Source organism: Vigna radiata, chromosome 6 (assembly GCF_000741045.1).
Source record: "Vigna radiata var. radiata cultivar VC1973A chromosome 6, Vradiata_ver6, whole genome shotgun sequence".
Classification (NCBI taxonomy): domain Eukaryota; kingdom Viridiplantae; phylum Streptophyta; class Magnoliopsida; order Fabales; family Fabaceae; genus Vigna; species Vigna radiata.
This window is the reverse complement of record NC_028356.1, coordinates 10024926-10097014: the sequence shown is the minus strand read 5'-3', so window position 1 is coordinate 10097014 and position 72089 is coordinate 10024926. Positions and strand designations below refer to the sequence as shown.

The window sequence follows — 72089 nt, the reverse complement described above, 5'->3', positions numbered from 1 at the left end:
AGAGCCAATATGAACAAGATGTGTGATATAGTGAAATCTCTAATCTTATTAATCAGGATACCACTTTTACATAAGGTTCAACAAAAATAAAATTTTAAGTGGGATGCATTCTAGGTATTTGGAATCACTTTCCCGCTCAAATGCTCAAGTCTGCAAGCTTCATTCTTTAGATCTTCAATGATGCGGAAGAGTCCCTCCTAGTTTGCTGCCAACTTTTCGTGCTCCCAATTCTTCTAGCCTCGCCTATTTTCCTCCACATCAGATCACTCTCAAGGAAGTTTTGTGGCTTAACATTGGTGTTATATCTTCGAGCGACCAGTCTTTTATGGGCCTCAACTCATACAATTGTTGTTTCTCTTCCTCTTATAGGGTGTTTAGCTGGGCTCGGAGCTTCTCATCGTTGAGGCTTAAGTCCTCTATGTTTCTTCTAAGAGAAGGTTCACCAACCTCCACTGGAAACAAGGAGTCCGTGTCATAACTAAAGTTAAAGGGAGTTTCTCCTATGGTTCCATTCGGGGAACAACGATATCCCTAAAGTACCTCGGGGACCTCATTTACCCAGACACCCTTTGCATCACTCATTCGACGTTTCAACTCGGTAACAATCGCTTTGTTTGCGGCCTTTATATGTCCATCCGTTTGTTGGTGCCCAACGGAGCTAGTGATGTGCTTTATGTCCAAATTCTTGTAGAATTTTTCCAACTTCTTATCAATAAATTACGTCTGTTATCTGTTATTGTTGTGCGCGACAAGCCGAAAGGGCTTATGTTGTTCCACATGAACTTTTTCACTTGTTAAGCGATTATGGTGGCTAATGGCTTTGTCTCTATCCATTTGGTGAAGTAATCAATGGCTACAAGAAGAAATTTCTTTTGATCCCGACCCACCAGAAAAGGTCCGACAATGTCCATTCCCCACTAGGCGAACAACCATGGGGAGACTATGTGGAGCAACTCCACGGGCAACATGTGAGCATTGTTACTATGTTCCTGACAAGCTTGACACCTCTTCATGAACGAACCACAATCTTTCTCTCTAGTGTTGACCATAAATATCTTGCACTTAGCGCTCAAACCTTAAGGGTTCGTTTTCCAGAATGTAGACTGCATATTCCATTGTGCAACTCCTCCAAGATGTACTTCACCTCACTCCCCAAGAGGCATTTTAATAGAGGGGTGGAGAAGCCACGCCTGTAAAGATCTTTTTCGATGAGTATGTACCAAGCAATCTTCTTGGAGTCCGTAGTGGTTATCTTCTCCTCCTCCTCCTGCTTCTTCATGAGGGTATGTATCTCGACCCTTCAGTCCTCCTCTTCTAGTGCGGCTTTTATTGAGAGGACCTCTATTGTTGGCCTTTCCAACACTTGTTTGATCACCGAGGAGAGTTGGTCATGTTCTTTTTTTTCGCTAGTTTGGAAAGGGCATCTACCTGTGTGTTTTCCTCCTTAGGAATGTGCTTGACACTATTAGTTTGAAAGCTCTTCAACAACTCGGTGGCTTTTGGAAATATTGTAGCAGGTGGTTGTCTTTGATTTGAATGTCCTCGTTTATCTACTCGACAACCACTTGGGAATCCGTTCGACATTCTAGATTTATGGCTCCTAAATCCTTAGCTAAAGTAAGCCCGACGATCAACACCTTGTACTCAACCTGGTTGTTGCTGACTCTGAATCTGAATATCACGGACTGAACCACGACAAGACCGTGCGATCCTTCAAGGACGAACCCTACTCCACCACATGTTTTATTCGACGAGCCCTCGATATATAACTTCTAGGATCGTGACGGGGTTTCTTTTATTGATGGCACCTCGACTGTAAAATCTATAAAGTGTTGGCTGCGCACGAAGTCACGCGGCTCGAAACGTAAAATGAACTCTGACAGCTCTACAGACCAAGCCACCATCCTCCCAACTAGATCGAGCTTCCTAAGAAATTTGGCCACGGGGTGATCGATCCGGACGACCACCTAATGATTTTGAAAGTATGGTCGCAGACAACATGCAGTTGTGAGCAACGCTAAAGCTACCTTCTCAATCTAAGTGTATCGTTTTTCTGGTATGTGAAGGACTCGACTTATAAAATAAATTAACTTGAACTCTGAATATTCTTGAACGAGGGAAGCACTGATTATAGCGTCTAACATGGCTATGAAAAGCTAAAATCATGCCCTTAGACCATAAGCCAACGTCTTTAAACAATGTTAGAACAAACACAACAATATCTTGAAAAGGATAGATTAAACACATTTACTATAGTGAATTTTAAAATCAAATTATATGTAATTCATCCAATATTATAACTTATCAAATTTAAACTTTGTTTCACTCCAACATAAAGGACATTTATTTCATATTAAAAAAAAAAAACTCAATTGAAATGAATAAAAATATAAAATATCTAATTAAAATTTTCGAACAAAAACAAAGGTTTAAATCATAATATATATATATATATATATATATATATATATATATATATATATATATATATATAATATGTTTCGACTAAAGATAAATATAGAAAACATAATATGTCCATAATAATAAAATAAATATTTAATTGTATGTTAGATGATGTAAAACTATCATGTAAGAGCAAAATAAGTAAAGAAAACATGTTATGTATATCAGGAATAGATTTAAAACACAATAAACTGCAAAGTCCATTTGAAGGAACAAGCGTGGTGCCATGTAATAAAGTCAAAATTAACATTGAGATCCAATTTGATAAATTCTTAATGTCTAATAACAGAAAATGAGTAAATGACAGAACATCTTCTTAATAGTCTTTAACCTTAACTTGTGTCACTTTAACCTGGTTGCGACTTAAGAACCAGATTTTTAGCAAGTCCATTTTAATAATAGACAGCTTAGAAAAGCCATTTGATTTTTATTTTTTAGTTTTAATTTGAACTAAGGGGTTAAAAGTGTTATAAACCTAAAAGTTAAATTACAAAAGCTTGTCAAAAAATATTGTGAAAATGTTTTGGACGTGGTCAAAACCGTTGCGTCAGTAGCGTTGTCATTCAAACGGTTTCTTCCGCAAACCAAGGCTTTTTCTTTCAACGTTTTCTTTATTTCTTAAATATGTTTTGATCACTTTCTATACATAGGATTGTTATTCAAGTTTTGGCCTAACTTCACTCACTCCAATATATATCATCAAAAATTATTCTTTTTTTCATTTTTTTCTATTAATTTCATTCTTTCTTCTTTTTTTTCTCTAAAAATAATCTGAATTTATATTATATTTTTTATAAATTTCCTTATTATTTCTGAGATCCTAAAAAATTTTGAGAAGTTCTTGTTGTATCGTGAAAGTTTGCGTAATACACCAAAGATAAGTCCTTAAGGACAATAATCTACACACCTTGGAAAATCCTTTACTCGTGATCTTTATTCTTTTATTGTCAGCTTCTACAACAGTTTTAAGGACTTATGCCTGACAACAAAAATTCAATCCCGGATAATCAAAATATTATTTTCAGAACTCAGACGGTCTTCGTGAAACCTTTCCCCGATAGATCAAAAATTGAAGTCTTGTCTGGTCAGAATTTTCGGCTCAGGCAAGAACGTGTGTCAACCCTCTTAGACATGTACGAAGTCGTCTTTGCTCTTTCATCTTCAAAACCTGACTCCAGTCTCCTTCCAAGTTCGAAACAAGTTAAAGATTGGGTTCATGCAAACAAGATATGTCGTCATACTTTACTTAGTGCACTCTCTAACCATTTGTTCGATGTGTATTGTTCCTATAACGAAGAAAAAGACATTTGGGATTAGTTAATTCTCAAATACAATGTTGAAGATATCGTCAAACAAACGCTCATTATTGGGAATTACTATCGTTGGGAAATGGTTGAAGACAAGGACATAAAATTGCAAACCAATGAATACCACAAGTTGTTCGAAGATATCAAAGTGGAGAACGTTCTTTTACCAGATGAATTTGTTTTAGAGCTTTTGATCGAGAAATTTTTGCCTTCTTGGACTGATTACAAGCAACAACTGAAACAAAAACACAAGCAAATGTCACTTTCAGAGCTGATCACTCACATAATTATTGAAGATACCAACAGGAAAGAGTGTGATGTTGTGAGGGCCAAAAGTTTTGTCTGCAAAATCAAACATGGTAGAAGACAGACCTGCTCTGAAAAGGTACGAACACGAACATGATCATAATAGGAAAAATAATTTTTGAAAATATTGCCCCAGCGCATCTAACCCCACCTTTAAGAAGAAAGGAAATTGTTTTGTATATGGGAAATCAGGCCATCATGCACCACAGTACAGGCGCGGAAGAAGAAACAACAATCCTCCTAGGGCCAATATAGCCTTGCGGTCGTTTCTCAAGTAAATATGATGACCAATGTGAGCAAGTGGGTGGTAGACTCTGGTGCTACTAGACATATATGTGCAAACAGACATGCCTTTACCTCTTACACTAGTGTAGGGGATAGAGAAGAACACGTCTACCTTGGCGATTCCAGGACCACTCTTGTTCTGGAAAAAGGGAAAGTTCTTCTCAAACTCACATCTAGAAAGACTCTGGCCATGAGTGATGTGCTACATATGCCATCAATCAGAGTTAATTTAATCTCTGTAGCACTACTGAGAAAAATGAGGGTTAAAGTGTCATTCGAGTCTGACAAAATTGTATTGACAAAAAATAATGTTTTGTGGGAAAGGGATATTGTGATCAAGGTCTTTTGTACTTAACATTTCTCAGATTATTAATGAATCATCTTATTCTACTTGTATTGTTGAGTCATATGATATATGGCATGCTAGATTAGGACATCTGAATTCTTCCTATGTCATGAAATTACAGTGACTGGGATTAATTAATATGCATGATAAACAGAGTAGTAAATGTGATATATCTGTAGAATTTAAGATAACCAAGAAAACATGTTATCTTATATATCATCAAACTGAATTGTTAGCGCTAATTCATATTGATCTAGCTTCTTTAAAACAAACCATGTCTAGAGGAGGTAAAAATTGTTTTGTAACTTTTATAGATGATTATTTTAGATACAATAAAGTGTATTTAATCAAACATAAAGATGAAGCATTTGATGTGTTTCTAACCTATAAAACAGATGTAGAAAATCAATTGAATCAGAAAATTAAGAGGATTATATCAGATAAAGGCGGTGATTATGTGTTATTTAATGATTTTTGTGTTAAAGTAGGTATCATCCATGAAGTAACCCCATCATATTCGTCTGAGTCTAATAGAGTGATAATAGTAATTCTTACCATTATCGACGGTGCAATTTTCTTACCAAATCAACTCTCTTGAAGTTTGAAACATGTTTAATCCTCTCTTTAATCTAACTTTGTGAATAACTTCAGCTTAGGTTACACACACCAGTTTTCATCACTAATTCCTCAAATTTTGTAGGAACTTTGTGTGCTTTGAAAGGACATCCAAACTATCAAGAGTTGGGAGCCAAGGAAGAGCTAAAAAAGGAAGTTTTGAAGAAGTTTCTCTACAAACATGGCGCCTGGGCGCCCCAAAAGGGGGCTGGGCGCCCTTCAACTCGTTGTTCCAACCAAAATGTGGCGCCTGGGCACCTCAAAAGGGGGTTGGGCGCCCTTTGATTTGTTGTTTGTGCTTAATCTTGGTGCCTGGGCGCCCCAGGAAAGGGGGCTGGGCGCGACTTTTTGTTGACTTGGCACCCTAGACCTATAAAAGGCTCACATGTAATGAGATTGCGATCTTCTTGGCGGCTGAAGCTCGAAAACACCATTTTGGACCTGTAGGAGCTAGTTTTGAGTTGTGGGAACTTTCATTTCTTCCTCCTTGGGTCTCCTTCTCTTCCATTTTCTTCCATTGTAAGCTCAAGCTCTCCATGACTATGGAGAGCTAAGTTCTTTTTGTTGGGGAATGATGTAAACTATGAAACTCACTTGTAAATGCACTTGTTTAGAATGAATATATGCTTCTTTCATTACTTGCTAGTGTTTATGTTCTTTGCTTAAAGCTTGTTGTGACTTGATTAACCATAGCATGATTCTAGGGTTTGCTTAATGTTGGGAAATGTTGGGTGAACCTTGAACTGGACTAAGCACCTAAGGGAAATTGTGTCTAGGGATAGAGCTTGGACCCTTAGTTGTCTTAAACTTCTTTTCTTAATGTAGATGAACTTGTTAGGTTGTCAAGGCATTGGGATTTAATAAGTGAATCTAGGCTTTCTCACCAAGGGATTGGGTTTAAGTAACTTAGTAAGTTGACAAGAGCAATTAAATGAAGAAGAAGTAGTTATGTGCATTTGCATAGGAGTGTAATAGTTGAAATCATTCTCCAACATCTTCATTTCATACCATTTCTAATCATTCCATCTCTTAGAGTTTTGACCACAAGAAGTTCAATCTTTTACTTATGCATTATGTTTATTTTCATTGCACAAATTCATATTAAAGGGAACCATTGTTTAGCCTAAGTTAGTTAGATAATTGCACGATAGTGAAGTGTTAACTGAGTCTCTTGGGATATGATATTCGGTCTTACCAGTTATCACTTAGAATGATTTGATACGCTTGCCAAAGAGTTAACAGAGAGTAGCTAAGAGAAAGAATAGAACTATTAAGGAGATGATGAATGTGATGTTTATTAGTTCTAGTGCACCTGATAACCTTTGGGAAGAAGTCTTGCTTACTGCGTGTTTTTTTAAAAAATAGAATACCTCATAAGACAACTGGTAAAACTCCCTATGAGCCATGGAGAGGTTATCAACCTAACCTTAAAAATCCAAGAGTATGAAGGTGCCTAGCTAAGGTGAAGTTACCTGATCCAAAGAAAAGGAAAATAGGCTATAAAACCTCTGATTGCATGTTCTTAGGCTATGTTGAACATAATGATGCCTATAGATTTTTAGTTCTTAAAAGTGATATATTTGAAAGTAATTCTATAATGGAGACGAAAAATGTTGAGTTTTTGGAACATGTTTTTCCTTTAAAGGTTAGTGAGACGTCTCAACCTATAGATAATAATAGTAGGGAAGGCTTGTGTGAGGAATTAAGTAAAAGTAAAAGACAGAGGAAGGAAACTTCATTTGGTAATGATTTCTATACCTATTTAGTTGATAATGGTCCAAGTAGCTTTATAGAAACCATTAGTGCTCCTAATGCAAAACAGTGGGATAAAGCCATTAAGACTGAAATTGAATCAATTTAGAAAAATAATACTTGGACCTTAGTATATTTGCTTAAAGGAGCAAAACACATTGGTTGTTAGTGGATCTTTAAGAAAAATTATCATCTTGATGGATCTATAAAGAAGTATAAGGCAAGATTAGTAGCAAAAGATTTTACTCAAAAACCCAACATAGATTACTTTGACACTTTTGCCCCTGTGACTAGAATTTTCTCTATTCGAGTTTTGTTAGCGTTAGCAGCCATCCATAAGCTAGTTGTAGCATCCCATAATTTCATATTAATTTTTTTATTTATATAATTAATATAAGAACTGTAACATTTATACAATCTTCCATAAGAAAGTATAAAAAATTTCACGCTAATTACACCTTTTAAACTCAGATTTCAACTTCTCATCCATAAAGATAACTTGAACTTTTCTCTACTATTTTTCTGCCTCTATCTTCACTTGAACTGGATTAGACGACATTCCCTCATCTGTTTCTATATAACATATATGTTATACGATCATCGAAAAAATATAATTTTTCTAGCACAAACACAAAAAGTAAGGGTGAGCTGCCATGAAAGAGAATAAAATATAACATTTTTATTACACATACTTCATTTGCAATAAAAATTCATATCAGACACCAATGTTTATACTAGACTCTATTATCCGGATATAACATTGATGGAAGTCTCAGGTGGTCGTGCACTTGCGGTGACCTCCTCACCCCATACAACAAAAATCATGGCCAAATACAATCCAACCTGTCACCACAAGGTTAGCCCATTAACACCTATGTCCAAAACTGGCACATAGACTAGGACCTACTGTCCCTCTCACCACATAACTCATCCTTCTCAACTTGAGACTGGAGAGTTATTAGAATATCAGGATGACCTTCCCATTAGGACCGTCAACATCAATGTGTACACTAATACCATGTCACTATAGAATCTCTCCACGAGACTCACATCATATTCATATTCATCAACTTATACCATGTCACTACAAAATCTCTTCACCAAACTCTTACTATGTTCAATATACATAATTTCACATCCAACATAATATAATACATTCAACACAGATTTCATATCTATTGAGTATTTTACAAAATAAAATTAATTAGCATAATATATTCTGTTTAATAAGAATTTAGTTAAAAACACATCGAGTAGACTTCTAGGAAAGAAAGGCGTGTCACAATGAACAACTTAAGTACCAGGTCTTTCCTAACCAAAGTGTTCCTCAACTTGTTATTAATAAATTTCTTATTCAAATATTCATAACAACAACATATAATATTAACGCAGAAATTCAAATAGTTATACAACAAGCACATAGGTTTTTCATTAACAGTAATTGCATAGAATTTCAAGACATGAATATTTATAAAAAGATATTTTATCATAATATAAAAGCTTAGAAAGGTTAGTTCCCCTTACCTCTTTTCTAGACTTAGTTTCCTACTCAGAAGTTATTTCCCCGAAAATCCTCTAGAATCTCTACTCTCTTTGCAACCAAAATTTCTTCCTAATTCTTTCCTTCTCTCTCTTTCTCTCTTTCTCTCTTATTTTCTCTCCTTTTTTCTGCAGAATCCTTCCCCCTTTGGCTATTTATAGCCAAAAAATTTTACTATTCAAATTTTTTTTAATATTATTTTACTAAAAAATAATATTTTAATCATCCACCAACAAATATTTTTATCTGCTTCTTCGATGCCTCGTAGGATGTCTTATCCATTGGGTACTATTCACATTTTTTTTACTATTCATTTTTATTTTATTTTATTTTTTATTTTTTTATTTTATTTATTTATTTATTTATTTATTTTTACAAAATCTTCTAAAATAGGTTCTCAAAATTTTGAAACCCTCCTTTTGAATTTATTATAATTCTCTATCATAAATTTTAATTTTTCTAACCATATTTTTTTAATTAATTATATTTTCTATCCATTAAAATTATTATTACTAATAATAGTGCTAAAAATTACTACTATTTATTAAAATAAATATTTTTCATGGGTCTTACACTAGTGATACACCAAATGGATTTAAAACTGCCTTTTTAAATGGTAATTTGGAGGAAGAAATTTATATGACTCAACTTGAAGGGTGTGTTATACTTGGTCAAGAGAATAAAATATGTAAACTTTTAAAATCTTTGTATGGATTGAAACAAGCACCAAAACAATGGCATGAAAAATTGATAATGTATTGTTATGTGATGGTTTTTCACCTAATGATGTATGTACTCTAAATTTAAAAATGGTGATTGTGTCATTATATGTTTGTATGTGGATGACATGTTAATTTTTGGTACATATAATGAGATTGTCGCTAGAACTAAATTGTTTCTAGGATCGAACTTTAAAAAGAAAGACATGGGTGAAACCAATGTAATTTTAGGTGTTAGAATCATAAGGAAGGGAGATAATATATTATTATCCCAAGAACAATACATTGAGAAACTTTTTAAGAAGTTTGGATATTATGATTTCAAACCCGTGAGTACCCCCTATGATGCTAACTCTAAATTAATGAAAAATAGAGGAGAATCTATATCTCAACATTAGTATGCCTAGATAATTGGGAGCTTACTGCACTTGATGAGCTTTTCTAGACCTAATATTGCTTATGCAGTAGGTAGACTGAGTAGGTACACTCGACGTCCAAATCAAGAACATTGGGATGCATTTTCCGACTTATGAGATACTTAAGAGGTTCAATGGATTACGCCATTGAATATAATAGATTTCCCACTGTACTAGAAGAGTACAGTGATGCTAACTAGATCTCTGATTCATATGAGACAAAATCCACTAGTGGTTATGTATTCACACACTTAGGGGTGGTGCGATTACATGGAGATCAGCCAGACAAACAATTATTACAAGATCAACAATGAAATCTAAGTTTTTCGCTCTTGAGATGGTTGGTAATAAGTCTGAGTGGTTGAAAAACTTCTTAACGAACATTCCATTAAGAATGAAACCAACCTCATCGGTGTCAACACACTATGATTGCCAATCGGCAATAGCTATAGCTAAAAACAAGAATTACAATGGAAAAAATACATATCCAATTGAGACACAATTTGGTGAAGCAGTTGCTAAAGAGTAAAACTATTTTCATTGACTATGGGAAGTCAGAATGGAATCTAGCAGATTCTTTGGCAAAACCCTTGGGAAGAAATATGACCTTAGAAACATCGAGGGAATGAGACTTAAGCCACTGGCAAACAAACAAGTGATGATAACCCAATCTTTGTGATTGGAGATCCCATGAATAAGGTTCATATAGGTAAAAACAAGTCACTTGTTAGTTCTGATAGCACCAATTTGATTTTAAATCAAATATGTCCATTCCTATGATGTGTGAAAATGCTAGAGATTGCATTATTGAGAGGTTAAACTTTATAATTAAACAAAGTTTTAATGATCTTCATATCCCTTACGGGTGGTGTATGATTTGCTACATACACTTGATGAAATCACCTATATGAGTGTCAAGAGGGGCTGCTTGCATGAGATTTTGGCATAATCTCTTGAGCACTCATGAATACCTGACACATGCATCGCCTAGTAAGCGCATCACACCGATAACAGTAGGGATTATGGGGTGTATTGTGATTAATAAACCTCTAACACACTCAAGTGTCTTTGGTTTATATAACTTGCTATACCAACTACATTGTGCATTAAGTTTATTGATCTATGACTGATTCATATATTTTGCTATACTAGTACTGATGCATTACATCTTATGAAACTCAATATAATTTTCTTTCTTTTCTTTTCGACTTTTGTAATTTGTGGGAAATTGTATTGTTGTAAACCTAAAAGTTAAATTACAAAAGCTTGTCAGAGAGTGAAATTGTTTTGCACGTGGTCAAAACTGTTAGGTCAGTAGCATTATCATTCAAACTGCTTCTTCCGCAAGCCAAGGCTTTTTTGCTCCAATGTTCTCTTTATTTGTTAAGTCTGTTTTGATCACTTTCTATACAGGATTCTTCTGCAAGTTTTGGTCATAAGGAGTTGGTTTCATGCTCTATAAATAGAGCACCTCAGTCACTCTAAAATATATCATCAAAAACTCTTCTCTCATTCTCTCTTTTGTTAATTTCATTCTTTTTTTTTCTTTTTCTAAATATATTTTGAATTTATTTTATACTCTTTGTTATGCTCTCAAGTTTTCAAACTCACACAGATGATATTTTATGCTAAAGAGAAGAACATTTTGATGTTGATAATAAGTTCAACCGATAAATAAATGGACCATTGGAATAGAGTCCCCATAAAATAGGAAACATTTTAAACTTAAAATATACCCTTAAGAAAAACAGAGGACAATAGCTCTTAAAATTTGAAATGCATACCTGCACAACATTCTTCTCATAAAAATGGAGAATGATGAACAACCTTTTCAAATGCAACCAATTAACCACCAAATCACTTCTATTAAAGATGATCTAGTGGTGAAACAATCATACTAGATAAAAACATAATGTTCATCATCAATGATAAAAATTAAATATGAACCTAAGTATGTTATTCCAACTTAACATATAGAAGGGAAAGAAAAAAAAAAGTAGCCTAAGCATGAATTTGTTTTACAAAATTTTACAACTTTTTACAAATGTAATTATCAAAATATTAGCAAAAATGAAGCATAAAAGTACACTTTATGCGATATCAATTCTGAAGCCCTATATAACATGCTGTTCTCGTTTTGTTTCTGGCTAAGCTTCTATTTTATTTGTAACATTCAAAAATTAAATATTCAGAATTTAAACAATGAAAAAGTATACAGATTGCGTGACCGTGTGTGTTGATTAGAACAGATTGTGATGAATAAACAATTTGTGTGGAGCAAGAGTGAAGTACTTTATTCATCCCCCGTGTTCAACAGTGGCATATTATGAGAAGAGATTTGAGTCAAAAAAGAAAAAGAGAGGATGATGACAGTAATAATTGGTAAATTAGGTGGCTAATCAGCAGAAAACAAGTATTATGTTTGTCTGTGATGAGTGTCGGTGTCAAGAAGTTGGTTGAATTGTTAATTGTTGGGTTGTGTTGTGTGGCTACAACCACCACAAATGTGGCATCTTTCCACTAACAACATAATATTCAATCTATCTTTCCCTTTTCTTCCCATCATTCACACCCCTTTTGCCTCTCTTGCTATTCCACAGCTTCTCAACCATTTTACTGCTAACTAAATCAAAATTCATGGCATGGTATGACTTTCAAAATAAATACTGCTAACATTCAGACAATTCCTTTCATAGTGTTTGAAGATCGATTTATTTATAAACTTAACTATAAACTTCAAACATGACTTATTTGAATGAGTTTTATGGAAAGCTTATTAAAAAATTTAAAAACTTACAAAAAATTTTATAAACCACTTTTTACCAGTTATAATAAACACAACCATGATTTTTATATTTTTCAAGCCAAAAGAAAGTAATATGCAAAAGTTTTCGCACTTATTTAGAGGCCCTGCTACAGAGTCAGAGAATATATCAGTTTGTTTGCATGATTGTGCTAATCTGTCATTCGGCTGAGTGGTCGCTACTTGCATAAGATTTTGACAGAATCAACATCAACCAAAGCTATTTGGTAGGGCTAGTTACCTAGATCCAACATCATACTTTGTTGTATTGAAAATCAAATTTTCAAAAGAAGCATTATGACATAAAAAAGAAGCAAAAGAATAAAAAGAACACCCGATTTTAATAATGTAAAAAATGAACTAAACAAGATATCATCAGTATATAGCATAACCAAAACGATTAGTGGCTTTGTATTGTTTAGTGATAACTGAATCTTATTGCCAACCACAGCTATTTACACACTGCACTATATATACATGGTGGTGATGAGAGTTGGAAAGGCAAAACAAATGGATTCTACAATCCATGCTTCCAAATTAGGATCAAAATGCCCAACATAGAATTAAGGCTCAGAGGTCCAAACAAGGCGGGCATTATGAACAAACATAATATGCAAGCAAAAAGTATACCCCTCATTTGTGCTAAAGAGCACAGACAGAAAAAGGGAAAAGAAAACCCTCCACAAACTCTAGACCATAAAAGGCAAAAGGTTAAAGCTTAAAAAGGTGGCAGAACTCAGATGCGTGAACATCAAAACCCTCAAGAATATGTACACTACACTGTACATGGAACTCTCTTATTGGCATGCTCACTCATTTTGCTTACTGAAAGCAAGGTGTGTCATCTTCAGGCATCAAGGGAGTCCTGCAAAGTGGGCATGTAATGTTCCAGTAGTCCAGCCACTTCTCCAAGCAAGCTTTGTGGAAGAGATGGCCACACGATAAACGGTTAATCTCAGATTCCGGTTCGAACTGAGTGAGACATACAGAACAGTCATGTTCAGGTCGTTTGCAGCAACACACACTGTCAAACCTGAGTGTTGGTGTCCGGCTTCTGAACTCTTCAATGTAACTCTCAGAGGGACTTAGATGGAATTCAAATGACTCAGGTGGCGCTTGGTAGGGATCTGGTGAAGAGGGTGAAGTGGTCGATGATGAAAGATGGATTCCAACAATGTGTAGGATTGTCCTAACAATGCCCTTGAATATGGAAATTGACAATACAGTGTTCACCAGAAGAACACATAATACTCCTTCAGATGGTGCTGGAAGACTTGAGAGGCCCATTTTTATCAATGCTCAGAGTCCTTTAAGGATACCAAGTTACAGATAAAATTGTGTTGAAAATTGCAACTGTTGAAGCTCAAAACTGAGCTAAGAAGACAGAATGGATTCCCTTTGGATCAGGAAGAATCCAAAAACATGGAAATGAGGAACCAAAAAGGAGGAAGAAACACCAAGTATGGAAACTCTGTTGGTTTCTTCTTAATGTCTGGCCTGTGAACCCAATAAAAGAAAGATTAGAACATTAAATACTCAAACAAAATTAAGAGAGGTTCATCAATAAGATAGTGAACAGCCAAAAAACAGATTGAAACAATTAAATGCCAGGCTTAAATCCTAGCTATAATATTTGACTTCGCAACTTATTCATCTAAAATTAAAATATCCATAAGAAAATGAATGACAAAATAAATTGAAAGAAACACAGAACACACATATAATTGTCTCTTTTCTCAAGGAAAAGACCAGCTACACAGAAAAAGTGGGTTAAATCCAGCACCCTCACAATCCTGAATTTAAAGAAAAAACTTACAAAAATATAAACAAAAAATTAAAATCCCGAGTAAGATGTAATACGTTGCAAAATTTCCAGATTGAAAATTGAGAATACGAAATTAGATAACAAGCATTCGATTGGCGTCTTCATCATCAACGAGATCTGAGACAGACCAGAAATATTTTGATCAGGGAGAAATATTTTTGATCAAAATCAAAATAAACTTTTGATTAAAAAGTAAAAGGAAAATAAAATTAAGAACTTCACATGTCCCCAGAAAACTACCCCATACCCAAGACACGATCTACCAATTTCGAGCAGAAACGCATAATTCCTAAAAGACCCAGAGAAGAAAATTGAAAACCCAGAAGAAAAAAAACGCATTTCGATGAGACTTACGAAGTGGGGTTTGAAGATTACGGTTCTGGAATGATGGAAAATCCGTAATTTCTTCTCTCTTTGCTTTATAGATAGAAGAAGAACCCCACCATCTCAGGGATTCATTATTGGCAACAGTACCCAGTGCCTTAACCATGGTTACACGTTACCACTTTCCTGTGGATGCATCCATTAACCATGGTTAACAATTTCCCTTTTTATAAAAAAAAACTCGTTGTTATAATGGGAAAATAGTTAGAAAATTAATAAAAAAAAATGGGAAAGGGACAAAGAAGTTACAAGAAGCAGCGTTTGTAGACTCATAATTTATGTTGGAGAATTAATCATGTTACCATAGTTGAGGATAAAGTTAACTAATTTTTATTTTTAAACCCTAAATAGCGTTCCATGCCATGTTTCCAATTTTGGATTGTTATACTTTATCCTCATTTTCAGCCTCAATTTATGGTTACAGCAACTCAATTTTTTATTCTTTCACATACTGTAATAAATTATATATACTTTTAAGATAAGATAAGTTATTAGATGTGGTTTCATTATTAAATATATAATAAGCGTATTCATTTTTAACAGCATTTGGATTGTTTGTCATGTTTGACACATTTATGTTGATGAGAAATGTGTTTGCAATAATAAAAAAAATAAAAAAATTTGGTTAAAAAAAATTAAAATCAGAGTTTTTTAAAGTTGAAGACTAAATTATACTTTAATTTAAAAGAAGAACTAAAACGAAAATCACCCAAACTAAAAACATATTTAACCCTTATTTTAAAGTTGATACTATTAGTACACAATTATTAACTCTTTTAATTTCACAAATATATTGTTCAGTTCATGCATTAAATATATTCTTTTCGACAAAAATTTAATCTTATTGTAGGAAAGTAATTATATTCTTTAAATCTACCTACCATTACTCAATATAAAAACTTTATTTTCTATTTTGGTTGTTTCTACTTTTAGGATAATTTTGGCCATGTGGTGACGTGGATTTTATTGATATTTTTAGTTTTAAAGTTCCATTCACAACTTTCATTTTTAAAATTAAGCTTTAGTTCTTTTTTTTTCTGCAAAACAAATATTTCAACTGTCATTTTTAATTTAGGACATTGCTTGGAAAAACGCTAATACTTTATGAAAAGGTTAGTGTAAGTATACTCTTTAGGATAAAAATGTTAATAGACAATAATATATTTTTTTCCTATTTTTATTTAACTTTAACTGCTTATTCAAATTATACAATAATACTTTTAAATTATATCAACTTAACTATTTAGATGACTCTTATAATTTAAATATTTTAATTCATATTTAAACTCTACGCAAATTCAACAAAAGTCTAAATCTAAGCTTAAAAATAATTGTTTGCTGATAATGCAAATCGATTTAGAACCATAATGACACATAGTTTGGCCAAGCACCATGAGAAAGAAAAAAAAAAAGGTCAATTTGATTTAAGAAAAAAGTTATTTAACACTTATTTTCATTTCCTTTCCTATTTTAAAAATATTCCTACAAAAATAATATGAAAAGAATTATTGTTTTCCAACAAAGTGAAAGAATAGGAACAATTGAAAAAGAAAAAAGAAAAAACTGATCGAATTGCTTACAAACAATCACAAGGTTCTTCTGTAACAGGGTTCACATTGTTCTTTTCAGCAGTGTCATACAACTGAAGTAAAAACGCCATGTAGTTGAAATGTATCAATGACTCTCAAATAAAATACAAACAAAACTTTTATGAATACATTATACAGTTCCAATATAGAACGTTTTGTAATCAAAATTATAAATAGCAGCATCCTATTCTATACATAAATAACCTTCAAATTTACAATTTGTCATACCTAAGGAACTGTTGGGCCATTACACCTCTAGCTGCACACATGTATATTCTGCACAATACATGGCAAAAGAGAGGGACAAAATATTACAGCCTACAACAGAGTAGAACATTGTCTAGAATTTATCAAATTGAGCCACTTATCATGCCATCATAGGCACTTGTACATGTGACTTAGGATCAGTGAGGAGTTGACATAAAATATGACAAACTATGAGCAAGATCAAGGCCAAGGACTAAAAGAATTTTGCATTAGATTAGAATGAAGAGCAGGATTTGCCAAGTTAAACAGAAGGGCAATCAAAATTCATGACACGTTGCCTGAAGGAGGCAGTTTGTGATGCTGTCATGTAAGCAGAAATTGCAACTGGGGATGTCCATTGCAGTGAAGGACACACAACCTGCTCCTGAGCTTACACTGTCTGTTCATTGTAATAGGGCCTGCTTACAATCTTCTTCTCCTTTCAGAAAATCTATGCCCCTGTGATCAAATCAGACAGTTTGTCACTGCATGGATAAAAAATGTATCAAATTTCATCCATTTTTTCAGGTAAGAGTTACTGTTTTCTTTACGAATGTTCCTTTCCTTTTATAGAACATGGTTAAAAGTTGTACACTCAGTAGCTTCTGGTTTGGCTCAAAGGGTCATAGTCATAGACATCACCGGCTTTAACAAATCGGCCCTTCACACGCCTTCTGACATCGGCCCTAGCCTTGCGAGAGGCATACCTTACTTTCTTCTCGAACCTATTAAGATTAACCACAATTGATTTAAACCATCAACAGAGCAAACAAGCTTTAAAATTTAGAAATATATCAAATCCAATAATTAAAAAGTAGTTATATTGCAAAGCTAGCAAATAAATCAAATCCAACTAGTGACAGAAAATTCTTTATTGGCAGATCAGATTATGTCAGCAATATCATGCACTAAAGCTTTAGCAATAGAAATCTCTGGCACCTAATTAGTTCATCAATACAACCTTGTCATTCCAGTGAACTGGAAAATGATAGAGCAAAGCAAAGATCAGACAATCGCCTACTGAGAACAAAATGACAAAACATGGCTAAGGTAGTTTTCCAAGAATTAATATTTCCTCCAATGAAAACACAATATCCTATAATAGAGCATTTGTCCTTAAAAGAATATGTTCATAAGAGAACCTACCTAATCAATATCGCAATAACCAGGGATTTGGGTATCCCCTTTATCTTTATAAAGTAGACCTCGTTCTGCAGCCTTTTTGAGGTATCTTAAGATAGGAATGACAACATTCCAATAATCAATACAAGGAGTTTGCATGAATTGACTCACAAAACCAACTACAAAAGACAACTTGGTCTAGTAATAGTAAGATAAATAAGTTTTTCAATCAGTGTTCTACATCTTTTTGGATTAGAGAAAGCTTCACCGTGTTTTGTTATTAATTTTTTTATTTGGATCTGTTAGGTATATTAAATTATTAGATATTTTATCTTTATCTTTTATCTTTAGTTAGTTTGTTATTATTATTTATTTGTATTTTGGACTTAGTCCATATTTCTTTTATTATAAATGCAGTATCCTGTGTATATATTCAACACAAGAGAAATTAATCTCATACATAATTTTTACTATATGCAACAGGATCCATAAGTCTATGCATTGGTTTACAATCATACTTGTCTCTTTTAGGATATCTTGAGCATACTTCCTCTGAAAAATTACAACACTTTCCTTTGATTGGGCTACTTTAGTGCCTAAAAATTATTTGAGACTTCCAAAATATTTGGTTTGAGAATGATAGCATAAGTGTTCTTTTAGTTTATTAAGTTCTTTTAGTTTACATAAGTGTTCTTTCAGTTCCCTATAATGACTAGATCTTCAGCATACATTATTAAGTTCAAATAAAACCGAAAGTAGAGTTACATCTACACTCAAAATGTCTAGGAAAAGAAGACATAACATGTTTTCCTAGTTGACTTAACTCACATTTAAAGCTTAAAGTCTACTAAGTCCAAGAACTCTTTAGTTTTTGATAAATGAAGATGACCTAAACATTCATGCAAAAGTTTAGGAGATAGGGATGCAAAACAAAACGCAAATGAACTAGTACCGAAGTAGGAACCAAGAGAACAAGCTTTCTGAAGTTTAAAGAAAGAGAAAGGGAAACTTGACCATTTCCTTGAGAAGCTACTTTAGATTTGTTGATTGGGATTATGAAATGAGGCGTTTAAGGAAAGGAGAGAGAAGAGAATAATAGGTATAACCAAAAATATGATCATAAGTACTTTAGTCAATTATTCATGGACTTTAACTTTCCAAATATAGTGAAATCCAAGATGTTGACAAATTAGGATTTGTAGATGATTGTACTAGGCTGCTAGATTTCAATTGGAAATAATCACGATATTACTTGTGACAAAACATTGGTTCAACAACCTCAAATTTGAAGGCAGTGATTGCTTTGTCAAGGAAGCTAGGGGGAGTAGCAATTCTCTTGAATATGACCCATTCTTTTATAACACATATGATAGGATACAGGGGGAGAGGACTTAATGGGTTAGAATAGAAGGTGGAGGAATTCTATAAATAAGACCCGGTTCCACAAACCCTCTTCCATGTGCAGATACCATGCCCAAAGATTCAGTGAATTCAAGAAGATTTCTACATTGAAGATTGGAACATGATGAAGTCTTATTAAACTTTCCATGGTTAGAATTTCTTGACCAAGTAGAATTTGATCCCTAATATGATCAAAATCTGGGTTCATTGCACAAAGGATCATAACCATATAAAATTTGTCCAACTTCTAATTTCTTATAGGGAATCAGCATCTAAAAACATCTTTAGTTCAACAATATATTGACTATTGACACTGAAAGATATCATATCATGATCTATTTGTTTAAGAGATGCTAGCTTGTGGATAGAATCAGAGAGGCTGAATGTTGTTCGCAAAGATACCTTGAGCCTTCTTCAAACAGGTTGTACAAGTTTTGACGGTTCCCAATATATTGGGTTCCATTTATTGTCACAATAGAGCACCAAGTTGAAAATCCAGCTTTGGCCATTGTGCAGAGTTTTCTAATGAGATCTCATCTCCATTCTTTTCCAATTGATCGTGAAACCTTGGCGAAACCCAAGTTCCACAAAGGTTGCCCAAGATAAATAACTTTTTCCATTAACCTTTCCAAATTTAATGAAAGGAGAGCCTGAAAAACAGTGTTTTGGTCCAGAGCCATCTTCAAAAGGCACAAAACAAAGGAGGTGCCTGCAATGACTGAGATAGAACTCGAGAGAGAAGGACAAATTTCCCTTCAACCAAAGCTAGTGTGCACAGACTGTTAGAAGTGGCAAACCACACAAAAAAATTGCAGTGCGAATCCATCAATGGGAAGGTAGTGTGTGGGTTTCACGCACTTAAGCTATAGGGGAAAGAAGGCAGCACGTGGAGGTGCGTACAGACGTTTCTGATGATGGGATTGGCAAAGTTGGCCATCAGACAATCCTGATGTGGTCATCAAACAAAACTGAACAACCAGCAGTGACGACAGACCCAAACAAGATAAGGATAAGCAAAGCTGAATCAACCTGCTATGATACTAACTTGTAAAAATAAATGAAAAAAGAAAGTCTATTTTTTGAGAGCTTTAAAAGGTCTCCCGTTAGACAGCCATATTTATATACAGCAGATCTACGAGATACAGTGATGAGAAATGGGACAATAAAAAGCAAGTAGTCCTAGGTACATATAGGAACTACCCAAAACAGATTTTGAGTAAAGCTTACTTAGCCTACTCTGAACCTATTCTGAAAAACTACATAAATATAATCAGCACAATTAACTTACTTCCTGGTCTTCTTCTTCTCCTTATAGCGCATTACAGCATTGCTTCGGTTGGCAGAGTGCAGAGAACTCTCAGGGCAAGGAGGACACCAGGGAGGCTCTCCCATGAGAAGCATTGAAGAAGCATCACAGTCTTGATAGTCACCAGCACTATCTTTGGTAACACCAGAAAAAGAAATGTTTGATTGAGATTGTCTTCCCGTAAAACAAACTATTGGCTCAGTTTTTGTACTCAACATTGAATCTGCAGATGCTGCATTGCTGCATGCTGGTTGGATAGCATTGACCAGCCCAGTAGATGATCCCTAGAAAGTAGAAGAAAAGTGTAGACATGATATTAAATGTGTAAAATTATTCAACTCACACCCCACAAAAGAAACTAAATTTTCTACCTATTGACTGATATAACTTCCGCACTACAAGCAAAAGTACTGGAAAGAAAAATCTAATTACTAAAAATACAAGTAAACCTTCACATAAAAAAGGAGATTTAAGGACTTGAAACACATCGATATATTCTACCAAAAAAAAAAAAAACGAAACATGTTTATATTTTTCATTATTTCTGTTACTACTTTTCTTAAAAGTAGAGAGTCAAGGCAATCAGGACTAAACCTCTGCACTTTGGATTATCAGTTTGTACATACTACAGATGAAGTGTATAGTTCACGAAAAATAAATTACAAAGTGAAAATAGCTGGAACCACCATTGAGGAGAGTATATTGCATGTATTTTTGTCATATGAAAATGGGGTGAGAAAGACCAAGAAGGACTTCGGAGAAAATTATTATAAGGAATTCCACCATAGATAATAATCTTCTAGTCCTGTATACAAGAAACAGATGAGGACATTTTTTTGTCCTTTTCATTGGAAACACGGGACTATTTTCAGATGTATTAATTTGTTAATTTATTTTTATACCCTTTATTTCTTGTAAAGTCTATTAATGAGATATCCGTTCCTTTCATATAAAAGTGGATCCATTAATTGAGTTAATGGATCATTTCATCATGCAAATAAGATATTCATTATCGCCAGTATCATCACAGAGAAATCAAGGCACGGTTTACACGAGTGAACAGGCAGAACTCAACAACAATAAACATGGTTCAGTTATATGAAGAATAATAAAAAAAAAAAAAAACAATTTTATTGCAGGAATGGAAGGTGAGATTATAGTACCTCAGCAGCAACAGCACCCTGACAGTGGGATTCACCAGCACTAGCAGACATGTCTTTTGTCTCAAATAAGCTTTCGAATCCACCATTTTCAAAAAGCTCTTCCGAATGACTGAGAGCCATCCCAAAAAGTTCCTGGTAGTTCTCAAGTTCTAGATCCACTTCATCCATGATGAAATCATCATATATATTGTCATCTTCGCATATTCCGGAAACTTTTTTCCCAGGACAGTTCAACTGCAGATTCATCATGTGATGATTAACTAAGTTATTAGATGAAACAACAATATAGTAATCTAAGGATTGTGCACGTAACTTAATAAAAAAATGAAAGTTGGAAGAATCATATATAATGGCCTTGTAGTTAACATAATGATGTAAGCTACAAGGCTATTGTACTTTTGGAAGCACATCGTATGTCATTGCCTTGTCCTGTATTAAGTTGCATAGGTTAAACTGATTAAAAGTCAGTAGTGAAGGGAGAAAATATACACATACCCAACCCTTGTAGATAAGGTGCTATTATCCATGTAAAGAAACTACAAGGACCATATTCATATTGTTTGCATATCAGTCATCATTTTGTTTCCCTTGTCTTCAAAACCCATGAAAGAGGGAAACCCTTGGTAATTTTAAGTGTAGAATTGAATAAGAATGTAGGTACAAATACAACAGTGGCCAAACCAAAATAATGTGTGATATAGACTAGGACATTATAATTTATTTTCATTTATTATCAGCCTTAAATAACAATAAGTCAGGAAAGGTGAGATTTGTGTGAAACTGAAACCAAAATATAGTTTTGACCAAGAAACAGCATATAGGAAAAATCAAAGCTAGTCAGTTTCAAATGCTGTCTCAGTCATCTAGAAAATGAATGGCAAATTAATCACAATTTAAAAATGATTTAGCAAAAAAAAAAATGTTGATGAAAAACTACTTAGGAATCATTGCCAGATACTTTAGCTATTTATGTCTTGTCTTCTGCAATAAAACATCTACATCAAAACAATATAATAATTGGCAAAAAGAACTAAGTCCTAGCAAGCATGTAATTTCATTCACTGATTCGCTGTTAGATTCTCCGTCACACCAACAATGGTTATGATTTCCCAATAGATTTGTCTATGATGCAAAAGATACATTGCATTTACAAGATAAACCATACTGTTCCAATATGGCCATACGAATGTTCTAAAAATATATATGATATAATACGTCTTACATAAGTATCTAGATAAGTATAAAAATCCATATTGCAATCCTGAAGATTCAAATTAAGAACATAATTGCTCGATATTACTAAAAACAAAATAAAATTATTGTTATCACAACAGGAATACTACCAATCTCATTTACTTTTTGAAAACATCCACAAAGAGGACAATTTCTATTTTTGGTTCATCATGGAAAATTGCTTCTATATTTCATATGTAGTTGAATTGGATTTTCATAACTTCTTTTATGGGTTTGGAAACTTCAAGAGTATCGAATATGGATATATGCAGTATCCAATAAATGCAACATATATGTGCATAATAGACAGAAAAGTATAGGGAAATCATGAGCATAGGTGGACATTCTAACAATGGAACAGTGAATGAAATCTCATGCTTGCAAGGAATGAGTTATTTCTGTCAATTATTATATGGCGTTGCCATAAGTTGAAAAAATCATCCAACAAATTTGCTCAAAGAATTCATTTCTTGCAACTTGACAGTTTTGTTCACTCTGCAGTTACTAGAATGTCCATCAAATCCAGTACAGTTGTAAATTTGCGACACAGATGAAAACATGTAAGTATACCTTGGGCACACATTCATTCCCAGGTTCAGGGAGCTGGTCCAGGATACGAGGTTCTGAGTCTGACACGGGTATTGAAGATGTACCAGCCCAAAATTTACCCTTGGTGGGTAGATCTGTCACTTGAGATGAACCAGACACATTTGTCCCTTCTGGAGGAACCAAATCACTCTTGTTGCCATTCTCATTAATGCTCATCAAACCCAGTTCCTGCTCACATGCTTCACCCATAGAAGGGATATCTAAGAAAAAAGACCATATTGAAGAAAACTCTGCAGCTGAAGGGCAGCCCGAGTAGCAATTGATTGTTTGCCTCTTGTGTGTCGAAGAAGTAGGTGAGGTACCATGAGCCAACCAATCACAGTTCTGACAAAGCGAAATTTTCTCTTCAACACACCTCACGAAAGCAGGTTGTGAATTACATCTCTCACATAGAAGGGTTCTGGAATGACGCCTAGACAGGGCATTAGCAGAATGAACATTTCGATCACACGACAAACATAAGCATGCAGCATCACTGCGACAGTACACCAATGACCTCTGGTCTCCACAAAAATCACATAAATAACCCATCTTTAAACTTGCTCTCTGTTTGTTCCTGAATCTAAATGAAAAATCCTCAGTTGTTAATTACATCTACCAAAACCACAACATCCTACGATGTTGAAATCAAACCGAGCTATATCATAGAACTTACAAGTTCTTGGAAAATTTGATACTGATGAAGGAAGCTACAATTCAGTTCTGTAAACTCCGCTGCTGCAAAGAGGTAATAAGTAAGCCTTTTGATAAGAATTTATACCAACTTAGTAATATAAAGAAAAAGAAAAACGAAGAGGGGATTCTATGCAAACTCTGAACAGTGCAGTGGAACTGGGATGAAACAGTATGAAAACATAGAGCCAAGATTAAAAAGTGTAGATTGAAGAACCAACTCAAAGAGAAAAAAAAAAATAAACAAACTGTTGGACAAACTAACTGATAAAAGTATCTCACAGCAGCAAACAATTTCACAAGAGCACACAATTCTTTCAAAGAAAATTGATAAAAGATAAAACTAAAATAAATCATAAATAATTAAAAAAAAATTAGTTAATACCAAGAAAGAATTTCCAAAGGACAATACGAGTTTAGATTTAGAAAAAAAATATATATATACATACAACCGGGGTTTTCTGGCAAAGGAACCAACCAGAATTTTCTGTTAAAAAAATTACATTTTTATGAAAAAAAAAAAGTTAACTGGAGTTTCAACCGAATTATGAATAGCAGATCAATTCTCAAAAGCAAAAAAGTCAGAAAAATTCCCAAAACATCATCACATAAACCCACAGAAGAAAACACAAGAGGCGGCAGAAACAGCAAATCAATCAAATCCAATTACCGGTTTATCAAAATTCTCAACTTTTCCTTATCTCAAGCTCCCAGGAAAAACACGAACTTTGAAAAGAAAAAAAAAACAGCACTTTTTTCAATAATAAAAAAGTATAAAAGAAGACATGTATGTATGAGTAGGAAGAGGGAGAGATCAGAAGGCAAGAAAATTAGCATACGGCAAGAAAGAGAGAGAGGAGAAGATCGGTAAGGAAAAGGGGTTTGTTGGTTTTTTGAGAAAAAGAATATAAAAAAAAATATTTTGAAGGAAAAAATTGAAAGCAAAGGAACCCTAGAAGTGGAGGCTGGACTTTTGAAGAGAAGAAGCACAGACCTTTTTGTGTGTGATTCTCTCTCTCCTCTGCTCTGTTCAGATAGATAGGAATAGGTAGATTTAAGATTAGATATGATGGGGAGGGTTGGTGTAGGTGTGAGTGTGAGAAGAGAATAATAATGCAATGGAAGGGTTTGTTTGTGTAGGTAATGTGACATGAGGAATGCAAGGAAAAGTGCTGGTAGATAAAAAGTGCAAAACAAAAGAGTAAAAAACTTCAATTCAATTGCAAGTGGGACCATGTCTCTTTCCCACTGAAAGCAAAAGCTTCCGTTTTTATTTATTATTAGGCCCTTTTTCTTGCTCCTTGGTCCACACAGAAAAAAACACTGTTGCTTTTACCATCGCAGTTCCTGATTCTGCACAACATGCTAATGCCTACCTCTGTAGTAACAATACAAGGTAAGAACAGTGGTGTCTGTTCATCATACCTTGGCGCTTCGTGGCATTTTTTATTGTGTTAAATGCTAAAAGAACATTATTAGTTGTCGTACTGAGGATCAACTTTTCGCTAAAAAGTGCGTCACATGTTGGATGAGGTGGACAGATAGAGCTTGTTTTGTGACGCTTTTTCACAATCTGCTGCGCTTTTTCTGTTGCCTTTTCTCATCTCTCTTTTAACCCTTTTCCTGCATTTTTTTTTTCTTACTTCTTCTCCCTAATACTCTTTTCACTACTCTCTGCACCTACATAAAATATTAAAAAATTTGATTTTTAAATAAAAATTGATAATTTTTCTTACATATAACTAAATCTTCTTATTTTCTTAAACATTAATCAATTCAAATTATTTCAACTAGTTGACAAAAAAATTAGGTCACCGCATCTTTAATCCAACCGAAAGTTAGTTAATCAATTATTAATCACGGAAATAAGTTGGATTGCTTAGGAATAATGTGAGCAAGCTCTATACGTACCTCTATACGTAAGCTCTACACATACCTTATACTTAACGTACAGTAACTACATTCAAATCAAATTTAGTTTCACGCTTAAGAAATATATATATATATATATATATATATATATATATATATATATAAAAGAGAGACACTTTATTTCCCGTAAAGAAAAAGTAAAACATATGAAAAAAAAAGAAGTCAATTCTAATATTTTTGGAGCACAAAGAACATTTTTCAGGGGCCCAAAAAAATAATTTTAAAACATAGAACTTAATTAAGTGCGTTTTAAACGTATGTTTTTAATAAATTGACTTTACAGACAAATCCTAATTTTTCAACTATAATTTTAAGACAAACTTTTAATAATGGAAAAATGAATAGCCATAAATAGGGAAAAGTAAATTATAATATATTTTTTTTGTTATAAAAATATTTTTTGTGGCAATGAGAGATTAGTACACTTTAAATGCAATGGGAGTGAATTTTATTCTCTTTAAAAGTTCAATTAAGTTTTGAATACCTTATCCATTTGAGTTTTTTTTTTAATTATTTTTTATTATAAAAATCATTTTACTAATTACTCAAAATATTTTTTATTTTTTGTAAATATTTTACTGTTTGATTTTGTCATGGATGAAATGACATTATTTGTTTTTCTTCTTTCAACTTATTAATCAACTCGCTACTGACGAAATTTCTTGTGTAGGAGGAACCTTGGTCTCCATGATTTTTTTTTTTATGTATATAAATATTAATGTATAAATAAAAATATTTTATTTTATTTTATAAACAAATTTGGCATCGTAAAATATTTTATTAAGATCTGTAACTCGTATGTTCCTTTTGTTATTTATTTTAACTCAATCGATTAACTTGCTTTTAAAGTAGAAAGAGATTATGTCAATTCGCTTTTCAAAGAAAAACAAATGAGTTAATTAGTAAATTGAAAAAACAAAAGAATTACTTATTCGGTCAAATATCAAAATAATAAAATACTATAAATACTCAATACAAATATTTAAATTTATAAAACATTTAAAACTTAATTAATTAAAAATAAAGTATTCTTTTTACCAAAATCATGATAAAAAAAAAAGCATAAATTTGAACTATATTTTTTATAAGAAATTTGAACTATATCTATTTCGTAGTCAACCTCGTGTTTTTGAGTTAACTTTTGTAAAAGGTTTGATGGGCGAGAGCACAGGAACAAAGTCAATCATTAACGTGTTCTGATAGACCTCAAATCACGTTTCTGCTAAGAAAATTAATAACGGATTCAAGAGTATTTATGATGTTTGACTACTTACTCATCAATTTAATGTATTGTTTGGCGATGCTTTAAATGTTTTTAAAATTAAACGTTTTTTTTTTTTCAAATACATCTTAAAATAAAAAATGTTTAATGTGCCATAAGTCCCTATTTTGGTCAAAAAATTTAGATAGGTCTCTTTTCTTTTTTCGTCTCAATTGGTTTTTCGTTTTTGTGTAAAATTTGAGAATTAAAGATCTGCCATCAAATTGGACAAATGACAGTTTAAGTGTTAATTACGTGACATTATGAATAAATTTTGTATTAAAAATTATGAATAAACAGTGATGTAATCAACTTTTTGGAACGACAAAGTGAGAATAATAAAGACTTTCTATGCTAATGCCATAAGCCACCGTCAATGTTGCAAGTCACCACCATGGCCAACCATCTTGCTCGTCTCGTCAGACCATCACCGTTGTTCATCTACACCTCAATGTCGCTGCAGAGTCGCGAGCCTCCACAGCCACCATCATCAGAATCGTGATACACCTTTATCATCTTCTTTGTTAATCAAAGCACAAAATCGCAGAAACCTAAACAGAGAAAACCAATTCGTGAAATCATCATCGTGCGCCTCCACCATCATCATCCTTGTCGGAGGGAAAGTCCCCGCCACCAACGCCATGAACCCCAATCCGCGCAAAGCAGACAACCCAGTTCGCACCACCCAAATTGCCAACCTTTATGGCCACTGCGACATGGATAGAGTTCATCCAATCTTACCTCGCACTACCATGGACACTGTCGCGAGAACCTTTAGACCATGTCCTTCCATCATCGTGAGCGCGCCGCGACAACGCCATCACATCTTTGTCTTTTCCACTATCGCACAACCAGTAGCATGTTCCTCTCCGCCAGGTCACAAGATTCAATCTCCTCCATGCTCCAACTACAATAACTGAAACTACTGCTCCTAGGGATGACAACGGGTCGGGTCGGGCACGGATAGTGCCTACCCGCAACCCGACCCACCGAATAAAGTCCTACCCGACCCACTACCCGTTGGGTACCCGTTTAAAAAATGTCCGCAGGTATTTTAAAGTACCCGCGAATACCTGCAAAAAATAAAAAATAATATATTTTATACATTTTAAAACAAAATTTAAATAAAATTACAAAAAATATATATAATATAATATAAATTGAATTAAATATAAATTAAAATTTAATTTTAATTAAATTTAACCTAATAAAATTTAATTTTATTTTATTTTTAATTAAATTTAATTAAAAATATATATATAAATTATTATCTTTTTATTATTTTTTGCGGGTAACAGGTACCCGTGCGTCAGGTAGTATGCTACCCGTACCCGACCCGTTTAGAAGCGGGTATTAAAATACCTGCTATCCGTTACCCGTGGGTAGTAACTATCTCTCGCGGATTTTATGCGCGGATACCCGTGCCTGCGGATTTTTTTGCCATCCCTAACCGCTCCTCACCATCACCAGACCAACAAAGCCAAACCAGAAAAACCCAAAAACTCCCAAATCTGACCACAATAGAAACCTTCAAAAAGCATCCAGAGCACCGCTGTGAATCTCCATCCACCTCCTCCAAGCTAGAATCCCAATCACAACCTGCAAGGGAAACTACCTTCAAGGTTTGCGCATTCTCAATTTAATAGAACCTTTGTTGTTTCAAAAAGCTGATTACACCATTATTCATTCATAATTTTTAATACAAAATTTGTTTATAATGTCACGTAATCAACACTTAAACGGCCTTTTGCCCAATTTGATGGTAAGTCTTTAATAGCTCAAATTTTACACAAATTGAGATGAAAAAAAAAGAAGAAAGAAGACCTATTTGAAATTCCTGACTAAAATAGGAACCTACCCAGATATTAAACCTTAAAAAATTAAAAGAATTTGGTAGTTTATTCTCTTTTTCATTTTTTTTCTTCAATTTAAAAGAAATTGGCATTAAAAATAGGAAAAAGACACAAGTGATTCCAAGTAATAAAAGTTCCTACATAATGTTTCATATAAAATTATATTTTGATCAATATTATAATAGAAGTTTTAATAGTATTTTCTATTAGGAATTTAAGTGTGGGTCTAAGTCTTACATTAGATTAAAAATGAGAAAATTGAACACTGTATAAATACGAAAGACTCATTAACTTATTGTCTTAAGGTTTTGGATAGTGAATGGTGTCAATCATTTATATGGTTAAACTGAAATCTTATTGATATTTATCTCTTTCCGATGAACTTCCTCCTTAATAGTAGTTGTTAGTTAGAAATGTTTCCACTAGATTTATATGAACTCTTTTAAAAAATAATATAGAAAATGCACAAAATAAAAATCATTAAATCATTACTACAAATAACAAAATCAATATATAGACAAATGAAATGATTGAACCTTTACATATCATAAAATTCCAATTATATAATATCCAGATAATAACTATCAAAAGTTGAAATTAGATATAAAGAAAGCAAAATGTACCCTAAAACAATATAGAAAGGTGAAACTGTTGTAAAAATGTAAAAGAAATTGCACATGATTGGCTAACACAGTAAAAATATAAAAGAAAAAGAGGTAAACTACATAAGGGCCCAGATTTGAATTTTAAAAATTCGACAAAAGTCACCAAACAATCATATGAAGCTAACTAACAACAGTAACAATGCTTCTGCCTTCAGCAACTAGTGTCAAAATTACACATAAACCACCAGCTCTTCAAAATAATAATCAATATATTCAAGGAATGATCTATTTTATGATAAAACCATGCTCCAAGAGTCACTTTCTAAAGGACTTTCTGTTCCTACATCATTCAACTTTACATTTAAATTTTCACACGTTTGATCAACTTATCAAATTGCTTGAAGTTTCAACTATATTTGCATAAATCTAGGTTGTTGAACTACCATTTGTTTTCATTCCTTACCTTGCTCATTATTATGGTCAATATATCTAGGATGAAAAAAAATTCTCAATCGATAACCTCTCAAACCTCTAAACTAGAGGTAAGGTAAGAACTAGCCCATCAAATATATATATATATATATTTGGTAATTTATGTATTTTTTTTAATTGATACATTTTAGCTAACTTATGACAAGAGTATTTTAATAATTTTGAATTTTAATTTAAAATAAAAAAATAAAGAAAATCAAAAACACTCATATAATCTTAACCTACCTTTTTCACTTATTCAATTTGTTTTTCTCTCATCTCTATCATGAGAGATGAGAGAGAAACAAATTGGATAAGTAAAGAAAATAAGTTAGGATTAAATCAGTGTTTCTGTTTCTTTTTTTTATTATTTTAAATTAAAAATAAAAATTATTAAAATATCCAGTATATTTTCTAAGATATAATCAATGAAAAAAAAAACTTAATAAACTCCATATATATATATATATATATATATATATATATATATATATATATATATATATATATATATATATATAAATTAAATGTGTTAGGATTATTATCAAATTAGTCAAAATTATAAAATAATTTTTATGAAAAGTTTCTTCTAAATATCATAAGCAATATTTTGATTTGATGAAGATTAAATTAGAATTATCAAATTTTAAAATATAATTAAAAAAAGCTATAAAATGAATTATGGTCTAATTAATAGAAAAAGAAATACTACATATATAATGTATGTTTTATTTTGTGTTCTTCATCATTATTATAGGGGAGAAAATAAAAAAAAATAAAAATGTAAGGTCTTCTATTTTTGAAATATCACGTATCTGTAACCTAATTACTTTTGATAATCCATGTCATCCTCAATTACAAACTCATATATACTGATTATTGATACCGAATTCTAAAATTAATAGAAAATAATATATGTGCTGCATGAAGATGTTATAAAAAATTGTGTAAACTTGGAGCATTCCTCTCTCTGAGTCGTGACCGACATTTCCTTTTGTAAACACAACCATAGAGTGAATAAAACATTGCAACAATTCTAATTATTATGCTTTCTTTTTTCAATTAGTGCTTTCATTGCCACTCGATGAGCTCTAAAATGATATGAAAAAAATGCTAAATGCAATTGAGCATATTTCTAGTTATGGCATTTAGGTTAACTAATGCTCCTACAATTTCCAAAGTCTTATGAATAAGATTTTCCAGCAACACTTACAAAAATCAGTCTCGGTTTTCTTTGACAATATCTTAGTTTACAATCCAAGTTGGTACTTTCCCGTACAACATTTAGAAAGAATCATACAGATCTTGCAACAACATTAGCTTTTGTTAGACTATCTAAATATTTCCTTTCGAATGAGGGGAATTGATTAACTAGGACATACAATTTTTGGTTCTAAAGTTGTTATTGATAAGAACAAGGTATAAACTATTATATCTTCGACTGAACCTTTCAATTTGAAACAATTGACGACCTTTTTAGGGTTGATAGGTTATTGTCAAAAATTTATTAAAGGGTATGATAGGATACGAAAGGAGAGGACTTAATGGGTTAGAATAGAAGGTGGAAGAATTCTATAAATAAGACTTGGTTTGTGTTAGGGGTATCGAGAATATATTTTGTAAACTCAGCCTTTAGCTTGTGTAGAGAGGTTATGCTCTCAGGGAGGTTATGCTTCCAACTCCATTCGTTGTATAGTGTTTATACGTTCTGAAATAATAGAATTCTTTCTTTCAATTTTATTTTCTGTTGTTTGTGAGTGTACTGAAATATTGGTGTTGCCACATTAGCAACACCAATATTTGATTTTTTAAAGAAGCATAGTTTTATATGGATTGCCAACACAAAGCAGACCTATGAAGATCTCAAGTTAGCATTAACTAGTGCTCTTGTTTTGATTCTGCCTAATTTTTCTCAGTCTTTGTCTTAGAAACTAATGCATCTCATATGAGTATTTGGAGTAATTTTTAGCCAAAGACAACATTCAATTGCATTCTTTTCCAAGAAGTTGTCCCAAGAATGCAAAATGAGTACAAACTAGTCCATCCAAACTCTTGAGCAATAGAAATGGTTATACAAATTTTTGGTATTTGACTTTCACATTGAGTACAAACCAGGAAAGGAAAATCTGACAGCTAATGGCCTTTCACATTCTTTTATGATGGCATAGTATGAGCCTACACCTATATTTTCACAAAAAACTAAAGGAAGAGGTTCACAATGGCAAGGATTTACTTCAATAAATAAAAGATTGCTCATTCAATCAAAATATAAATTCTCATTTTGTAGTTAAAAAATAGATTGTACTATTTGAAAATGCGAGTTGTGGTGCCTACTAATTTTGAAAGTAGCTCCTCCTTTATAAACCTAACAACCTACTTAAATGCACCCAAACAACTGGACATGGGTGTAGGCCTTTAGAGTGTTATAATCGGCCTTAGACATAACCCCTACATCTTTCATCTTTTTTCATTACTTTCGTACCCGCCTGAATGCTGAGAGAAGTTGGGTATTGTTAATATCCGAGAAGAGGAGGTGGTTGTTCTCTTTGTATGTCACTTCCTTTAAAGGGTTTAAAATCGAATACTTCAAGGTAGGGATAACAAAGGTCGGTTGACAAAGATTTTTTATGCAGACGATTAGCCTAAATTTTCATTGTACTAGACCTAGTGCCTTAGGAGACTGACCTCGTGGCACAAGTCGACAATAACACATGATGAAGTGGTGGCCCTAGATATTATTGATTAGCTCCCTCTCCACCTCCCTTCTCAAAGGCTCCTATTAGGCTAACCTATAAATAAAGGTTTGAGCTAAGCAAATAGGTTGTGTGCATTTATTGTTGTATTAATTGCTCAAATATTAAGTTAACTTTGACATTAGAGTACCTTCTATAAGTACCCCTTCCTAATTTGGACGAATGGTAGTTCGCCTTTTGGATAGCATTTGGATTTCAAACAATACAACCCAATAATATTTTTTTAGTATGGGTTAAGGTCAATGGTTTAGATTACATTATGTTGTTCGGAATTCAAATACTATCCAAAAAGTGAACTCCTGTTTGTCCAAACTGATTAGAGAGTACCTCCAAAAGGTACTTCAATGTCAAAGTTAGCTCAATGTTTGATAGATAGTAATTATGTAACATTTTAATACATAAAACCTACCTCCTTTATCTCAAACCTTTATTTAGAGGTTTTGTGGCGGGCTGTTGATTAATGTTTGCCTAATTACAGTCCAATTGTGAGTAATTATATTTCATTCTTAAGTTGATAAGCTTTAAGGTTAATCTACTATGGAACTGTTCGTCCCGATCAGTCTAATTCATGACCAACTACTCTGTTTGATGGTTGGTCGAGCTCATTGTTCTGCTCACCGAGTTGGTGATTGGTTATCTAGGTTGGTACATGGTCAATTAGCCTGTTTAGTGATCGATCGGTCTCGATGACTTGAGTTCCGAGCTACGGAACGTAGGCTCCGAGTTGTGGGACGTTCATTTGAGATGGCGTATGATTAGCCAACATGTTTGGCATTTCAGCCAAGTTTGCCAATTTATGCTTATGGTTAAGAGATAGCCATCTGAGATGATGTATGATCAACAAACCTATTTGATATTTAATTGTGCTCACTTGTCTGTACTCTTGGTTCATATGTGGTCGACCAACTTGTCTAATGGTTAGTTGATCACTTGGACTGTAACTAAATACAATATAATTATATTAACTTTTTAATATAATTTTTTAGAAAAAAAAAACATTAATATGATCATATGCGTGGGTCTGATACTAGTTAGAAAAACGATCATATTCAAAATTGGATAGTTTTATGATTATCCAAGCAATTTTTTTATTAATGGAACTTCCTTTTTAAATATAACGTTTTTATTTATTAATTAGTTAATTTGATATTTATTTATAAAGCAACCTTAATTTTGAAAAAAGAAAAGTATCTCAAACTATTTTTTTTAACATAACATTATTCAATTATCATATCATCATCACATAATAAATGGTGTCGTGTCATGGGTCAAAGTTATTAAATATATCACAATCGATAAAGAAATTAAAATTGCTGTATAAATGAAAGTTTCAATCTACTCAATAAATGCTTAGAAATAAAATAAATATAGTATTATAGAACAATAATACTTAGGACATCAACAAAAGCACTATTGATTAAGCGAATATTCATAAAACCTTGTAAACAACGTTGTGGTTGATGTGTTTGAAATGGCAGGGTATCTTCAAAACACAACATTTGTTTGTCACATCACTCACTTTCCTTCACAACATAAACCTTATCTCATTTCATTACCATTATCTTCACAAAAACTACCACAATGCACCAAACTCTTTTTTCTTTATCAAATTTTCTATTTTACTACAATACACTTTAATCCATTTAATTAGTCTCTTTCCATTTCTAAATAATTAACTTTCGCTTAAAATATTCATTAACCAAATTTAATCAGCCGTTTAATGAATGGGTTTAATTTAATCACTCGTAAATATATTTTTTTATATCTTTTTTTTGTACAAATATGCTATCGAAAGCGTTTTTTCCTTGATAAAATCCTTAAAATAACTGTTGAAAAAAAATAATATTTAATATATAAATTTAATATTTTCAGAAATATTATAAAAAAAAAATGCGTAGATTTAGTCTCATATCAAAGTCACTTTCACTTCACAGACAGTGCTCTACTAAATTCCATGCATGAAAAATAGCTAATGAGGTTACTGCAGTGTGAAACACCACTTCAGTCCTTATCAATATCATACGAAAAGATGGATAAAATTATAATATTAGAAAACCTTCAAAACTAAATCAACAACAAAACTTATATTATTATGTGATTGTTTTAAAATTATTTTATGATTAATAATAATAATCATAAATATTAATATAGACTAATTATATATAAATAGTGTTAAAATATTTTTAAAAAAATGTTTTTAAAATATCATTATTTTTTTCTTAACAAAAATATGAAAAAATAGAATTATGAAAGGAGCTTTTGAAAAGGTTAATTTGATTGTGATTTATTGGAATAGAATAAACTCTAGGGATGAGAAGATCATGATGTTAAAGTATAGTATTGTGAGTGAAAAATTGAAACGTTGGAAGTAATTTATTTGTTTCAATAATTTATTTATTTATGTTGGTAAATAATAAATAAAATTAAATAACAATGATTTTATACATATGACAATTTCTATTACAATATGAGATTCGCAGAAGTTGAAATGTAAATGAAGAATTAATGTGGACATATTTTATATTGTTGTTTTAAGGGTTGTTAATGTGCCAATGAATATTGAATTATCATATAATACAATTACTCATTATTTATGATGGAATATGAATAAGTGATGTGAAACATAAATGATTTTTTTTTTTTTATCAAATGAAAAATCATAGCAATCACTGTTCAAATGAAATTTATACATATTCTTAATAAATAAAAAAGTCAAGGGCATTTATGTTATTTTTTATATAATATAATTTTTACACAGTTTTTTATAATCAGATCAATCATACAGAATTTCATTTCACTTTTTATTTAAATTAACTTATTTTTCTCTCAATTCAAAAAAATTAACTTTTTATTCTCTTTTTCTTCTTTATTTTCCTTTCCACTCCTATCCTAACCAAATAAACCCTAACACTGTGTTTGGATCGAATTTAATACTATGTATGAAAAATTGGAGGTTTAGATTGAATTAGGACTGATTTCTGAATGTATTGTTTGTATAATTTTGAATTTAAAAGTCTTTATCTATATTAATTTGGATTTAAATTTGAGAAAATTTTGAATGATCAATTAGTGGAGAAAGTTGACTATTAGTTGACCATTCAAATGATGGCAGCCAGCACTGAGAAAATAATACTCACTACACAACACTTCCATTTAGCCTCTAATAGGACAGAAAATAAAGCGATAAGCCAAAACTATAAGTAATGATTTTTAATTTAATATAAAAATAAAAAATTTAAAATCTCTTGTCTACTTCTTATTTCTCAATTCAATTTTCAAACTTTTCTCTTCCTTTTTATTTTCTCTCGTATAATCCAATCAAAAAACTTATGAAAATTAAAATTAATAAATATCCACAGTTTCGGCCCCAATTAAATTATTTTTCTCATTAAATTAAATACTTAATAAATTATAACTTTTTTTTAAGTCCATGAAAGAAATTATTTATATTATATCGATAATATTATTATGTTAATTCTCTTAAGGTATCCCCGTAATGTTTTTAGAAGAACTTGAATTAGAATGAAGTTATCTATACTATTTTCATAAGTTAAAAAAAAAGAGAGTTGAATTATACATTAAATTAGATGTCCTAGCACTAGAAGGAGGTTATTAGAATTAAATTTGAATAAAGAATAATTCGTAATTAAAAATAGGATAATGATACTTTTGATAACATTTTTAATATTATTTGTTATTTTTTTATTAGTTCAAAATTATTCTACAATTAATAACCATAATAATTATAAATATCAACATAAACCAATCAAGTAAGAACACATAGACAGTTTTAAAATATTATAAAAAAAATGTTGTTAGAGATATTATTTTTGAAGTGAAGAGAAAAGAAAAAGTTTGAAAAGAGATATGAAAAAACATTATAGTAGGTGGTGGAACATAAGACTAAGAATTAGTATTAACTAACCTTCCTTTTTTTTTGTCTCTAAGTTGTGAAAGTTGAAGAAACTTTGTTGAAAGCACGGTTCATTAGAAAGGACATTCCTTCTCTATTCCCTGTCTTTCGGCCACATTTTCTTTCTATCCTCTAAATGGAGACTTTTTCTCTAAAGAATCAAAACACAAACAATCTCCTCAACCCTCTCTTCTTCCCTTTTCTCTTTCTCAACCTACACAAATTTCCCTTCGATTCACAATTCCACCTTCACATTATCATCACTCACACCAACTACTTTATCTTTTTCAATTTTCATATATTGCGTTCAATTCTTCCACCAATATGCCATTGCTTCTCCAAAGGGTCATCTACACTTCCATTGATTCCCCCCACAACAATCCCAGGTGAATCAGATACCACCATGAAAAATTTGCTTTCTTTCTTTTGATGCAGCAAATGGGGGTCTAAAATTTTGTTCCTTTCCAAAATTTGTGTCAAGATGATGCATTTCCATCGTTCTTTAAGATCACATTCAGTGGGAACAATTCTACCCGACAAAACCATAGAGGAGCCTTTGCCTGGTAAAGTAGCACAAAGCACCGTCACATGTTTCTACCAAGCCAATGTTATGGGCTATTGGAGGAACGTATCTGTGTTGTGGTGCAAAAGTCACATGAACCATTCCTTGCACGTCACGATTGATAGCGTAGGAGGTGAGGTGCAGTATAGTTGCAAGATTGACGTGAAGCCTTGGCACTTTTGGAGCAAAAAAGGGTACAAAACCTTTGAGGTTGATAGCAACCAGGTTGAGCTCTATTGGGATCTCCGGTCGGCGAAATTCTCCGGCTCCCCTGAACCGAGCAGCGACTACTACGTAGCCTTAGTGTGTGAGGAAGAGGTTGTGTTGTTGTTGGGAGACTACAAGAATAAGGCTTACAAGAGAACAAAATCTAGACCTGCTCTTGTTGATGCTATGTTGTTGGTCAAGAAAGAAAACGTGTTTGCCAAGAAAAGCTTCACAACGAAGGCTCGGTTTGATGAGAAGAGAAAAGATAGTGAGATTGTTGTGGACTGCTCAACTGGGGGTTCGAATGACCCTGAGATGTGGATTACCATAGATGGGGTTGTGTTGATCAATGTCAAGAACCTGCAGTGGAAGTTCAGGGGGAACCAAACTGTGATGGTTAACAAGCAACCAGTGCAAGTGTTTTGGGATGTGCACGATTGGTTGTTTAGTGGGTCTGGTTCAGGGCCTGGCCTTTTCATCTTCAAGCCAGGGCCTCCAGAACCGGAGAATGAGAAAGAAGACAGTGTTATGGAGGGTTGTTGTGAGAGTGATGATGACAGTGTTGGATATTATTCAACTATCAATATTGCAGCCATTGAGTTCTGCCTCGTTCTCTATGCCTACAAAATTGAGTAACAGAGAAGAGAGAGCAAGTGTGTTATAGTTGAGGGCAAAGAGTAACAAGGTTGTAAAGATAGTTGTATTTTTCTGTTCTGGTGGATGTACTACTTCTATTGTGAACCCAATGTTGCTTATGCCAGGTAACTGGCAGATTTTGATATCAGAATAGAGTGATTCATATTTGCAGGATGTTTTCTTAAAAAAGACTATCTATTTTAAAGCTATTCTATGGCTCATGGAAATTTTCACTTTTGTGAGCAGTTGCCGTATGAGTACATAGCAAAGAACATTACAACATTCAACTAACCCTAGTATGTGTTAATGAACATGGTTTCTAATGTTCTATTACTCTGTCAGGAAGGATGTTTGGTAGAAATATCATATAAACTTCTCTCAGTGCAAAAAGAATAAACCAGCTGAACTCTACTTACTTTCCAATTACCTTCTCTGCTATTTCTTCTCAAACCTGAATTGCATGTGTATCTTGAGACTAAATTTGTTGACAGAAGATGTGTTTCATTCATTTGATGAAATGACCACAGCCAACAGATATGATCTAAAGTGGATTAATATAAGTTTAGATTTTTCTTTGTAGTTTGGATTATGCTTTTTTTGCAATGAAGTGGCTGAATTGTCACATAGAATGATGAAAACAAACAAAAGAGATTAATCATTCTCATATTTTCATAGTGGTAAATAATCATGCATTGCAATGAGAGATAGATGAATTCTAAAAGAAATTTTATGAAAACTTTGCGGAATTCACTGTTTTTATCTTATTATGATAACTTATGATAATTAACTCTATGATTTATTATTCACCTTCTCATATTTTGTAGATGTAACTTCAATATTCTTTTTCAAACTGACTATCAAAACAAGCATCTTCAATATTCTCATCATATCAAAGAGCATCTCATGAGAGGGAAATATGAACCATTTTCTAAATTTGAAAATTTTGTAGTTTGTATTACTATTGCTTTTGTATACAACATTTTTCTATCTAGAATGGTAGATAGTATCTTATGAATCACATTTCCCATCACTCTCTCACAGTTGCACAATTACCTAATAATCAAACCCACACAATTATTCATAATAGCAAACTTTTCAGTCTTCCAAAATTATCATAAACAGAAAGCATCAATTCAAAAGTATTACCATTTACAATTTCAGAAAGTGCTATTACTAATCTCAAATTTAAGACAAGCAGAACGGGAAAGAGAGGAATAGTTAACTACACAGAAAATTGGGTGTTGATTGTTCAAATCCTGTCAAAAGATGAAAGAATATTTTTCACTATTTGTAGCTATGCTGGACCAGAAAGGGAGAATGTAAGAAAGGAGTGGCGAATGAAGTGACACAAACACAAAAAAGGAGAGAGAGAAGCAAGCAAGAGTCATGTGAAGGAATCTGATAGTGTTGGTTTGAAAAGAATTTGAATTCTCTACTGAAATTGTGTTGTCTCTCTTCTGAGTTTTCAAAATATAATGATGGACATTGGTTTTAATGTTTTAAAATATATTAAAAACTTTTTCAAAATACAACATCAATACATTTTGAAGATTCAGTATAGGGACAGTAACATAAACTCAGCAGAGAATCTCAATTCGTTTGAAAACATCTATTGACAGTAGCAACAACAGACAAAGGTTGCCCGGTTTTACACTCTGGGAAAAGCTTTTGAGAGAGAATTCTTTAATTATGCAGCATGCTACGTTTTATTGTTTTTCTTTTCCAGTGATACAGAACAGAAAAGTGGGGACAAGGCAGGTATATGTGACAAAAACCTGGGCTACAAATAATTATAAATGTCCTTTGCCTGATTTTTATTTACAATTATAGAAAAAATTAATAAAGCTACCTTTACACAATTTCCATCCACATGGTTCTCAAATCTTTTGGATAAGGACTTGCAGAAAAGAAAAAGAAAAGAAATGAAATGAATCTTTTTGATGTATAAACTATTTTTAACATCCATTTTATTTTTCTCTTGTTTTTCTCCTAATCAGGTTCATCATGAGAACAGGATCTTATATCAGAAGAACTTCTTGCAGACTGTCAAAAGGATTAAGAAGTTGTATTGATTTCTTTTCTTTTTTTCATTTTTTAAGCCCAATCTGGCCTGTACTAATCCTCTAAGCTTCAGCCATCTTTCCTTCCTTGTAGTCACACTGATGCATATAATTTAAATTGCACTCAACAGTTTAAACATTTTTTCATCAATCAAAGACCTAATATGAATAGAATCAATATCACAAGAGCACCGAAATTACAATTATATTAGGCCAATCAGGCATAAATGAAACTGACAAGATGTTGACAACTCTGAACAAACAATGAACAAAATTTTATGAACGAATATGATTAGGTACAGAGACAAATTTATAGCTGTCATCATCTTCAATGCCAAACACTGTATGCTTATTCTTTTCCCTTTGAGGAAAATCTGCAGAATGGTGTGAAGGAAGAGAAGGATGATCAGAATCGGTTTCATCTCTAAAACTTTTGCGGATTTCCCACAGAACCTCTGCACAGTTCTTCATAGGTGGCCGTGATTGTTTCAAAGGAGCAAGGCATTGTAAAGCTAGCTTGAGAACCTGTTTTACTGCCTTGATGGAGGCTGGATTTCTTCTCAGCCTAGGGTCCATGGCAAATACAGCATCCCCTTGTTTCAGCATCTTCATTGCCTGCATCCATGCAAATTATGTTCCTTTAATCTTGAGCAAGCAACTACATATTAGACTCTGACATTATATTCAGACTTAGATTCTAAGCTTAATTCAGTGTCACAAAAATCAAACTTGTAAAGTACTTTGTTCATATTTTTAGGTGATGTAAAATATTATGTTTTAGTTATAAGATAATTTGACCATATCTCAAATCAAACTTGATAAGACGAAGTTTGTACCTACTTACATACAGTAAATTTAAATTTGTCTTATCTTAGTTAATATGGGATCTCTAATAGACCTCTTCATGTTGAGACATATATATCTTGAATATAAAACTAAACATTAATAATGGATCTGTTGAAAAGGGGAGCATTAGGACTCCAAATTGATGAGAGGTTTTTGATGATAAATGGAAAATGAGTTGAGTTAATTCATAATTGATAAAAAAATGTTTAAAACAATGAGAAATTTGTGTTAGATGTTTAGATCATGAGTTGATGAATGAAATAGGCTTAGACAGTTCAAATTTGCACAATTCTAATAGTATTAATCGATTACATAAGTAAAATAATATGTTAAAACAAGCTAGAACTCAGAAAGAAAAATGAGGGTAAAATTGTTTGTTTTAATCTATTACATTAGTAGCATAATCGATTAAAACAGAAACTTAGGCATAATCTATTATGTTGATAGCCTAATCTGTTAGAGAAAGTGAAAAGAAGCAAAACAAGGCATAATGTCATTTTAATCAATACATTAGTAGTTTAATCGATTAAAACAAAAACTTTGGTCTAATCCATTATGCTGACAACCTAATCTATTAGGTAAACCAAAAAAAGCATAATAAGGCATAACTATTATTTCAATCAATTATATTAGTGACATAATTAATTAAAACATAAACATTTACATAATCGCTTAAGATTTTAATCTACTTGATTAATCTGCGAAAGAATCTGATTTTCTATATAAATCAAATTTGATACCTAACTCAATACAATTATCATTTGCAATATATTGACATTTTCTTTGAGTTTGAGTACAGGCACATTCAAGAATAGTTCTTGGAGGTTTCAAGCTATATCGGTGAAGAAGATAACAAGAAATCAATCAAGACTCAAAGGAGCACACATGTTCTGAATCATTTGCACTATTGAGTGTATTTTTTTCAGGTTCCTTTACATTGTTTTGATTTGTTACCTGTGCTGGGAAGGCCAGGTTGAAGAGAGTGAGTGTAATCATCTCTTGTATTCTTTGTCTTGGATTTGAGTGTTGGTGAGGATACTAATTGAGTGTATCATTGTATTCTTGACTCAAATCTTGATTAGTGGATTACCTCCCAACTAAGGTTGTTGAGGGAAGACTGGATGTAGGCTTCTTCTAAGAGCCGAACCAGTATAAATCTTGGTGTGTTATAGTCTTTCTTTTTCTTTTCTTTACTTGCTTGATTCTAATACCATTGACTAGTGATTTTAAGATTAAAGATTCTTTAAAGATTTGAAAAAGCTTTTGAAATCCAATTCATCCCTCTCTTGGCTTAAGATATAAGGCTACTTTTTTAACACGATCGATACTAAATAGTACAATAGGTCCAACAAACAAAAACTGTTCACTAGGATAGTCTTCAGATGACCTGATATCATATTAAGAAATAAACTTTAAATCTAGCTCAACCTACAAAAGTGACTTGTAAGATGGAGTTTGTACCATCTTATACAATGTAAATTCATCTTAGTCAATGTAGAATCTCTAACAGATAACATGGTAATCTGCATAACTAATTATCTCACAAAAATTACCGAATCACTCGGAAACATGACCAAAGTTGACCCTGTTTAGCATGGATGACTAAGGATCTAACTTCATCACTCGATTAAACAAAAAATGCTTATATATCACATCTTCCATACAAATATTCTATGAACAGAGAAACTGAAATTGACTTCCTTTGCTAGGAAGTAGATTTATTTTTTATGATCATGGAATTTATTCACTGTGCAATTCAAATATAAGAAGTCTTCACAGCTGGACTAGGCCAGAAAAAGAAGGAAAGGGACCATTGCACTTACGTGTGCATAAGTTTTACAACAAAAACATTAACATAAAAAGAACGAAAGTTAGCACAATGTTAAGTATAAAATTGCCTTATGTAAAAAAAAAAAAAAAAACACTTATAAAAGTTTATGTTTTTATTAATTATTATAGATGATAATTTATCTTCAAGGTAAATAATAACAATGAGTTAGCATCTCCTATTTTTTCTCACTTATACACCGACAGATGGTATCTAATTAGAAAGACAGAGCAAACTTCTATTTGATTAAAGTTTGCTGAAAATTAGTTTTCAACCAAATAACGTGTGATGCTAGTAGCATTTATCATAAAGAGAATTAGGTATTTCTCTCTAGATAAGATACCTCCTATTCCCCAAAGCATCAAATCTCTCTCAAGCCACAAGATACCTCCTTTCTCTTATTTATTATTGGGGCAAAATGTCTTGTTCCTTCAACCCACTAACCTAACTAAATAATGTGTATCTATCCTGCACCCTTTTAATTTGAGGGTGTTGCTGGTCAAAAGTTCACTTTTTGCTTTAAGAATTTTGATTGAAGTTCTGTTTGCCTTTCATAAGTAGTTTAAACAGGTACTGCTTACTCCAAAGCAATGTGATAATTTACTCTTTAAGTTGAAATTTTGAAGAACTGATACACTTACCCATCTGATTGTCACTCTTTCATCAAGGGGTCTCTTTGGTTCAATTGGATGTCTTCCTGTCACAATTTCTACAAGCAAAACACCAAAGGAATAAACATCACTTTTTTCAGTGAGTTGATATGTTCTGAGATACTCAGGGTCCATGTAACCAGCTGTTCCTTTTACTTGAGTTGAAATATGAGTTGCTGTAGGATCATCAGATAACCGTGCAAAACCAAAATCTGCCACTTTTGCCTTTAGGTTCTCAGTGACTAAGATGTTTGATGCTTTGATGTCTCTATGGATAATTGGATTATCTGATATAATAAACAATACAAGACACAGTTAGGTTACTTTAGCAGACGTTGCAAATGATCTTCCCTGAGAGTTCAATAAGATACATCATAGTTATACAGAATTGAAATATGTTGTAAGAGATTTGTTCCTTTCTAATTTAGTTCTATGAACACACCTGCGTACATATGAAGGTAAGTTATTGCATGAGCTACATCAATTGCTATGTCTAGACGCTCCCCCATTTCTAATCCTTCTCCCCGAATCCCTGCAATATAATTTACTACTTTTTAGTCACCACTATGTTTTATAATTAAGGAACTGCATCAGAGTATTGCTTTATTGAATAATGAACACTATATAGACTGCTTGAGTCTACTTTGGTAGATGGCTGAATACACAGGACTTACCATCAAGGTGCTCTCGAAGGTTGCCATTACCAACATATTCAACAACAATGATCTTCTCATTTCCATGTTCCAAATATCCATACAACCTCACCAGATTCCGATGCTCAATTTGAGACAAGGTGTATATTTCATTCTTGAACTCGTGTAAGTGACTGTGTATTACTTCCTGCAAGGAATTCGCTACATTAGACTCATATCACATAACAGAAGTTGTGAAAGACAGCAATCTAATGAACTGTGCTTGTGAGAATTATAGTATCTGGTGAACATGTTTCACCTTCATCATCTACAGCACAATTGAGCCAATTTTGAGATGGGAAACAATCAAATATGAACATTAATTTACCTTTTTGGCACGCTTTACGGCAACCATAGATCCATCATTTAGTTTTCCCCTGTAGACAGTTCCAAAGCCACCTTGTCCAATTTCATTATCTGGTGAGAATTTTGCAGTTGACTTGTAAATTTCTTCAAAGGAGAAGTTGCCAATTCCAAGTTGTCCACTTGCAGTGCTAGATGAAGCGTAGGAAGAAGAAAACTTCCATTTTGATGAATTCTTGGTGGTACTCTCCGAAGATAAATCAGTTGATGCTGCAAATTGGCACATCTCAATTTAAGAAAATCTCACTCAGAAGAATTCTACAAAAGCATCATGCAGAAGTGACTTGGCATTTGCCATCAGAACCCCAGTTAATATAAAGGGTTGATCTTGAGAAAGAACAACAAAATCATTTCAGATCACCAAAAAACCGAAACATTTTTCTATTTTCATCATCATACTTACATGATGCCACCCCTCTGACCTTAGATGTATTTTTTCTGTCATCATTTCCAACAACATAAGAGGCTGATTTTCTTTTGCCAAGGAGAAACAATGAAAAAATCTGTGCACATTTCTTCACAGCATTCTTGAAAGATTTGAGTGCAGAAGCGGTCTTAGGATTGTGCCTCTCTTCATCATTGACAGTAGCAAGAACTTGGTGATTATGATTCTGTTTCCTTTGGCTAGATTGCTGAAATTTGGGAGATGGTGTTTTCTTCATTTAGAGATGGCAGAGCTATTCAAAGACAAGATCATTATTTCTTGTGTCAAAAATATAAACAAGGTCTCATATTCATTCTGCTCATCTGTTACTTTCTTGCCTCATAATTTATTTTTCTCAGACCATTTCTTCATTCACGCTTTGTATCAGTCCAATCAACACAACTAGGTTTGCCTTTACAAGCTAACATTTTGAAAGTCAAAGTCAAATAAATATTCTACCAATCATCCAACCACGTCAAAATAATAATCATGATAAACTGAGTCACATTTTACTTTTTTAAATTGAAAAAATTGTCAAATAAAGTTCCAAAATTAAAATTAATTTTATTTTAATATCTCTTTAAACAAGCTTATTTATAGAGAGGAGTGACATTTTACAGTTTGAAAATTAAATGATGAATTTGATGATTTATTAGGAAAAAACTAGGTCAATGGTTTTGTTTTTTGTGTGATACCAGGTCAATTCCTAGGTGAGTGGCATTTTGTAACATAACATATTGCCGGCCTAAGTCAAAGACCAATTTTGGCCAATGGTGTTCACCCACGTCACTCTTTACTTTTCCAACTGTTTCTATTTTTTCATTTTTTTGGAGATAAGAAATTATTTTGGATTGAGTTTTTTTTTCTTAAAAACGTTGGTAAACAAATAAAATATTAATTAAAGCGCGTGTTTAATAAAATCATTTTATGGAAGTAAAATTGTATAGATATATTAAGAGTGATGTGATAGAAATATAGAAAAGTTAATTAAGATATTGTATAATAACTCTGTAAGATTACATGTCATAAGAATAAAAAACAATTATTTTATAACATCAATAAGAAGATATCATTGAAATATTAAACTTAATTTCACCTTTTGATATTGATATTCTTCACACAACATTTTAACATCATTTATATATATTTATGTAATTAGTTTAAAATTATTTTATAATCAATAATAATAATCATAAACACCAATATAGATCAATTATATAATAATACATAAATGGTATTAAAATATTATCAAAAAAATATGTTATCAAAGTATCATTATCCTTAACTTTTATATATTCAACCTTATGTTGTAATAAAAATTCACCTTTTTGTAGCATATTATTTTTGTCAAAAAAAGTGAATTTTTCACTCTTAAGTTTTCTTCAAAATTCACTAGACGAATTGGATTCACTCAGTGCATTTTTTCTAGTGGCACCTCTAAATTTTACATCTTCAATTTTTCTCAGCAATAAATTTCCAAAAAAGTTAGGCTACTCTTTGTTTTTAATTTTTTATTTTAAAATTTGTTTATATATATATATATATATATATATATATATATATTACATTATACTAACTAATTACAAATTATCACATGATTTAAATGATATTAATGAATTTTTATAGTAATTATTTTAAAAATACTTAACATGATTTAATAAACAATTAAACTCGAGTAATATTTGCTTTCTCCTTAAATATGTAAATTTACTTGTATTCCTTTATAAAATTGAAAAGTATTCATCATCTTTTCAGTAATATCTTTATTCACCAATGTCTAACTTAAATATTTAATGAATAATGCTTGAAGCTGAATAAATAATCAAAACAGAAAATATTTTATTAAAAATATCAATATATCAATCATAAATTTTTGGTTTTATAAATTTTAGCAAAAAATTATTAAGATAATAACCTTTTACTTTATGCTTACACAATACCAATAAAACTATATTTTTATTTTCACTGAATATAAAAGTTAAATGAAAAAAATATAAAAAAAAAAATATTTGTTGAATAGAAGTAGAAAAATTTGAGTGTATCCAAATATAATTTTCCAAATTATTATTCATAAACTTTTTATTATGGTTTAAATAATTAATATCCTTAAAAAAACATAGTTAATTGGACTCAATTTATAACTACACTGTATCCCTTCTAATAAAATTGATTTATTATAAATTTATGTAATTTTTTCAATTCCTATTATCTTGAAAGATAAATAAATAAAAATTAAATATATAGAATATGTTATATAGACTCAATCGATATAAATGTGTGGGTCAGTATGAGTTGTGTATGCTGTGGAAGTCAAACTTGCACATCAAACCTTGGGTCACTAATTCATTGCATATCTTCTCTGTTCCATTCAACAATCTTCAAAACAATAATTTTAGAATATTCTTCTTTATATGATGGAGTTGTTTATATTTTTCTCACAATATCATATTTGTTTATTAATATTTTAACTAAAAAAATTGTTCTTCTAAGATAGAGAAAATAATATTTTTTAAAGATTTAAAATTAATTTTTTAAAATGTGAATATCAAATTTTTTAAAGGCTTAATACCTCTAATGGTCCTCTGATTTGTCAACTAATCTCATTTTGGTCCTTAAGTTTGCAATAGTCTCAATTTAGTCACAATTTTTGAAAATATGCACACATTGTATCTCATCCGTTAAGTAGTAGCAGACGACGTTAAGTGTTGTCCACTTGTTGGAGTGAGAATGTGGTGAGGTGTTATTTTTTTTTATGTGGATTGTTTAGTGGTGATATGACATCATCACCAAGAGAGAAAGAAGGAGAACAAGACTTCAATGCCTGCAATAGCTAACAGTAGAAAACAGTGTATATTCCCCAACATCAAGACTTCAATATCCATTTACTTGCACCTAGAAAACACAGGTAATAAGAAGGAAAACAGAGGCAGAATCAGATGTATCCCCTTTTCATGTCAGTTTTCATACGAAACAAAAAAAAAAGAAAATATAAAACAAAAGTAGTTTCTTCTCCCTTGCAAGCCGTATAACCACTCCCTATCTCGAAACGCCCTTCACCTGTGATGAACAAACATACAGACCGAATCTGACCAAATCACAAAGTCCCATGACTTCAATACCAAATGACTCCAATACCAAGTGTCAAATTTCCGCTATCTTCGACCTGTAACATAAAACACCTATCATGTTAGCTCCTCTCTCAGCACTGTTATGCTACAACGTTCGTCAAGTTAACTCAAAACAGCCATCACCGCCCACACTCACACTCATATGCACACAACATACTCATCGTTTCCAATTCTAGAAGAAGAAATATCAAACAATAGAAAACTAACCAATAATCGGCATTCGGAAAACGTTTTCGTCCTCGACACCGGCGGTGGGTGTCATTGAGGGCGTTTGGCATCTAAGAGACAAGTAGGAAACCCTTGAGTGGAGAGGAAGGAGAGCGGTGTTGTGGTGCCGGTGAGGGCAACGATTCCGGCGAGAACATCGATGAGGAGGAGATTGATGGTGGTCCGCGACGGTGGCAATATCTCTGGCCGAGATTGATGGTGGTCCGCGACGGCGCTCTTGGCCGGTGAGGAGGAGCAACGACCTTGGCTTGGTCGGCGGCAACTTGCACGGGAGAGTGGCGTTGAAGGCGTCGGCAACCTCATCGGTCGTGGTGGCGGTGATGGGAGGACTGTCGCAACAAATCCCCAATTTCAATTCCACAGCCCTAAATCCCAATTTCTAATTTCTGATCCCATTTAACCCTAAATCCAATTCTGATGCCACATCATCAATGCTTCTTTTAATGAAAATAACACCTCACCACATTCTCACTCCAACACATGGACAACACTTACCACTTCACGGATGGGATACAATGTGTGCATATTTTCAAAAATTGTGACTAAATTGAGACTGTTGCAAACTTGAGGACCAAAATGAGATTAGTTGACAAAACAAAGGACCATTGGAGGTATTAAGCCTTTTTTAAAAGATGAATCACTGTTCTTCTTATATCTTAATTAAAATATATATTTTAAATGCATTTAATAATATTCAAATTAAATATAATTTAAATATAAATGTTTCTACATATTTTAAAGAAAAACTCTTAACATTTATAAATTTTAAGAAAATAATATTTCTAATATTATAATTAATATGAGTGAAAACTGTAACATCTCATCTTAATAATATAAAATTATCAAAACGAAACATTACATAGATGCTAAAAGAACAATTAGTTAAAACAAATCTCTTTCAAAAAAGAGATATACTTTTGTAGATCTATCTAACAACTCATGTTTCTCCGTCACTTATAACTGGAACAACTGAAAAAGACTGTATCTCTAAGCTCACACCATTAAGTGATCATCGCAAAAGAGAAACAACATATAAAGACAAACAACAGAAAAGCAAGGGTAAACTAGTTTACAAATTGAGGAACGATGTGTGTGTGTCTATATATAAACTCATTTAAAACATGTTACATACAACAAACATATCACTACACAGTCATCAAACACTTTATGCAGGATACTTATTATGAATGGACTATCCGGACTTAGAATGATTGTCGAACTATGACAGGTTATGCACTTGTGGTGGCTTCCACTCCTTTGCAAAGTCATTGTCAATGGGTTTCACCTTAACACACTCACAAGGTTAGTCTGTTCCGCACCTTGGAGTATACTAGAAGCCTCCAAGACTAAGACCTCCTACTACTTCTCACGACATGGATCAATCCTCTCTACTTGAGAAGGAAAGACCATTGGAGTTTCAGGATAACTCCTAAGACTGAGCTCTTGCATTCATTCTAAACATACTTCAACCTCACCAAGAGGTTCCACCTTGGAACTTACTTTCAACACTTTGAACACCTTTGAAACCATACACATATGTCACTTTACTTTCACAATGAATACAAACATATATCATCTTTAATCATACATAAAATACATACATAACTTCAAGAATAAACCATCATAGAATACTACATATATTTCTACACCATCCTTAAAGTCAAAACATATCTTAAAGTTATCATAAAACAAATAAAGAAATACTCAAAACAGGTTCTGGACTAGTCGCTCAGCAACCAAGTTTGTTCCTTCATCTAAAGCCCATTCGCTCAACGCACCAAGTTTGTTCGCTTAGCGAGATTGCATAATTTTACAGCATCAATTTTGCAAAATTTGCACCCATCAACCCTTCATTACTTATCCTATGCATATTTTCCAACTTCTAACACCCCTAGATTGTATTCTATACTCAAATATACCTAAATAAATGTTTCTAAACCAACCTAAACACATTATAAACTCATTGAACACATGATTTCAAACTTAAATTTATCAAAACCTCACTTTAGAGACCCAAAATGTATTCCACCAATTATGACTTATTCTCAAACAACTTAGAGACTCTAACAAGTCCCAAATGACTTACTAACACCCTCTAAAAAGACCATTTAAGCACAAAACCCATACTTCAAATTCTCACTAGTCTAAACCCCCAAAAACTAGTTTTAAATCAAGCTAGACTTTACCTATCAACCACCAAACACTCTTACATTAGATTTCCTCTATTTCAATACTTAGACAAGTCACAAAACATCTCATAATAGACCCCAAATGCCTCAAACCAATTTATAATCCTTCTTTCATAATTTCACTACCTAAAACCCCAATATTTCCTTCAAAACACTACTAAACTTTAACTATAAACTTCACATTCACTATAGCTCCTATTTCAATGCACAATATACATCCAACAAGTCCCAATCTACCTCATGACCCTAAATAATGGTTCACTCTCAAAAGCCCCTATTTCTCAAACTCACTCGTGCAAACCTCTCCTTTTTAAACTTAAAACTAAACATGTAACCATTTCTCATCATAACCACTTCGAATTCAGTTTCTGATAAAAACACAACTTCATCAAACACCTTAATATCAGTATAACACATCAAGATCACACAATTTCAATTACACTCAACATCATACCATCCAAATTGACAATCAACAACTTATAAAGCACCCAATCATAGTAATTTCTTCAAAATCAACAACCATTCATAGAAATACCAAATTATTAATATAAATATACTAAAGCAAGAATTCTAACTTCCCTTACCTCTTAAAGAAACTGCCCAACTCTAAAAACGCTCTGTCGATACTTGAACCGCAAGGAATACCTAGACGAACCCAAATTGCAAACAGACAGAATCCTTATAACCCTAGATGAACATAGAACGAGTAAGAGAGGCATGATTACACATGCAACAATATTAAATTCCTCTAAAACAAAGTTATGAACAGAAGGAAAAAAATGAGTCAAAACTTACTTGCTCTATTGAAGAAACTAATCGAGGAAACGTAGATCTCGTTGTCGTGATCGATTAGGTACCTCCTGATCGTCAAATAGATGACTCAGGAATTAAAACCTTAGAGTAAAGGTAGAGAACTCTTTTCTCGGAAGATAGTACGTTTTAAAATAATAAAACTCGTTTATAATAAAATTATTTATAATAAAACTGTTTAATATTAAAATAATAGACTCTTACTCTATTTAGTCTACCACCACTTCTAAAAAATACTATTTTCTGGAATTTTACAAAAACATGTTTTATATTTTATGATAACAAAATATAATGAAATTATAGTTATAAAAATAAATATTAATAATTTTAACTGTTATTTATTTTATAAATATTTTTTTAGTTATTTAATTTTTTAAAATAATTAAATTTGATAAAAAAAAAGTAAATAGGAAAACGAATAAAAAATGAAAATAATATTCACACGAAAAAAATTATTTTTTATATAAGTATAGATAAATGTAAAAAATAAGGATAATTAATATTTGTTGATTAGATATATTAGAAATCTAAATATTCTCATATCTATTCAAATAAATGTAGTTTTAAATTTTAATAAATTTAACTAATATTCTCAAAATCTAAATGCATTGTAATCAATTTTGCAATTTGTATATAAACAATGTTAATTTTAATTGTTCATAAAATTAAAATCATTTTATTAGTAATTCATATACAAACAGTGGTTGTAGATCTTAATTTATTTTTATAGATATTACCATTAACCCAAACATTAAGACGAAAAATTGTTCTTCATTAAAGTATTTCATGGACAAAAAAAAAATAAACTATTTTTTCTTACATATTTAAATACAACGGGCTTCAATGATAAATTTTAATAAAGATATGTTTTAAAAACCTCATTTTATAGTATATAAAAATAAAAACAGAGTATTTAAAAACACTTCTTGTACGTTGTGTTCGTTTGAAGGTGATTTCCTGTTTACAGGAATTAGCGCGGATTAATTTGTGAGAGAATCGTGTTCACTTGTGTTGATTTGCAATTATTTGTAATGATAGAAAAGCGACGATTTGCATTGATTTCACTGTTCAACCCATCTCTATTTCAAAAGGATTTACAATGACTTATATGTCCCGTATCATTATGAAAAATTCCAAGACAAATTGCAGCACTGCATAATATAAAAAAAAAAGGCATGCACTATGGTTTCACGAGTACTACTATTCGTTGCCTATGTGAATTTCCAGTTTCCATTGTCATGGCCATGCATATCTGGTTGTTGCAGGTTGAAGACATCTGGTTGTCATGGAGGGGATAAGGAAGATGAAGCTTGATGATGAGGAGGCAAGCAGGATGAAGAAGACAAAGGTTGAATCATAAGACATGTTGATGTATCTGGTTCCAGTAAACAGCGTATTCAGATCCACGTTTTCCATTTTTTGCGAAGGAAGGGTATCCAGATACAGGCTTCTTGTATCCAAATCCACCAGACGTTTTTGCTTCGTATCCGGTTCCAGTGGTACAAATACGAAGAGGGGAAGCTGTATTCAGTTCCCATGGGTTCGTATTCGGTTACCCATCCCTCTTGTGTATTTGGTTCATGGTTGTCGACGTTGGAGCTCGGTTCAAATGGGTGTATTCGGTTCACATGGAGGAATTAGCTCGCAAGCTTAGTGGTTATGGCGCCATATTCATGACGGTGGAGGTTGCATGGTTGGTGGTCTACGCATCTGAAGAAAACGACGATGCAACATGGTGTTGTGGATGTACGTGAATGTGCATTTGGCCATCTCTGGGAGGAGGTCGTTGGAGAAGTCGAGTTTATCCATGGCGATGCACTTGGTGCATTGCAGGAAGAGACCGAAAGTTTTGAGGCTGGTGGACTTGGCAGCGTGAGGCTAGGGATCGAAGGCCTGATTGTCCTCGGTGGCAGTATCGCGGAGAATTTGGTCCGCTTGAAAGAAGGCATGGTGTAGAGGGTGGTGTTGGTGTGATTCAGATGATGCAAGAGGAGAAAGAGTATTGATTTTGGTGATTGATGAGATTGGTCGTTGAGTTGAAGCATTTGTGTTTGTTGATGGTGTTGTTTTCAAAACTTTCACAGGCTTTCTTGAACGATTTTTCCCTCTGTGCATGTACCTCTCACAGTAATTTGAATATGGGTATGCCTCTCTGGAGCATCTCCATTTCTTACCATTAGCTCTTCTACAGAAAGATAAAAAAAAAAAAAAAGCAAAAACTCACAGTGTTGTGGCTGGTTAGGCAAAAGCCTTGATGATAGTAGGGGATCAAAGTAGCTCTTTTCATTATGAAGAGAATATCAGGTGGAATGGAAATTCTGGAAGCCATGTACTTGTAGATGAGAGCTTGATGTTCAAGCTCTTGCCACTGTGATGAGGTGAAGGGAAACCTGTTCCTCCCATTCATCATCAAGGAAGAAGAGTACAAAGGAAAGCTATATGTATAATATATATATATATATATATATATATATATATATATATATATATATATAAAGTTCTTTTAACAACACTATTTTAACAACTTTTTGACAATGCATATGTGACAGCTTATGATTGGTCCATTTTAAATATTTTTTTGAACGTAAATTCAAATAGACCAATAAAATGATGACATGTATCCCGTTGCAAATAAAGTTGTCAAAAAGTGTTATCAAAATATCATCCTATATATATATATAAAAGCACTAAAAAGAAAAATAAAAAATAATAAATTTTATTTTATGTATTAAATACCTTCAAATCAAATGCTATTATTAATTAATATTTCATTTATTAGGATTAAGGGAATAATTAACTAAAGAAATAAAATATATAATAACTAATTACATGATTTTATTTTTACTTAATTAAATATTCTATTAATAGCAATAATTAAATATCATAATTATTTATTTTACTTAAATACAATTTTATTTTATTTTCAAAATTAATTTTTATTTTTTTCTCTATTATAAAATAAATTATTTCAATATACTAAATAGCTAAACTTATTAAAAAAATTATTTCAATTTATTAAATTACAATTTTTTAAATTTCAAAAATTAATTTTTATTTTTTCTCTTTATAAATATTTTTACATTTAAATATAACATTAACAATTATCATTTTATATTACTTTAATAACTAGGGACATTTTGGTAACCTTTAATTTATACCAATTAAACAAATTTTTTAAATTTATCACATCAATCAAATCCTACACTAATCTTCACATACTTTAATTCCAAATCCACTCCCAATTACCAACAAATCCAAACAAAAAAACAACAAAAAAATTATCTTCTAATCCACTCAAATTCATTCAAATCATCTCTCCCAAATTATATCCCTCAAATCCCTATAAAGGAACACACCATTAAACTTAAAATAATCATTTACACTTATTCATGAATAAACACTAACACAAATAACATTTTTTATATATGTTGTTTTAGATTTTTCTTAAGTTCAGGTTAGACATAATTGTGAGAGATATAAATTTACATTTATTAAAATTCTTGATGGATATTTATATTTGTTGGTTGAATAACAAACACAAAAGGAGTTAATGCAGTTATATTAACACAATGAACCAATTAAAAAAATAACATCACTAGCTAGCTCAAAATCACAATTTTAACTCTACATAATGACTTGTTAAAATAGGATTTTGAAACATTCAAAAGTGTACAATCCACTAAAGATGAAAAAAAACTAAGGTACTTCAACGCTAAGAGGCAAGAGGTCTCCCATCTCACATGTCTCGTCTCTCTCTATATGATTGTGTTAATGACATCATTAAGGCAGTAACAAAACGTATAAAGATTAAAATACTCTGTCTAAAATAACAAAAACACAACACATTAAGCAAAAGAGGTTTTACAGAACATAGTTAATGAATGATCTAAGAATACACATTCTGTGAACATTTAAGAAACTAGAAAACCTTGGAATTGACTTTGTAGTACATGATTTCTTCATCCTTGAGAACAATTGCAGGAAGCTTCTCCTAGCATTCCATGTTCTTCATGGTCACGAGACTGTGAGCATTAACTCAACCCTAATCAAACATAGAGCATGTAAAAGAGTAAAAGGAATACAAAGTGATGAGAAAAAAGGTGATAAAAAAATGAAAAATAAAAAAGAACCAATATTTAATAATATTTTGGTCATTAATAGAAGTCTTTTAAGACTTCCATTGGTGAATCATAAAATTGACCTTTTATGTTTAACTTTTATAAGCCAATCATAAATTTACATCTAATATATATTAAATAAACGTAAATTTAGGTTTGGTCCATATAGGTCTAACTTAAAAAACCTCTTTTACTTATGATTTAAATAAGTTAGATGTAAATATGATTTTTATAGATCAAATATAAATATTGACTATTTGTTTACAAAATTACTATTGCACATTTTTTATATTTGTTGCCTACATGTCATATGTAAATGCAATTATGTGAATGATAATTTTTTTTTAGTGAAATGAATCTCTTATTAAAATTCATTTGAAGAATTTTCATGAGATTCTTCTTCTAAACTGTATTAAATTCTTTTTCTCTCTTATATTGATGTTATTATATCAATTAATATATTTGGGTTTTTTTCACATTTTTTTCTCTAAATCTTCTTTTAGATCATCTTCTTAATTGTCATCCACCAAGTCATCTACTATAGAAGAAATATATCTCCTAACACTTCCCCAATTTTGGTTATGCAAGATGGTGGATGGACCATAGGTAACAAGATTTCCAAACTTGTACAAGGTACAATTTTTACATTGATAGTAATTGTTTTGATTAAGTACACCAAATAAAATATTCATAACTCCTAGATTGTTATTAGATCCTAGAAAATTTACATGAGTGGAATAATTAAATTTAAAATCACATAAAATTAATATTCATATTTCTATTTAGCTTTTTTAGATTTTTTTTTCTTTTTATATCCTTCCTCTTATAATTGTAATTGGGCCTTATGAAAGAAAAGTCCATTCTCCTCACTCACAGCCCTATTTTTTTTTCTACACTTCAATTATCCTACTCATCTTTTTGTCCTCTCCTTTTACTAAAATCACCCACTGATCACAATAATTTCCAAATAATTTTCGAAGTATATCCAGTGGTGTTAGTCTTCTAATAAAATCTTATACTTATGATTATCATTTTGGAATGGTAACTTATTATTAGAAGATATTTCAGTTTATTCACTCAAGTACCAAGTATTGAGTTTGTTTGGAATTCAATTTATTTCAAAGTTGAGGTATAGTTTGAATAAGAATATTTCTTACAATACCAACACTGAATCTATCATTCATTAAGACCAATTTAAATATATCTATTAAGCAAATTATTTTTACAATCAATTATTTAAAAGCATTTTTCTTATCTTACTACTTATCCTAATTAATCACCAAGTTAAGACAATAGATCATTTCTTTATTTATGACGTAAAATACTTCTTAGAAACATAAAATAATTAATTATTTATAAAAATATAACTAATTACTTTCGTCTTATATATTGTTTATAAATATTTGTTTAAAGAGTAAATTTAAAATACATTTCTTAACATTTCATGATACTTAATATCTATAAGTGTTAAAGTAAATTAATCCAACTTATATAGATTGGTTCATCACGAGTTAAGTAAAAAATGTCAGTTCAAACCGACTCACATTTGGTAAGCCAAAAATTTTATAACTTGATTTGACTCATAGATTAGTGAGTTACCATATTTATAATTTTTTTATTTTTAGAATTTCTTTTATATGAGGAATGAGAGCATGACACATGTTCTAAGAGTGTGAAATTAGAATTATTTATTTAGAAATTTTTTGTTGTCCAATTAGGGTACAAATGGTTGTTTAGAGCAATTGAGTTATTATTTCTAGACATAATATTTTTGTTGATAAATGATATATTTGTGATTATTTGTACCGTTATGTCTTTATTTTATAATAAAATATTTAACAGTTCTTTTTTTTATTATTAAAAATGATAAGAATTTTGGTAAGATACAATTTAAATTATATAAATTTAAAGTGCAAAATCAATTCCGAAAATTAAGACTATTTGTTATTGTGAAGGAATATATGTCGTTAGAAATGATTTTTTTTTTAACTCGTGCTGTGCTATATCATACATGAAGTAGCATCTTCATATAGTCTCAAACTAATGATTTAGAAGAAAGAAAAATTAAAATATCTAAAAATATGAGATGAAACTTTATATTTTATTAGTTATATTCTTATATGACTTAGATAAAACTATTTATAGATTAGAAAAAAAAAACTATATTTAAAATATTTAAAGGTGGAATGTCTTGATATACCTTTTAATAGGAAAATACAAATTATTATTTATTTTTTTTGAAGTCACTTGATTGATACATTGTTATGTGTGTGAAACTCATTTAGGTGAATCAGATTAGTTCAATCTACAATAAAAAAAAAATTAAAATTTTTTCAACCTAACTTAAACTCATGGTAAATTAGATTTACTTATTAAAGTCTTGTTCATTTGAGTTTATTTGAGTGGATTTGAAGGAGAGTAATTCAGTGGATTTAAGAGGATTTGAAGATAATTTTTGTTGTTGTTTATATAAATAAATTTGGAAGTAAATCAGAGAGTGAATTTGGAAGTAAAGTTTATAAGAATTAGTATAAAATTTAATTTATGTGACAGATTAAAAAAATTTATTTTACTTTTAAATCTATTCGATTACCTTCAAATTCACTTAAATAAACAAAAGAAAATTATCTTCAAATTCTCCAGTCAATTAATGTCCCTTAAATGCACTCAGATAAAAGAAAACTAAGTGTGATTGTCAAATAAAAACTACAAACCTCTTTTCTTTTACCTAATTTTTGTTTCTGTTTAGATGCCAAACAGAATACAGAATATAACGCAAAACCTCCCCTTTGTTTGGTCAGAGAAGGAACTAAGATGTAATGAAAAATAATAATAATTAAGTTGGATTTAGACAACACACATTCTTTTACAAAAAAATGGTAAATGTGTTCCTAACTTTGTATATTTATTATATATTTTTTCCTTTTTTTTTCAAAATGATTGAAACTAAACAGATTTAAATTTACATTAATTAAATGGAGATAAAAAAATAGTATTATTTGTAAGAACTAGGATAGATAAATGCTTAGCGTAAAGATTAAGACGTGGACGGTTGTACCCTTTCAAGGTAAACGACTTCAATACTTATATACTATTCAATATTCTTTAAACTCACACTGAAAAAAATATCAAACGAAGGCCATTTGCGTAATTGTGAACCACCGAACCGACCAACTCAATTCTGTTACTCACTCAAACCTTCCACCGTCAGCGGCCATGGCTGCGCTGTCCTCCGCCATTGCTTCGGCCGCCAAACCCTTCTCGCTGCCCCAAACCCGCCGCGCCAGAGTGGCGGCGCTCCACTTTCCCAAACCTCACTTCAAGAAGAAGGAATTCAACTTCGACGAAGTTTCACTCTCACTCCGTTCTCTTCCCCGTCTTCGTGTTTCCTCCAACGATGCTCACTTCAACTCGAGGTCCGAGGAGAGCCAACAGCCACAGCCGAGTTTCGCAGAGTTCATCACTTCGGAGAGAGTCAAAGTGGTGTCCATGCTGGCCCTCGCCCTCGCCCTCTGCAACGCCGATCGCGTCGTCATGTCCGTGGCCATCGTGCCATTGTCCCTTGCCAACGGGTGGAGCCGTGCCTTCGCCGGAATCGTCCAGGTTCTGCACGCCAACTGTTTGAAGAATTGACTCTGATATATTGTTATTTTCGGTTCTTGATGTTATAAATTTTATGGGCATGCAAATATTTAGACTCTCAACTGACTGTAAATAATTCTTGGCATCACTTGTTGGAAGTCATTCACATCTACTATTGGTTAGGCCAATTTATAATAGTATATAAATGAAAGTACTTCACTTTACAAATTAATTTTATAACAATTTATAGCATATAATGGAACAAACTTCACTTTACAAATTAATTTTATAACCTTGAGTTAGATTTTAGTTCTTAACATAGATATCAAGTATCATAGTTATCTCTTAGAGTATATTGTTGCAATTGTTATATGCAATTGGGTATCAGATTTTCTATTAATATTTATTTGTGTTAAAAGTATCACATTGACTAAGTAGACTAAAAATAGAATCAATTTATACTATATATAAATGAGTGCAAACTTCAATTTAGAAATCGATTTTATAAAGTTCAACTAGATTTAAAGTTTATTTCTTAACTCGTAAAGTAGGTTTTTAATTAAAATCGATAGATGTATTTATGAGTTTGTGTGATTTGTTTGCAGAGTAACACTTTATTCTGATTTTATTGTGGGGTTGGTTTGTGTTGATGTAGTCGTCTTTTTTGTGGGGGTATCTGGCTTCTCCTATAGTTGGAGGGATGTTGGTGGATAACTACGGTGGCAAAGTGGTAATGGCTTGGGGAGTGGCCTTGTGGTCACTTGCTACTTTTCTTACGCCTTGGGCTGCTCAGACCTCTCTCTTGGCTCTCCTAGTCGTTCGTGCTATGCTTGGCGCTGCTGAAGGAGTCGCTCTTCCTTCCATGAATAACATGGTTGCCAGGTAAGGTGACTCTTTACAAACTTGATTTTGGTCAATGTTGTGTCTGAAGCAAAGCATTAATGTTTGAAAAGCATTCTTTATCTCAAAAGACATGTTTGTAGCAAAGACTAGTGTAAATTGCATAATTCAGAGCACCAAACACGAGTTTGAAAACGGCACTGTGAAACTGAAACCAAATACAGCGCTCGTTTTATGCCTTCTGCTGCACAATTTTCGTTGAGATGGTAGTTATAATGTTATAATACTGTGGTTATGTTATGATTTACGAGTTTTTATCTTTTGTCATGACATTAAAGGGGCTTTGCTTGTCACTTTGTCGTCATTGTGTGAACTATGAAGTTGCGGGATTGAGAAAGGCTTGATATTTGATGTCTAACATGAGCTTATCGGAAAAGGCTTGATATTTATGATGATTGGTTTTGGTTCTTTGTTTAAGATGGTTTCCAAAAACAGAACGATCAAGGGCTGTCGGAATCTCGATGGCTGGGTTTCAGCTTGGATGTGCAATAGGGCTCACACTTTCTCCCATTCTCATGTCGCAAGGTGGTATTTTTAGTCCCTTTGTGATTTTTGGACTGTCTGGTTTTCTTTGGGTGTTGGTGTGGTTGTCAGCAACGTCTAGCACTCCTGACCGGAGTCCTCAAATATCAAAATATGAGCTGGAGTATATATTAAATAGAAGGCAGACGTCTTTTCCAGTGGAGACATCTAAGTCCAAGAAAGTTAAAGTGGTCCCTCCTTTCAGGCGCTTGCTTTCAAAGCTGCCAACATGGTCTCTGATCATTGCTAATGCCATGCATAGTTGGGTAATGTTTCATACTCCAGCATTTGTTTAGTTGTTACTGGTGCTCTTAATTGGAGTTGTTAATTGTCATGTTTGATGGCAAATTGTCATTTATCATATTGCAATTCGGTTCACATATCTTGTTGCAATTTCCATGTGGCAATCCTAACCTTCAGTTCCCAGTCTAGACACATCACGTGGCTCAGGAGCCCACATCATGCAACATTGTTGTTATTATTCATACATATTCTTATTTGTTTCCACTTTTGTTTTTTTATTTCCTATTCACAGGGTTTTTTTATTGTTCTTTCCTGGATGCCCATATACTTCAGCTCGGTAAGTTTTGTCTTATTTAGTTTTGTTAATGATAAAAATATTTAGAAATAAACACTCATGTATAAATGGTTTTACATTGTAGGTATACCGTGTGGATCTCAGACATGCAGCATGGTTTAGTGCAGTTCCATGGGCTGTGATGGCTATCATGAATTACCTTGCTGGTTTGTGGTCGGATATGATGATACAAAGTGGTATGAGTGTCACTTTGACTCGGAAGATTATGCAGGTATGTTGCATTGCATACATTATAAAGAGAGAAGAGACAGGACATATTGCATTTCTACAAGGGTAGACTTTAAATTTATGCCTTCTAATAGATTGCAAATGAATTGTGAATTATCGGTAACGAATTTCTATTTCTGATTTAGTTAAAAATTATATTTCCCTATTGTATTAATGTCACGACTCATTGCAAACTGCTCCCGGATTTTTGGGAGAATTTGAGATAGGCCAACCCAAGTGGTCATTTAGGAACTGAAACAGAATAACCACAGTGAGTGATTATTTGGACATTGTGCATAAATCATTCTAGGCTGACCCTATCTGAATTTCTTCCAATATCTTTATCGTTTTTCATCCTTTCAATTTTTTATTTTTTATTTTTTGTGTGTGTGTGTTTCTATCTTTTAAAGCGTAAGATCATTGAGAAGTATCAGTTAAGTACTAGTTTGTCCTTGCTGTTTGGAAGCAAGGACAGGTGTCAATGGATGAGTGGAGAGAGAAAGAGGGAATTATCCTTTGTTGTTTCAGTTTTCATCTGAATCTCATACTTCTCTATTCTTTCCTATTTCTGGGTCCTATCAAAGCACGTCTTAATGTGTCATGTAAGAAAGACTACATTTTGCACATTTTCTGTTTTAGCCTACAGCAGGCATATTTTCTTTACCGCACAGTATATTACCTTTTGTTGCTTTATTTGTTAGTCGGTTAGGGTGGAATATTTTACTCTTCTAGAATCATCTCCTCTGTCAGGTTTAGTATATATTTGGACATCTCAGAGTCCTTTATGTTTTTGGGTTGAATAATAAAGATTGAGGTTTATCCATTCTATATTCTATTCTCTGTCATGTCATGTATTTGAAATTCACGATCATGTATATTTAAGTCTTTGGTTTTGGATGGTGACCAATTGAGTCATTTGATTAATGTAGTTGACCCCATTTAGTGGGAAAAAAGCTTTGATTGTCTTCTTATTGTAGTTATCTTAATTTTCTCTACTCGTATCGTAGTTTGAATTTGGTTGTTCTCACTATGTATTAGTTTACAATGTAATGTTTGTGTGCACATTCGCTGCAGACCATTGGTTTTGTTGGTCCTGGACTCTGCCTCATTGGCTTAGCGACAGCAAAAAGCCCCTCAGTTGGTTCTGCTTGGCTTACTTTAGCTTTTGGCCTGAAATCTTTCAGTCACTCTGGCTTTCTTGTGAACCTTCAGGTTTCTATTTTATGTCAAACAATTTTTTTTTGTTAGAAGTCCTCTTTTTCTAATATAATGTTCATTTCCTTTGTCATCACAGGAGATTGCACCACAGTACTCTGGTGTTTTGCATGGTATGCTTTCATCTTGTGGTAAATGTATTGTATATGTTTTATTACATTCAATAAAATTAGTAGCACATTTTTACCCGTAAATACTTTTGAAATCGTTTGGATCCTATATTGTGTTATCTTTATAAGTGATGTGTTGTAAAAGGTATTATTTAAGTAGTAAAGGAATTAATTGAAGAAATTTTCTTGTGCTATTTATATAATCTATTGAGCTATAATTGGCCAAGCTCTGCTGTAGATGTATAAAGCACGCACTTCATGAAAGTTTCATGTTGCTTGGATGGATGCAAGACCTGGAATTGGATAGATTGGACTTTGACTTTTAACATTCAAAGGAATTTTAATGCTAGGTAGCGGTCTTTTAACATATATGGCAAAAATAGGGTGAAATATGTGCAAAATCTGTCAAATGCTAGGAAAATATTTGTCAGTGTGATTCACAATTAGATTTCTTATAATGAAGACCTCTTGATTTCTTGTTGTAGGAATATCAAATACTGCTGGAACATTGGCTGCTATTATAGGAACAGTAGGAGCAGGGTTTTTTGTTGAGCTAGTCGGTTCCTTCCCAGGATTTCTGTTGCTTACATCGTTCCTTTATTTTCTTGCTGCTCTTTTCTACTGCCTATTCTCTACCGGAGAAAGAGTAAATTTTGACGATCCTGGTGAGTATAAATATACGTAGATTTACTTTTCAACTAGCAGATATGTTTAGAACTTTTTCCTGCCATACTAGTGTTGCTTTTGTGGACACTGGTACATCCTCTGTGTAGTCTTGTTTGTAAGTCCCGAAAACTAAAACGAATATAGGGAGGATATAGAGTAAATAGTATTGTTTGAGGAAAAAATATTGGATCTAACATAAATAGTGAAGATTAAAACCATTAGAAACTGTGGCCTTTTATGTTAGGATTGAACTTTAAACTTAATTTCACAAAATAACTTATAAGGTGAGGTTTGCATCCATTTATATATCTATATAGTGTGAATTGGCCTTATTTCTAATCAATATGGAACTTTCAACAAGGCATATGCATCTCGTGCATAAGATTAGACATTAACGAGTGATCTAATAGCGGATAGAACAATAGATCCAACAAATAACAAATTTCATTAAAATAAGTTCTAACTCATGGATTTTATCATGATAGTCTCTTGACCTGATTCTGATACCTTATTAAAAATGAATTTTAAGCCTAACTCAATATTCCAAAATTGGTTTGTACCATTTATATATTATAAAATCAATTTATCTTTAGTCAATGTAGAATCTCCAAAATTGTATACTACATTTAATTTGTTTCATCTATATAACTTGCATGGTTTAAGATTTATTCTGCTCACTTATGATAAATAAATCCCCCCTTTGAATATGCTCTCTCTTTAATTTACGTTTTACAGAATATTCTTTTGTATGTTAAAATAAATTTTTGAATTCTAATTTTGTTATAGTAAATGCTGAACTCTTGTTAATTTGTAAATTGCTGATGAGATGTATTTCAAACTCTCATAGCTGTTATCTGAGAGTGCTGGAAGTTACTGTATCATGTACAGTTCGATTTCTTGTATGCCAAAGGAGATAGCCGAAGAATGACAGAGATGGTTACCTGTTCTAACTATCACGGTTGTGAAGTGTAAAACAGATACTAACCATCTACATAGTGTAAAATGATCTATGTATAGTTTGTTTTTTGCTTTCCCATTTGCATTGACAAAAAGCATTTGGAGTTTTTAGGTTTTTTGTGTTCCGAGAATGAATTTAGAAAAAGAGAAGAGAAAAAATACAGTAAAAAGGTTTATTTTCTGATCTTGCTCATCATGAGTCCATTTTGGTGCTTTCCACTGCCTGAGGTTGTGTCTGCTTGTCTTGAACATTTATAGACACTAGTAGTTTATAACATTCTATTATTTTTCTATTCCTATTCTGAATACTTTAAAATAATAAAATAAAACTCTCCCCTTCTCTCTTAATGAACAAGGAACCCTAACCGCATTATTTATTTTAAATTTTTATAAAAGTTTGCAAATTGAACTAATAATTAAAATGATAATGACTTGAAAATATGTTTTAATCTATAAAATGAATGAAGTTACACAATAAAAAATCGTATCTACATATCTTGTTTTCTTTCGTTTAAGTAATTGAACAATCATTTTTGCTAAACATTTTAATGTAGTAAGCTTCTTTAATTAATGAACTAAGTGTTTTTATTGCATACATTTAATAAAATAAGATGAAAAAGACTAAAATCATCTACCGTTCTTTAAGAAATAAGAAGCATGTTATTTCCACCTACGGTTGTTGTTACAGTGAGTGTCACGTTATACGGACTTTTCCAATAATGACTCCAGAGAATTTCTCCCTATCCCATATTTCTTTTTTCTGCACCCCATACTTTTTTAAAACTTCAATTATGCTTCCGTAAAAATTATAGTTTTGGATTATACAATCTATTTGAGACGCCGAAAAAGAAGGGACCTATTTGAGATTCTAGGTGAAAATAGGAACCTAAAGTGACATTAAACCTATTATATTAGACTTCTCTAATTAATGTAAGGACAAAATTGCTAGACTTGTCTAATAAATATATTGACAGACTCATCTAATGCATTTTGTTATACTCATTGATCATATACCCCTTATCTTATTTGTGGCCAAACACATTCAAGAGTTTAATTCATCTATGTAAGATGAACTTGGACTCTCTCTTGGGCCATTTTTGGCCATCATAGAATTTTTGGTAGAGTAGAATAATTTGGGCCTTGTATTTCAAGCCAAGTAGTCTATGATTTATTTGGGCTTTGTATTATGGACCAAGTAGTGTAGGATTTAATTTGAATATTGTATTTTGGGCCAAGTATTGTAGGGTTTGTAGACCACTTGGGTCAACAAAGGTCAAGACCCAATGTTGACCAAAAGTGGACGTCCATATGCTAGGTTGACTAAGGGGTCAAAGTTTTTAACCTAACCTATGTCTCTCTTGGTTGTAACTTGATCTCTTGAAAGAGCAAAAAACAAAGTGTTGTGACAAAATCTAGTGCAAAACATAGTATAAAGTTATGACTTGAGTAGCTTGTAAACTTGTTTGGCTTAGACAATTGTTTAGAGAGTTATAATTTGGAGATATCAGTGAAACTACATCTATTTATAACAATTAAGTTCATATCAGTTACAATGCTATCTCTCATGAGATAACCAAACACATTGAAATTGAGTGTTATTTCATAGAGAAAATTGTATTCAGAAATATCAAGATTGAGTTTGATAATTCAAATAATTAGTTAATAGATATTTTTCCAAAATCTTTACGTGGATTAAGAATTGATTATACTTATAATAAACTCAATACATATAATCCATGTACACCAACTTAAAAGAGAGTGTTAAATATATTACATTTTATGTTAATTAGAAAAACATAATTTTTATTTTAATTATGTTATTTTTACATATTTATTTGTTTTTGAGCTTATCTCACATTCTTATTATTCTAAATATATTATCCTATACATTTTTTACACAAGAAAAATTAATCATATATCTATTTTTATTATATTCAACATTGTACCATTTCTTAATTAGAATATATGAAACTTTAAGAAAGCAAATACAAGATAGGTGAAGGAAAGAAAAATTAAAAATAAAAAAAAATTTGAGTTTTTATTTTTTAAATATGTAATTTTTTCATTTTAGTCATTATAATTGTTTTCGCTTCTAATGCTTCTATATTTGTAAAATTTTAATATAAGTAAATATACTAATTATTTGTTTTAGTCTAGATGAAATGTTAGCCACACCAGTACTTTTGCAACAAGGAATGACAACATTAACTAAAAACACCAATTTTGAAATTAAATTAAAAATATTTTTGAGTTTTTCACTAGTTTTTGGTAAGATATCTTTGTCTCACGTAGGATATAATAAGATTTCTCACCATTGCATTCAAGTTTTTCTTGTAATATTAAAAAAATCATAATATTAACGTTCAAAACTCCGACTCCGTAGTATTCTGGCCATGGTTGCACAGATTTAAGTGGTTGTTGGAGGTTGAAGTCGTGTGGTTGTGGTGGAGGGGATAAGGAAGATGAAGGTTGATGATGAGAGACAAGCGGGATGAAGAAGACCAAGCAGAAAAAGTAAAAGACATATTGTTGTATCCGGTTCCAGTAAACATCGTATCCGGATACACATTTTTCATTTTTTTCGAAGGAACCGTATCCGGATACAGGCTTCTTGTATCCGGATCCACCACACATATTGCCGGTGTGTCTTTTTTTCGGTTGCAGGGGCCATACCTTGATTCCTTGCTCCACCGTAGGGTTGGCCGGAAATGGGTTCCATGAACCTGTACATGAACCTGCCGGAAATGGGTTCCATCAAACCTAGTTTCATCTGCTTCATCTCCTTCCCACCCAGACAGAGCATACCTTCTTCCGTTTCTTAGGTGTTGTATTCGTTTTACCATTTCTTCAATTCTACTTTCTTTTTTGGTTTTGGTGATGAACCCAATTTTTTAATTTTTGGGTTGTTTTAAATCTGCATATTCCGATTTCATTATGGCCAAAACCTCTTTCAACCTTCAACATCCTTTGGGTATTCTTCGATTTCTTAAATTTTTTATAATCATTGGAATTCAAAACACTTTTGTATTGTAAAAATTAAAATGAATCTATTTTATTTTACCGGTATTTGACTAAGCCATAAGTTGTTGGTAATTTGATTTGCAGAATAGAGTTCGATAGTTTTTTTAAGTTTATTTTGAACATTGGAGGGTGTAAACTAGATATAAGTTTGAAAGTTGGAAGACCAGACATAGTTTTCTTTCAATGTTCCTGCTCTACCTATTAACATTTATACATTTAAATATAACAATAAAAAATAATATTTTATATTACATTAATAATTAGGAGTATTTTGGTCATCTTTAATTTTTACCTATTAAACTAATTTTTTTAATCTGTCACATCAATCAAATCTTACACTAATTCTCACAAACTTTATCTTCAAATCCACTCTCAATTACCCACAAATCCACTCAAAAAAACAACAAAAAAATTACCCTCAAATCCACTCAAATCCATTCAAATCATCTCCCACAAATCATCTCCCATAAATCCATCCAAAAGAATACACCTTAGTGTTGGATCTCAATTTAAGATCTTAAGTAAACTATATATAGGTGGTCACAATGCTTTTTTTTTTTTTAATTTTTTTTATAGGAGATAATTTAAAACTTATTTAAATAATTTTGAAGATTTTACAAGTTCTTAGAACTTTATTCTTCACTATAAGTGGAAATCTTGTGAGAAATTATTTTTTGAGTTTAAATATATAAAGTTAACTTATTTTATTAATAGAAAATAGTATCATTAAATTTTAGATGTATATATTTATTTTTTAGACTACACTACTAAAAAGATGGTAAAGTTAAGCAGCTTGCGATCCACAGCCTATTTTCAAAAGCCAATCTAACCGTCCAAGCATTTCCATCAACGCTCCGCAAAGACTCGTATATCTTGCCACGGATCACAAACACAAACCGTCGATTAAAAAACCACGAACGGCCACGATGCAAGAAACACCTCGAGATTCATATCCGCACTCTTCCCGCTCCAAATAAATAGCACTTCCCACTCCCTGCTGTTTCCCATCAAACGAAATCCCTAATTTCTGAACATCTCACAATTCGAATTTCAATTGAACAATGTCGGGTCGTGGAAAGGGTGGCAAGGGTTTGGGAAAGGGAGGCGCCAAGAGGCATCGCAAGGTGCTCCGTGACAACATCCAGGGCATCACGAAGCCCGCCATTCGAAGGTTGGCGAGAAGAGGTGGCGTGAAGAGAATCAGTGGGTTGATCTACGAAGAAACTCGCGGCGTTCTCAAGATTTTTCTGGAGAACGTGATTCGTGATGCGGTGACGTACACGGAGCACGCTAGGAGGAAGACAGTGACGGCTATGGACGTTGTGTACGCGCTCAAGAGACAGGGAAGGACCCTCTACGGATTCGGCGGTTGAGGGGTTCTGGTATTGGGCATATTGGGTTAGGTTTTATCTCGTGGGTTTTCGTTTTGTAAATGTATGGACTGTGTGTTTTGTGTAATTGTTCTATAGCTTGATTGTTCTTAGCTTGATGGAGCATGATATAATCAAGTTTGTTTAATGTTATTCTAATTCTCATCTTAATTGCAAGTTAATTAGTAGAAATTGAGTAAATTTACTGAATTGTGAATTTTTCCTGCTTTGTTTTTATGCTTTTTTCATTACTGGAAGTGAAATAGATGTGAATGAGTTGATTCTTATGGATTTATTTTTTCAGGGAAGATGTTATTTCTGGAGGAATTGAAAGATTGGTTTTCAAGTTCATCCGGGTTTTTTGTTTGTTTAATTTTTTTACAGTTTTGGAGCTGATTGTGAGAATTTGATGCTGTTTTAGATTAACCATTTTCGGAATAGAGATTATGTTTTTGGATTATTTAGTTCAAATTGTCACTTAGTTTGCATTATGGTATAAGGAAAATGAGTGGTGGATTGTTGATGAATATGATTTTGGCTAAACTCAGCTGACATAATTTACCGGCTAATTTACGTTCACCAAGAATGTTATAAATATTTGAATTAATTACAGTAAAAGTTATATGCGTTTTCCTTTGTAGGGATATGACCCGAGATTATTTGGGGAGATGAATTGAATTAATTTGAGTGGATTAGAGGATAATTTTTGTTATTGTTTTTTGAAAGAATTTGTGGATAATTGGAATTAGATTTGAAATTAAAGTTTGTGAAAATTAGTGTAGGATTTGATTGATGTGATAAATTTAAAAAATTTGTTTAATTGTTATAAATTAAAGATTATCAAAATGCTCCTAGTTATTAAAGTAATATATAATGTTATATTTAAATGTAAAAATGTTTATAAAGATAAAAAATAAAAATTAATTTTTAAAATTTAAAAAATTGTAATTTAATAAATTGAAATAATTTTTTTAATAAGTTTAGCTTTTTAGTATATTGAAATAATTTTTTTTATAATAGAGAAAAAAATAAAAATTAATTTTGAAAATAAAATAAAATTATATTTAAGTAAAATAAATAATTATTATATTTAATTATTGTTATTAATAGGATATTTAATTAAGTAAAAATAAAATCATGTAATTAGTTATTATATATTTTATTTTTTTAATTAATTATTTCCTTAATCCTACTAAATGAAATATTAATTAATAATAGCATTTGATTTGAAAGTATTTAAAACATAAAATAAAATTTATTATTTTTTACTTCTCTCTTTAGTGCTTTTATATACATATAGGATGATATTTTGATAACATTTTTTGACAATTTTTTTTGCAATGAGACACATGTCATTATTTTATTGTTTATTTGAATTTATGTTTAAAAAGATATTTAAAATGGATCAATCATAAACTACCACGTATGCATTGTCAAAAAGTTGTTAAAATAATATTGTTTTTCTATATATATATATATATATATATATATATATATATATATAGCTTTCCTATGTACTCTTCTTGCTTGATGATGAATCGGAGGAACAGGTTTCCCTTCACCCATCACAGTGGCAAGAGCTTGAACATCAAGCTCTCATTTACAAGTACATGGCTTCGAGAATTTCCATTCCACCTGATATTCTCTTCACAATGAAAAGGAGCTACATTGATCCCCCTTTATCATCAAGGCTTTTGCCTAACCAACCACAACACTATGTGTTTTTGCTTTTTTTTTTTTTTTTTTTTTTTTTTTTTTTTTTTTTTTAATCTTTCTGTAGAAGAGCTAATGGTAAGAAATGGAGATGCTCCAAAGAGGCATACCCATATTCAAATTACCGTGAGAGGTACATGCACAGAGGGAAAAATCGTTCAAGAAAGCCTGTGGAAGTTTTGAAAACAACACCATCAACAAACACAAATGCTTCAACTCAACGACCAATCTCATCAATCACCAAAATCAATACTCTTTCTCCTCTTGCATCATCTGAATCACACCAACACCACCCTCCACACCATGCCTTCTTTCAAGCGGACCAAATTCTCCGCGATACTGCCACCGAGGATATCAGGCCTTCGATCCCCAGCTTCAGGTTGCCAAGTCCACCAGCCTTAAAATTTTCGGTCTCTTCCTGCAATGCGCCGAGTGCATCGCCATGGATAAACTCGACTTCTCCAACGACCTCCTCCCGGAGATGGCCAAATGCACATTCACGTACATCCACAACACCATGTTGCATCGTCGTTTTCTTCAGATGCGTAGACCACCAACCATGCAACCTCCACTGTCGTGAATATGGCGCCACAACCACTAAGCTTGCAAGCTAATTCCTCCATGCGAACCAAATACACCCATTTGAACCGAGCTCCAACGTGGACAACCATGAACCAAATACACAAGAGGGCTGGGTAACCGAATACGAACCCATGGGAACTGAATACAACTTCCCCTCTTCGTATTCATACCACTAGAACCGGATACGAAGCAAAAACGTCTAGTGGATCTGGAACAAGAAGCCTGTATCTGGATACCATTCCTTCGCAAAAAATGGAAAATTGGATCCGAATACGCTGTTTACTGGAAGCAGATACATCAACATGTCTTATGATTCAAGCTTTGGCTTCTTCATCCTGCTTGCCTCCTCATCATCAAGCTTCATCTTCCTTATCCCCTCCATGACAACCAGACGTCTTCAACCTGCAACAACCAGATATGCATGGCCATGACAATGGAAACTGGAAATTCACATGTAAAGATTTAGAAAATCAGATGTTTTGAGAATGGACAAGTGGCACTTGATAAGAGGGCTGAACCATTTAAGACAAACATTTCAATTTTTAATGGGAAAAATATGAAACTTGGTTCATTTCTTTTCATCTAAGCAGCTCCTACCTCCACCCCCAACTCTCCCATTTTTTCTCAACTTTCTCTCCTCCAATTCTCATCACTAATCCAGTAGCATTTTTTCATAGGTAGTGTTCCAGTGATCACGGCACAGAGGACTCCCATTTCAACCGATCAATTTCTTCCATCTGACCGGTAAGTGAGCTTCTCATTCTTCCGTTCCTTTTAGAGCTGTAAGCATGCAATAAATCTGGTTGCATGTAGTTCATTGGGTTTTTCCCTCAAATTCTAGCCCACTTAGGTTCTGAAATCTGGTTCTTGTTACCAATTTGTGATCTATAGGTAAATCCAATTTTTCCTTGAGGTGCAATTGCGCAATTAAGGCTCCTGTGAATTGGACCGCTTCATATAGAGGTAAGGGAAGCTGGGTTCTAAGTTCTTGTTTGATAATTTATTTTATTTTGGT

General features: G+C 32.2%; 6 protein-coding genes across 16 annotated transcripts; 3 read left to right on the top strand and 3 right to left on the bottom strand.

Annotated features, from left to right (window-relative positions):
- Positions 1-12935: 12935 nt before the first annotated feature.
- LOC106763893 (probable E3 ubiquitin-protein ligase XERICO) lies at positions 12936-14895 on the bottom strand. Of its 2 annotated transcripts, XM_022782087.1 has the most exons (3): positions 14732-14895; positions 14413-14494; positions 12936-14049 (listed from the first exon to the last, which is right to left on the bottom strand). In XM_022782087.1, the coding sequence occupies exon 3, from the start codon at positions 13837-13839 to the stop codon at positions 13375-13377; it is 465 nt and encodes a 154-aa protein (XP_022637808.1). In that variant the 5' UTR covers positions 13840-14049; positions 14413-14494; positions 14732-14895; the 3' UTR covers positions 12936-13374. The 2 variants fall into 2 exon arrangements, with proteins under 2 accessions (XP_022637808.1, XP_014503551.1); XM_014648065.2 differs by lacking the exon at positions 14413-14494.
- A 1527-nt stretch (positions 14896-16422) lies between these two features.
- LOC106765157 (zinc finger protein CONSTANS-LIKE 9) lies at positions 16423-25288 on the bottom strand. Of its 9 annotated transcripts, none has more exons than XM_014649675.2 (7): positions 25097-25287; positions 24086-24147; positions 23392-23992; positions 21589-21822; positions 20408-20709; positions 17161-17321; positions 16423-17055 (listed from the first exon to the last, which is right to left on the bottom strand). In XM_014649675.2, the coding sequence occupies exons 3-6, from the start codon at positions 23959-23961 to the stop codon at positions 17192-17194; spliced, it is 1236 nt and encodes a 411-aa protein (XP_014505161.1). In that variant the 5' UTR covers positions 23962-23992; positions 24086-24147; positions 25097-25287; the 3' UTR covers positions 16423-17055; positions 17161-17191. The 9 variants fall into 9 exon arrangements, with proteins under 9 accessions (XP_014505161.1, XP_014505163.1, XP_022637805.1 ...); XM_014649677.2 differs by having other exon boundaries at positions 17190-17321; XM_022782084.1 differs by having other exon boundaries at positions 16423-17321; positions 23392-23986; positions 25097-25288.
- Positions 25289-36959: 11671 nt separating this feature from the next.
- On the top strand, positions 36960-38589 carry LOC106763411. Its single transcript, XM_014647608.2, has 2 exons — positions 36960-37276; positions 37372-38589. The coding sequence occupies exon 2, from the start codon at positions 37372-37374 to the stop codon at positions 38293-38295; it is 924 nt and encodes a 307-aa protein (XP_014503094.1). The 5' UTR covers positions 36960-37276; the 3' UTR covers positions 38296-38589.
- A 1853-nt stretch (positions 38590-40442) lies between these two features.
- On the bottom strand, positions 40443-45521 carry LOC106764183 (calmodulin-binding receptor-like cytoplasmic kinase 2). Its single transcript, XM_014648422.2, has 6 exons — positions 45138-45521; positions 44700-44944; positions 44354-44519; positions 44122-44211; positions 43671-43966; positions 40443-40970 (listed from the first exon to the last, which is right to left on the bottom strand). Exons 1-6 carry the CDS (start codon positions 45394-45396, stop codon positions 40632-40634), a joined length of 1395 nt encoding a protein of 464 aa, XP_014503908.1. The 5' UTR covers positions 45397-45521; the 3' UTR covers positions 40443-40631.
- A 13144-nt stretch (positions 45522-58665) lies between these two features.
- LOC106762927 (probable anion transporter 4, chloroplastic) lies at positions 58666-64681 on the top strand. 2 transcript variants are annotated; one of them, XR_002668170.1, is made up of 9 exons: positions 58666-59234; positions 59869-60095; positions 60532-60901; positions 61171-61215; positions 61298-61444; positions 62515-62652; positions 62735-62768; positions 63004-63115; positions 63251-63373. XR_002668170.1 is itself a non-coding variant. In XM_014647055.2 (9 exons), exons 1-9 carry the CDS (start codon positions 58848-58850, stop codon positions 64287-64289), a joined length of 1539 nt encoding a protein of 512 aa, XP_014502541.1. In that variant the 5' UTR covers positions 58666-58847; the 3' UTR covers positions 64290-64681. The 2 variants fall into 2 exon arrangements, 1 of the variants encoding a protein (XP_014502541.1); XM_014647055.2 differs by lacking the exon at positions 63004-63115 and adding an exon at positions 64279-64681 and having other exon boundaries at positions 63251-63430.
- A 3727-nt stretch (positions 64682-68408) lies between these two features.
- LOC106765109 (histone H4) lies at positions 68409-68989 on the top strand. The gene has a single exon (XM_014649613.2). It carries the CDS (start codon positions 68471-68473, stop codon positions 68780-68782), a length of 312 nt encoding a protein of 103 aa, XP_014505099.1. The 5' UTR covers positions 68409-68470; the 3' UTR covers positions 68783-68989.
- Positions 68990-72089: the final 3100 nt, after the last annotated feature.

What these genes read in the sequence shown, in the direction of transcription:
- LOC106763893 (XM_022782087.1), bottom strand. Translation starts at nt 13,839, where the DNA reads ATGGGCCTCTCAAGTCTTCCAGCACCATCTGAAGGAGTATTATGTGTT.
- LOC106765157 (XM_022782084.1), bottom strand. Translation starts at nt 23,961, where the DNA reads ATGGGTTATTTATGTGATTTTTGTGGAGACCAGAGGTCATTGGTGTAC. An exon ending in AGGGTGCTGTTGCTGCTGAG is followed by an intron (nt 20,710 to 21,588) that starts GTACTATAATCT and finishes TCTACTTTCTAG; the next exon opens with GGATCATCTACTGGGCTGGT. An exon ending in GAGAAGAAGAAGACCAGGAA is followed by an intron (nt 17,322 to 20,407) that starts GTAAGTTAATTG and finishes TAATCTTAATAG; the next exon opens with GTTCGAGAAGAAAGTAAGGT.
- LOC106763411 (XM_014647608.2), top strand. Translation starts at nt 37,372, where the DNA reads ATGATGCATTTCCATCGTTCTTTAAGATCACATTCAGTGGGAACAATT.
- LOC106764183 (XM_014648422.2), bottom strand. Translation starts at nt 45,396, where the DNA reads ATGAAGAAAACACCATCTCCCAAATTTCAGCAATCTAGCCAAAGGAAA. An exon ending in GGTCAGAGGGGTGGCATCAT is followed by an intron (nt 44,945 to 45,137) that starts GTAAGTATGATG and finishes GCCAATTTGCAG; the next exon opens with CATCAACTGATTTATCTTCG. An exon ending in CCTTCGAGAGCACCTTGATG is followed by an intron (nt 44,212 to 44,353) that starts GTAAGTCCTGTG and finishes ATTATATTGCAG; the next exon opens with GGATTCGGGGAGAAGGATTA.
- LOC106762927 (XM_014647055.2), top strand. Translation starts at nt 58,848, where the DNA reads ATGGCTGCGCTGTCCTCCGCCATTGCTTCGGCCGCCAAACCCTTCTCG. An exon ending in GCTTTCTTGTGAACCTTCAG is followed by an intron (nt 62,653 to 62,734) that starts GTTTCTATTTTA and finishes TTGTCATCACAG; the next exon opens with GAGATTGCACCACAGTACTC. An exon ending in GTACTCTGGTGTTTTGCATG is followed by an intron (nt 62,769 to 63,250) that starts GTATGCTTTCAT and finishes TTCTTGTTGTAG; the next exon opens with GAATATCAAATACTGCTGGA.
- LOC106765109 (XM_014649613.2), top strand. Translation starts at nt 68,471, where the DNA reads ATGTCGGGTCGTGGAAAGGGTGGCAAGGGTTTGGGAAAGGGAGGCGCC.